At 35.3% G+C, this 61,150-nt stretch overlaps 2 long non-coding RNA genes across 2 annotated transcripts; both read right to left on the reverse strand.

The window, feature by feature from the left end:
- Window positions 1-29,056: 29,056 nt before the first annotated feature.
- Window positions 29,057-31,496, reverse strand: LOC131656829 (uncharacterized). The gene is made up of 2 exons (XR_009300316.1): window positions 31,305-31,496; window positions 29,057-29,367 (listed from the first exon to the last, which is right to left on the reverse strand). It is a non-coding gene; the product is annotated as an uncharacterized LOC131656829 (long non-coding RNA).
- Window positions 31,497-34,456: 2,960 nt separating this feature from the next.
- Window positions 34,457-36,792, reverse strand: LOC131656832 (uncharacterized). Its single transcript, XR_009300317.1, has 2 exons — window positions 36,705-36,792; window positions 34,457-34,767 (listed from the first exon to the last, which is right to left on the reverse strand). It is a non-coding gene; the product is annotated as an uncharacterized LOC131656832 (long non-coding RNA).
- Window positions 36,793-61,150: the final 24,358 nt, after the last annotated feature.

Below are 61,150 nucleotides of genomic sequence, written 5' to 3' on the forward strand. Positions count from 1 at the left end.
GAAGGTTGATTCTGCCAAAGTACAAGTAGCAGGTGTAAGTCTTTAGCTAGGACACGTAAAGTGAAGTCTAAGAACAGTTAGCATAAAAACATTGAGAAGAGCATAGAAGAGTTAGCAGAATAGCTGAAAAGATAGCATCTTGACAACGTTACTTTCTTGAATAGATATAAAGTAGATGTACGTTGTCCCGAGATCCTATAAAGATAACTTATGAATAGAGACTTCTTGTAGACGTTTGTTGAACCTTGAGTAGAGTCATTTTTATCTTTTATACTTAAATTTCTAGATCAGAGGCTTCTTATAGAATCAGTGAAAGCTTGATTAGAAGTTAAAGTATGTCTTCAGAACCTAGTTAGAGTGAGACTACATAGTCTTTAATTCACAGCTACTAAGCTTGCCTTTATCAGAGTCTTGATCAAAACTAGTATGGATGAAAGCCTTTTAGTGTTGTTGAGTTGATGTAGACAATAATCCTTTTAAGCCGAGACTTGAGAACCGTAGATCAAGCTTGTTCAGAAGTTTCAAAGTCATTTCCTATGGAAACATCTGCTTGCTTCAAATGACTTTAGTCTCCAGATATTTCTGGTCTTTATATTTCCCAAAAATCTTTAACACAACAACTGAGAAACTTGAGTCTGACTTCTCTAGAGCTTGAAAGCCTGGTTTTGATCCTTCTAATTCAGAATAGCTTTGCATCTCTCTTAATGACTCCTCAAGGTGTTTATCTTGATTTATATGAAGGTTAATGTCTTTTGATTTCGCACACTTGAATAACCATTAGTAAAACCCTATTGTTCTTTAAATATTTTGTTATCATCAAAACCCAAAGGGGTCTGAACAAATCTCGTTCCAACAAAAGTCACCAAACAAAATCTAGTTAGAGTAGTTATGTCTTTGGGATAAATTAGAAATAAGATTGCAAGTCAGAATCTTTTGTTTGTTTCTAGGATAACCATATAAACCAGTGCCTCTCCAATCAATTTAAGTATTATTGCAAGTTATGTGAAAATCAATAAACTTTTGATTAGAATTGATAATTTGCAAAGAGATATTGTTACTCTACATAAGAATAAGTCTCCTCGTTATTAGCATTACAATTAACAATGTGAATATTAGGCAATATTATATTTATCTTCAACAAATTAATAGTTTTATTCATGCTACAAATTTTAGATTCACATAAAAACACAATATCAGGAAAGTGTAAAGAAAACATCTGATTGAGAGCTCTAATGGTGTGGTGGTTTCCTAACCCCCTACAATTCCAAGAGAGGATTTATATTTAGCTTTGTCCTCCTTCTTTGAAAGTTCTTAATTTTTTTTCTTTGTAGCGCTTTCCATATTTATTTTTGCTATCTCTAGATCATCGATTATCCTCCTTTTGTTGTGGTAACTTTATATCCGGAGCCCCTCGTCTTCAATTTTGTTTTTCCCATGTTAGCTTGAATAGCCTTATCTTCATCTTTTTTTAGAGATAATTTTCTAGTTGTTCCACCATAGCCTCTGGGATAGGGTTGTATTGGCCTATGCTTGGCCTTTGTCTAGGATTTTTGTTGAACTATCTATCCTTCTGTTGGAGAATCTTCCCATTTGATTAGTTTTCCGCTAATGACCAAAATAGTTTATTTTAGTGTTTCCAAGGCTAGTGATAACATTGTTTTTGCAGTGTTTTTCATTATGCCACATGATTTCACATTTGAAGCAAAACATAGAAAGTCTCTCGTAACTGAAATAAATCCAAGTTGCTCCATTGTTAGAGCTTTCTATGTACATATCAGGTTTGATAGGGTTAGCAATGTTAATCTTAATTTTACCATTGATTATGGTATATCTATCAATCATTTCATAGATTACTACTTTACAAACTCCCCCTAATATTTCTCCCAATTTAATGCCCATTTGAGTGGTTTTAGCATTGATAGGTAGGCCCTGTATCTAGATCCATATGGGTTCCTTATTGAATTACATAGCAGTCATAGGTTGAATTTCATCCCATTCTTGAAAAATGAGCCAAAAAATTCTAAAAATCCATGGGCTTTCCTTTAAAATTCCTTGTGATCTTCTTCTTTATCCATTGTTATCTTGAATATGGCTAGTTCCAATCATGTCACTATTATGGATGATTTATGGATATGTTTTTCAAGTTGCGATTTTACCAAGAATACAGATTTTACCCTTTTTTAGGAATTCTTGATCTTGCTCTTCTACAAACACAAAGAATTTTGGTTCTGGCATATCTTTGTTGTTTCTATTTTCCTGTGTGTTTTTTAAGAGTGGCCTTTGATTCGCCTTTGTGAATGTTACATATGCTTAATATTCAGATTGATAGAGAACTATTGATGGTGTTAGCGATTTGATTATTCTAGATTTTGTTTTGGGAAAGCTAGGATTTTGTTCAAAGTAAGGGTGGTGGTATATGTTATTACGACATGGATCAAACCTTGTATCCACATGATCAACGAGAATGAGATTCATGTTTCTTAGGGACAGGTCTTGAGCAGTCTGTTGATTCTTCATGATAGCAAGAGAGGAGGGAAAAGGCTAGAAAACGAACAGATAAAAATAGAAGAGAAAAAAGGTAGAGAAGAAGATGATATGTGGATATGTTTTTCAGTTAAAATGTTACCAAGAATGCAGATTTTACCCTTTTCTAGGGTTTCTTGAACTTTTTCCTCTTCAAACACGAAGAATGTTCGTTCTAGCATATCTTTGTTGTTGTTATTGTCCTCTGTGTTTTTTAAGAGCGTCCTTTGATTTGCCTTTGTGAATGTTAGGTATGCTTAATATTCTGATTTAATGAGATCTGCTGATGGTATTAGTGATATGATTTTTCTAGATTTTGTTTTGGGAATGCTAGGATTTTCTTCAAAGAAAGGGTTGTTGTATATGTATTACGTTAAAGACCATTCCTTGTGCCCACATGATCAACGAGAATGAGATTCATGTTTCTTGGGGACAGGTCTTGAGCAATCTGTTGATTCTCCATGATAGCAAGAGAGGGGGGGGGGGAAGGAGCTAGAAAAATGAACATATAAAAATAGAAGAGAAAAAATGCAGAGAAGAAGATGCAGACCGGGAGGGCTAGAACGCCAAAAATGGAAACAACAACATCTAATATAGGGAGTAACACACCATGTGGAAAGAAAACATGAGGTTAAAGGGACTTAGTGATGGCAAGAGCGAGATGGAATACGAAAGAGAAAACTCTGAAGGAAGAAAGAAAGGAAAGATTGAGGAATTCTTGAGAGACAATTCTAATCTTGAAGCGATCTTGAATTAATTGAATTGGATTTAACCATAATAGTTAGGCTTTAAATCACAAAATTTTATTTAAAACAAAAAAACAAATTTTGTTTTATATATATATATATATATATATATATATATATATATATATATATATATATAATGAGAATGATATTTTTATATGAGAATGAATATGAACCATTAAATAAAAATAAATTATTTAAATTAAAACATGATATTTGTGAGTCACGTGATTGAATCAATTATGTAGTTAATAAATTTGATAACGGAGGAGAGAGAAAGTTGAAAGATAATAAAAATGGCACATGATCACTTATGTGATATTTTAATCTCATCTATTTGTTTTAATGGAATTGTTCATATCCATTCTCATATTCTTATATAAAAATACAATTCTCATATAAGATATATCAAGATCAAATGACACAAATGTGTCAAACTTAGTAACATGATATCTCCGATAACTGTTTACCGCATATTCTTATAACAAAATCCACCGTTTTATTGAAAACTATTGTCATATAGATCATGCTTATTAAATTTAACATCAATAAAAAATTATTTGATATGTTAATGAGAAGGATCAAAATCAACATTTTTGATGAAGTTTTGTAACACATTAGTTTTTATGTATCTCGTTGACATGTCAAATAATTTACGATTGATGTTAAATTTTATAGACATTATCTATATGATAATATATTTCAATTAAACTGTGGATTTTTTTATACACAAAGATATGGTAAGGAGTTATCATAGATGTCATGTTATTAAATTTGACACCTTTGTATCATTTGATCCTGACTCATATATAATAATGTGACTATTAATTTCTCTCTTTTGATTAATCTAATGGTTGATATTTGTTTCTCTCATCTCTCATTATAAAATTTCTCCTACTTTATATATATATATATATATATGACCAAAGAGACTAAAATACCCTTTCATGAAAAAAATTGCACTATATTTTAAACATTCAAGTAATTAACAAATTAAGCACTACCTTTTTCAACTCTACTCACATAAAGTCACACCTTTCATTTTTCATTGGCCCAAGTTCAATATTGATTTCCCTCCAAGGCTTAAACAATCATTTTTCATTAGCAATGCTTGGTTGTTGCAACGGTACAATGGCTTTTACATATCTTATTTTTGTGTAATGTCAGCTGAAAAACATCATTTTATGTTTCTTTTGCTTAGCTTACCACAATTTAGTTACTTTATCCACTATGGTTTTAGAGTTGTCCTATAAAGTGACCAACTTAGGGAAATCATGATGGTCATCCCGAATATAGTATATAGTTGAGCCTTCTAATTAGCAAAACTATTTCAATCTACTATATTAAAAATCATGTCATTTAAGATTATTTATTATCTACTATCTACCCATTATTAAAATAAGAAAAAAAAGATATATTAGTATTTACATAAAGATCAATATAATAACACACTCTATTTAATAAATTGAGTATTTTTTAATGGAACGAATAAGAACACTTACAAATTTACTCAATCAAAAAGATAATTATATTATGATTATTAAAAAATTATTTGTAATTATTAAAAAAATTATTTTCAAATGTCAAAATTTATACTTTATTGGCGGGTCACTATCAACAAAATACATTTTTTATCTTAATTAACAATTATCTTTATTTGAGACACAAAATTCTTATTTTCAAATGTCAAAATTTCTATTTTTATTATGAAATTTCTTTACCCACCTCCTACCCTTCTTAAACGCCTATGGCGAATTTACCAAAATACCCCTTGTTTCGGAAATGAATTTCCGAAAACGTACTTTTTATTGAAAAAAAGGTGTTTTCGGAAATGCACTTCCGAAAACACGAAAAAAAGGTGTTTTCGGAGATGCATTTCCGAAAACACCCCCCTTTTTGAGTTTTCGGAGATACATTTCCGAAAACACCCCCTTTTTTGAGTTTTCGGAGATGCATTTCCGAAATATTCCAAGACCAAATTGGTCTTGGAATGTTTCGGATATACACATCCGAAAGAATTCAATAATTATTAAAAAATTAAAATCAAGGTGAATCAATACAATTAATAGGTATAAAATCAAGGTGAATCAATAAAATGAAGGTGAATCAATAAAATCAAGGTGAATCAAAATTTCCTAAATAATTTTAAAGTTAAAAATTATTTTACTAACTTATATAAATCAAAAACATTTTAATTTCATAAGTAAATTTTGAATTATATAGAGTTAAATATAAAATTTATTCATTAAATAAAATTAAGACAAAATCTTTTTTTAATTTTTTTTAACTAAATAAAAAATTATAACTCATTTTTAATTATGAATCAGAATAGAAATATATAAATATATAATAATAATTATTAATTTTGTAAGTGAAATATATAAATATATAATATATAAATATATAATAATTATTATAAATTAAAACACTATTTTTTTTAATTTTTATAATTATTATATAAATATATAAATATATTTATAATTAATATATAATAACTATTATATAAATTTATAAATATATAAATATATAATAATTTTTATAAATATATAATAATTATTATATAAATATATAAATTAAAACACTCATTTTTTTAATTTTTTTTGTAAATATATAATAATTATTATAAATATATAAATAAAAAATTATAACTCATTTTATAAGTGCAATTATTTTAATTTTTTTAATTAAAATTATTTTAAATTTTCAAATATGAATCAGAATATAAATATATAATAATTATTATTCATAACTCATAAATTATATCAAAATATATAATTATTATTATTCATTACTCATAAATTATATCAAATTTATGATATATGAATTAATTAATATCCTAAAATTAATTTTTGGGATTTTTAGATTTTTTTTTTGTTTTTTCGGAGATGCATCTCCGAATTAATCAAAATTTCAATTTTTGGGATTTTTTCGGAAATGCACTTCCGAAGTCTGGAAAAATTTAGAAAAAAAAAATTTCGGAAATGCATTTCCGAAGCAGGGTAAAATGGGGTTTTCGCTGGGGGTAACCCCCATATGGAGGTGGGTAAAGAAAAAATCTTTTATTAAGGACACTATCAACACGATATCTATTTTTATTTGTATGCCTTGCAGGATTTTCTAGACAACATGTTTTAATTCAATATTTGGCCCTATTTTTCAATTGTGTTCTTGACCTATCTTAAACCTGTTTTATAGAACATTATTTTAACTTAGAATCTAATTTTCATACTACTAATATCTTATTAATAAAACTTTTTTTAAATGGTTAATTTTTAATATATTCTTTATTTCATATTTTTCGTATCTTTCAAAAAAATATTACACCATAATTAATGCACCCGGGCGATCACACGGGTCTCTGACTAGTATATATATATATATATATATATATATATATATATATATATATATATATATATATATATATATATATATATATATATATATATTAATAGATATTTTTCCAACTTAATTAATTGAGATGGGTTTCATATTCTAAATTCTTGATAGAGTATGAAATTGAGCTTTAAGTTATTTAAAATAGTTTATGTTAGTTGGGCTTGTCTTAGATATTATTTAGTTGGTCTTTTAGTTATTGGGCCTTTATGTTACTACCCACTATTGTCATCACTATATATGTACTCTTAATGAAAATCAAAAAGTTATCTTTTATTCTCTATTTCCTTTACTTGTAGTGTTCTTCCCCTTTTTTGTTAGTAGAAACCCTAGATTATTAGTTTGGTAGGAATAACTTCCTATCAATTGGTGCTTTCATCCATGTACTCAAATCCTCCTATGGATTATGCTTATCATACACCTTCATCTCATCAATGGAGCATTCCTCCAACCTATTCCACACCCACACCAACACCTTCATTTCCATCATTCCCATGGGAACTCTTTACACCTTACTACACTCATGGATCTTCATCACCAAAATTTTATCTAAATCATGGATATTCACCTCACACACCTACCTCATATCCACCACCACCTAACTCATATTCACCCTATTCATCTTCTCATGATTCATACTACTACCCTAATTATTATCATCATCAACTTCAACCAACAAACACTTTCACAATTAATCATAAATCTCATAGAAGAGATTTTGATAAGCATTTACAAGTGTCTCGCCCTTGTTTTAAGAAAAGATCCACAAAAAAAGACCTGTATCGTAACATTTTTAAATGCCCTTTCTCCCACTCTAACATTTCTAGGGTTTCTGTTGCAGCCACCAAAAAGGCTCCATTCCTCTTCCACGAAACCACCGTTGGCTACTCCCTGTTCGAGGCTCATGGAATAGACGAAGTTGGACGAAACACTGAAGCTGTTCGGAACTTTGTTTCCGATTTGACCAAATTCGGTAAGGTTGTTCGGAACTCCGTTTCCGATTTGACCAGGTTCGGTAAGGTTGTCAAGCCTCACTCTTTCATCCCTTTTACCCCTGCCGTTAACAGCCTAGAACAAATTAATGTCGTCTCCGAAGGTATTATGACTGATGAACTGAGCATTGTTTTGGATACTAGCTTAGCGAAAGTAAGGGAAGGAGATTTGGAAAAGGTACAATTTGGTCTCTGCCATAGTTGCAGAAGTGATTGTGAGATTGTTACCGAACAATCACAAGGGATAGAAGAAGGATTCTGTGATTTCAACAAACATTATTCTTCACCTATTATTGGAGATCGAAATCTCGCAGTAGCGGGTTATGATGACGAGGAGTCATCCTTCCAATCGTTCCAATCTTCTTCAACGGATTCAGATGCCATCATCATCCCCACGAAGCGGTTAGAGGTATCTCCCTTGGGTTTCAATGATAAACACCTTGTAAAGGAAAATGATGAAGCTGAGGTGAGTAGTCAGGTGTTGAGTACTCAGATTGGAACTCAAACCCTCACGGCGCCCATTTCTACTGTCCATACGACATTGTCATCAATCTTTCTCGGTGAAGATTCTGACAACCCCGTCAATGATCAGTTGCTTATTGGTACCAGCCAAATTGACACAGGTAATTCTGTATCACAATCTGCAATTACAGTTACTATGAATACGACTGTTTTTAGAGACGGAAAAGATAAATTTTATGCGAATACTGTGGTCAATTTAACATCAGACATTGACTTGAGTTCTGTGAGGATTATTCGAATGTCCAGTTCAGTTGTCTCCACCTTGCTTCAGGGTGTTTCACACGAACCTGAAAGTAATGGTCAATTTGTTGAAATACTACGGGATAAAGTCATGGTACTGTTTAATCTGGCCAGATTCCTTGAGCAGTTAAATGATTATGGAACTGCAAGCTTGTTATATGGCATAATCTTGTTCAAGTACCCAAATTACATTGATGTGAATCTGAGGTTAGCTGTTATTACAAAGGCTAGGAACAACACTTTGGTTTTGGCTGCTGTGTATTCCTTAGTTGAGGAGAGCTGTCAACGGTATGCGGATATATGTGAGGTTTTTGCTGTGTTGCTTGACAAATTTTTTGACAGGGAGTACTCTGATTGCGTGAAGGCCTTTGATGCTTATGCAAGCTCAGAGTTACAATGTGCTCAGGCTTTACGGTTATGGCGTAATAGTTCTTCTGAGGTAAACAATGAGCTATATAAAGGTTATAAAAAAGGTAACACAAAGAGGCAGATCAATGAGATAGCTGCAGGTTATGACTTCCTAAATTCACATGAGAATGTACTTAATGTCAGTATATGGTACAACTCAACCTATAAAAATGACACTGGCTTTGATCTTATTGCATTGGCACGGATTCCTCGTTCTGTAAATTTGGTATCAAATGCCTACCTTCAGTTTCTGCTGGGGCCTGGTAACCATATGTTGTTTGAGTTTGTAAAAGAAATGCCAAAACCCAAGACCACAATTAAGTTTGATTTGGCTTCTCTTTCGGGCGGTCTCTTCTTTACATGGGTTATTCTGCAACTTTTCCCTGTTGTCCTCACATCATTAGTTTATGAGAAGCAACAAAATTTAAGAATCATGATGAAAATGCATGATCTCGGTGATGGGCCATATTGGATGATTTGTTATAGTTATTTTCTTGCCATATCACTTATCTACATGCTGTGTTTTGTGATATTTGGCTCAGTCATTGGATTAAAGTTCTTCATAATGAATGACTACAGCATCCACTGTTTTGTTCAGTTTAAACAGTGGGATCCAGGAGAGGAAAAAGAAAACTTGATTTAGCAATTTGGTTGTACAACCTTGAGGACAAGGTTGTTTTTGAAGGGGTTGGTAATGATAGAGTATGAAATTGAGCTTTAAGTTATTTAAAATAGTTTATGTTAGTTGGGCTTGTCTTAGATATTATTTAGTTGGTCTTTTAGTTATTGGACCTTTATGTTACTACCCACTATTGTCATCACTATATATGTACTCTTAATGAGAGAGTGAAGATAATCAATGAAAATCAAAAAGTTATCTTTTATTCTCTATTTCCTTTACTTGTAGTGTTCTTCCCCTTTTTTGTTAGTAGAAACCCTAGATTATTAGTTTGGTAGGAATAACTTCCTATCAATTCTCAAGTTTTATTAACACACAATAAATTGAGTTTTATATCTTTAAATCCGCTGGACGAATTTTAGATATATAAAAATGATTCTGAAAGTTTAGAGAAATTTTCGATTCATTTGATGCATTTTTAAAGCCAGTTCATAATATTTTTTAAAGGATCTTTCTAGATGCACCATATCCAAAATCTTCATCTGGTATCAACTGAACCTCTAATCAAATTTTATGTATTTCCTTGATATTCATTCTTTCATCCATTCATTGAACGTTCATCAAATTTGTATGTACCTTGGAAGTTGCTATTAAAACTTAGTAGTTAATAACTTGTCCCCACCACTAGTGGAATAAGTAATAAGACATTTTAGACATCACAATCTATCTACATCATAATATTATATGGTCTGAAGTTGCACATCTTTTGGTTTATAAGACCTGTGGTTCAATATGGTTACCGTGTCCATTCAATATTTTGTTCAAGCATTCTCATCATGAAAATGAAATTACAAGTCACAAATGAATATCTAGAACATACATACGGATGGAAGATATCTGCCATCTCATACCACACAATCTCATTCGCAACAATACAAAATGATTTTGTGTGAATAACGTGTTGAGAATGACAATAACTTTGTGGATTTTATTGAAATTTAAATTTTGCATATCCTAGCGTGATATTTCAAGAAGTGAACTTCTAAGGTTTTTTTTTTTTTATTTATTTTCGTTATTTATTTTCGTCTTTTTCTTAGTTTGTCTTCATAGTTAAAATGGAGAGTTGTATTTTTTTATAAGAAAAAAATATTAAACGTTAAGTCCAAATTTAACGATTATGGAAGTGTAGATTATGTAAATATTTTAAATCATAACTAGTATTAAGTACTATCTCCGTCCTTATATATAAGACTCCATAGAATAATTTATGGGAATTAAAAAAGTTTGATAGAGTAATAAATTTATTGACTATTTTGTGTATAATTTGACAAGTTTATTCTTAGGAGAGAGAAATAGTTAATGTGTATGTAAATGTATTTATTACAGATTGCAGAAAAATATGTAATATAATTAAGGATAATGTTTGAAAAAAAATAATTAATACACTTTAAAAGTTGAAGAGAGTCTTATAAAAAAGAACGGAGGTAGTAATATATTAATATCATGAGAAATGCTAGGAACACTCTCTTTTTAACACTCTCTCAAACACTCACTCTCTTATTGGTTGAAACATATGTGGGACCTACCACTTTATGTGGGACCTATTTTCAAAGTGAGAGACACACACATGTTTCAACCAATAATAAAGTGGGTGTTTAAGAGAATGTTGAAAAGAGAGTGTTGCTAGCACTCCTCTTAATATCATTTAAATCATATTTGTTTTCTATTCATGAATTAACTTGTATTTTTTTCTTAATTCCTTCAAGCTTATACATTATGTAGGTGATCTAGCCGCATACCTAATTCGGTCTTATTTTTCAAAAGATGTGTTAAGAAGATTTGAACTTGTACAATCTGCAACGGAGCTCCAAAAAATTAGGTCTCAAATTTTAAAATGATTCTTAGAAAATATAAATTTAAAATGAATATAAGTATGTCTTGTTTGAAATAATTTGTATAGTAGCATAGTTGACACACTATTAGAAATACACAGTTTACCTGCAGAATTTTCTGTGAAAAATATTCCGCAAGTATATCTGCGAATTTTCCTATGACTTCATTAAATAAAATAAATTACGAAACACATTTTCGCACAAAACTCCGCAGGAATACTTGCAGATTTTGCTACGAAAAATATATTTTGATTAAAAAACAAAACTACACTACAAAATCTGCAAGAAATTTCGTAGGAAGCTTTTCTGTGGATTTTGCTGCGGAACCTATATTTTGAAAAACCCAAAGTTCATTACAAAATCCATAGGTAATTCCACAGGAAATTTTGCTGCGGATTTTACTGCAGATTATTTTTGTATTATGTTTTATTATTTTATTAAATTATAAAATTCTTAACTATAATAACTGTAATAACTGTAATAACTGTTTCTGTTATTCAGTTACAAGTAGTTATGCTACTGTACAGTTATTCCACATTAGCTTAGTATGCAGATTTCACCTTGTATATATACCATACTATAACTCCTATCAATGTATGAGGAATTCCACTATCTTTCTATCTTCTGGACTACCTTCATTTCCTAATATGGTATCCGAGCCTCGTTCGATTCAAACTCCAGCATCCATTGATCTGAATTATGCCGCATGGCAACGATGCAATTACCTTGTTCATTCTTGGCTCCTCAATTCTGTTTCTGAGCCAATTGCACAAACAATTGTTTTCTTGGAAAATTCCCTTGATGTTTGGCTTGATCTCAAAGAAAGATTCGCTAAAGCAGATCGAATCCGTGTTGCTAATCTTCGCGCTGAATTGAATACCATGAAGCAAGGTGAAAGATCTGTTGATGACTATTACACTTCAATGCGTGGTCTATGGGAGGAGCTGAATTCGCACCGTCCTCTACCTGCATGCACATGCATGCAACAATGCAGATGTGAAATAATGCGTTCTGCTAGACTGTTTCATGTTGAAGATCAAATCATTCAATTCCTCGCATGTTTGAATGATCTTTTTTGTGTTATTAAATCTCAAGTTCTTCTTATGGAACCTTTACCACCTATCAGTCGTATTTACTCCATGGTTATTCAAGAAGAAAGTAATCATGTAGCTTTACTTCCCAAGTCAGAGATAGCAGTATCCCTTGATGAATCTGATACTCTTGTCAATGCTTATGATTAAAGAAAAGTTCAAGATCGTTATAAGTCTACTTCTGGTTACAAGAAAGACACTCGTATGTGCACTCATTGCAATCGTTCTAGGCACACTATGGATGTATGCTATAGAAAGCACGGGTTTCCTCCTCATTTTGGGAAAAAGAACATTTTTACCAACTAATTCTTAAGGTGTAGAAGATTGTTCATAGTTGAATGCTGAAAATGGTAGTTCATCGAATGTTCATGCTAGTATTACTCAAGATCAGATTTCTCAATTGATTAACTTGCTCCAAAATCCAAATTTGATGCTCATGCCACACCTCCCAACCATGCCTCTAGTTATAACCAAATTTCCATTCACAATGAACCAAAATCAAGTAATTCATCAGGTATCCATTTTATTTCTAACTTGATTTGTTCTAGTCATGCTTACTCCAACTTCTTGCTTCTAGACTCGAGAGGAAACGATCATGTATGTTCTTCTCTAAGATTCTTTCACACTTACTATCAAATTTCACCTGTTAATGTTAGTTTACCTAATGGATCCTCTGTGATAGCTAGATATGCTGGAACAATCATTTTTACTCCTCATCTATACCTCACAAATGTGCTTTACATTCCTGAATTTTCCCTTAATTTGATTTCTGTTTCAAAAATGTGTAAAGCTCTTCACTGTACCTTACAATCTTTTGACCAAAAATATATTGTGCATGACCTGAAATCATAGAAGATGATTGGTTTGGCTAATGAAATTGATGGCTTATACAAACTCTTGCATGATGGTAACTCTCAAACCAGCCACCCAACCAAACACCTCACATCTCCTGTAGATCCTCACACTAGCATTAATAAAGTCTCTACTATACTCTTACAAGCCTTGTGGCACTTTAGAATAGGTCATTTATCTTATAATCGTTTGTATAAAAAGTCCCAATTGTATTCCAACATTACACATGATAATAAAGTTGTTTATGACATTTACCACTTTGCTAGACAAAGGAGGTTACCATATCAGCAAATTAATTCTAGAGCCCAAGTTCCTTTTGAGTTAATACACTTTGATATATGGGGACCTTTAGCAATCACATCTATACATGGCCACAAATATTTTCTAACTGTCCTCGATGATTTCACACGTTTTACATGGATTATCCTCTTAAAATCCAAAGCTGAAGTTTCCCAACATGTTCAACACTTTGTTACATTAATAGAAAACCAGTTCCACACTTGTCCCAAGTTCATTAGAACTGATAATGGTCCCGAGTTCTTAATGCCTACTGTAATACGGTGAACTGACTTTTTATCGATCGAAATATCGCGGTAAGCAAGAGTCGCCACCGACTTTTATTTTATCCAAATAAGAAAGGCTAAAAGAACAGAAAAAACCTTTTTGAAAGAGATTGAGTTCGGGGGGTAATTTATGCAAAGGGAAGGTGTAAGGCACCCTTTGCATCCATGGTTTTCCATGGGCTCTTAATTGCTTTGCTTGCTCGTTTTCAGAAAAAAGTAGGTGAAAGAGATAGGGACTTTAGCTTGTGAATAAGCGTTGCCCTTTTGAAAAATTATGAGAAAGATTATAATAAAAAGGTTTGAGCATTGCAAGGCAATTAGGGGCAATTACCTTAAACTCAGATGATAGGTCTCTTTTTAGCCTTTCGGAATGAAAGGGTCAATCCTTGCCATAAGAGGGCAGGAAGCCTTTCGTTTGGAGGTTGAAGGGTCATCGAAATATCCTTTGCCATAAGACTGTCCCATGCCATAGAAGGGCAGGTAGTCTAAGGTAAGGATCAGAATAAGCCTTTTCGTAGGCAGCCAGAAGATACCTCAGCCTTTTTCCGTAGGCAACTTCCGAGGGTCGAGGTCATTTGTGTATCGAAGGCAGCATCATTTAGGGTCGTGACCTTTTGATCGAGGCAACATGGCTGAGGTATCTTCGAATTCGAGGGACGTGGCTTATTCTGCAAAAACACGAAGGCAACAGGCAACAAGGCAACAAGGCAACAAGGCAACAGAGGGGTTACCCCAAAGGGTGCGTGTGTGCAACAATCACGTGATTATATTCAGATATTTATCTTTTAATTAGTTATTCTAATTCAGTTTAAGGCTTGCACTCCCTAAGATTACTAACCACGCAGTTATAAAGTAATAAAGGGGAAGGGGACAATGAAACCAGCGGATCCCCAATGGGGTTTGACACAAGTAATAATAATAAAAGGCATAAAATAAAATGAGGTTTAGGGTTACCAATGACGTAGCTTTGGCAATTGACAAAGCCTGAAAAGGAGAAAGAAGAGGCAAAAAGCAGAGAGTGAGCGCATTATCAAGTTCGAGGGCAAACTTCACTAACCACAAAAGAAAATAGAATAATAAATTAAAAATAGAATAGAGAGAAAGTACTTAGCTTTGCCTGACAGGGTTGAGGGCAAGGGTTTGCCAGAAGCGTTGACTCTGACCATTGAGAACTGAAAGAAGAAACAACGAGGCGTGAGCGTATAGGCAGTTCATAGATATTTGAATTTAATCCTAATTTGTTAAGAAAACAAAATGAAATATAAATGATTATTTAAACTAAACACGAAATAATACTTAGCTTTCGGATTTGATCTGATATGGTTAGAGTCGGAGGTTGCCTCGGAGGTAAACCCTGAAACAAGGGCAAAGGCAAAATAATAGAAAGTGAATGCATGCACTGTTCAGAAATATAAGGGCAAACCCTAAATATCAAAAAGGCAAATAAAATAGACTTTAAATTAAAAGGGTGTACTTAACTTTGAATTTGATCAGGCGCACAGTCGGAAGATCTTTGAAGAGTCGACCCTGGAAAAAAAAGCATGAAAAAGGAAAGTTCATCAGTGTAGGGTATGTTCTCGTAAACTCTAATTAGGGCACAAATTAACCATGGTTAATAAAATAAAATCGAATTAATTAATTATTGGTTTTCAACCTAATTAACTAAATCGGTGAAAATAGGGTTTCGATTAAATGTCTAACCCTAATATTTATTCTTAATTAATTAATAAGAATATGTATAATCAATTAAACCATTAAACCAATAAATTAACTTAATTATTTAAATCAAATAAGAATTATCATTATCAATTAAACTAATTTAACAATTTAATTAGAAAATAAATATTTTCAAAAAAAAAAAAAAAAGGCTTTTTATATATAAAAAGGAAATTTTAGAATAAGTTTGAATAAAAAAGGATATTTAAAACAAATTAATAAACAATAAGAGAATAATATTTGAATAAATAAAAAAAAATAAAAATTGGGAGACTTAGCTCATTGATCCCGTGAAGCAGCTTCAGGATAGACCATGGTGGACTGGCGTGTTCTGGAACGTTGGATTGATCTTGAATAGCGATCTGATGGTTGAGAGTGAGGGTGCAGCGTGGTGGCGTGGAGGTAATGCTCACAGGATCTGCAGTTGGAAATTTGCAAGAAAATAATGAAGAGGGTGGGAATAGATCCCACGTCTCTTCACTCCATAATGGACACGCCCTCAAACCACTACGGCATCGCTTGTTTCGCTGTTTAATGTATCACTCAAAAACAATACATAGAATAAATTATGTGAAGAATTTGAAAAAAACAATACGCGCCCAGGGACCTTCTTCCCCATCGCGTTTTCTGGAAAATAGGACAGGTTTTTGGCAACGGTTTTTCACCATGGCTATAGCACCTGCAAATGTCAAACTCATAACACAATCCAAATCAATCTTCCATAAATATTCAGATTCACTAAACGTTATCTTCTGAACACGGAAACGTCAATAATTTTGCCTAATTCAGTCCCTAGTTACGGTTCCTAATTGGGAGTTCTTGGAACCCTAACATGGCAATTCCATGTTCTTGTATCAAAACTCAAAATTAAAGATTCACAAACAATCAGAACAATCATACTAAGTAGAATATATGCTTGTTATCCATTAAGAACGTGCAAATTAATGAAATCGAAGTTTTGGATGTGAGACAAACCGAAAGGCTTTACGGTGAGTTTCTGGATGCTCTGGCCGAAGGTGACAACGACAATAGCTTCATACAACTCCCAGGAGTCGGTTGGGATGCTTCGTTTGGCCTAAAAACCCACGGAATTCTTGAGTCCACGTTTGATTCTTCTTGGATTTTTGAAGTTTGTATGAGTCCCTCTTGACTGCAGTCCTTATGAAAAATTCTCCCCTTCGCCTCAGAATGTGTTTAGGTACTTATAGAGGGTGCATTTAGGGTAACAAAATTGAAAGCAATCTTGTTGAATCTTGAGATTGAATTTTTGAGAAATTTGATTTGTAATTCTTACTAAACTTGGCCAATCTTTGATTCAATCACCTTTAATTCTAAATTGCACCAATTTTGAGTGATTATGAGGCATGATATCTGATTGGATTTGATTGGGGTTTAGATTCAAAACAAATTCTTTCATAAATCTTTGACTTTTCCTTAATTTTATTAATTTTTAAATGAATAAAAATTCTCATAAAATTAAGTAAAGCCAAATAATTTCGTGGCCAATGAATTGTAGACTCTCAATATCATGAGGGAGGAGATTGGGTCTTAAAACCATGGGCCCCTTTGCAAAAATATTGATTTTCTTTCACATTTTTCCCTCCAAAATAGTCCAACTTTGACAAAGCATATTTCTCTCAATTTTTGAGGTATGGAAGTGTTCTAGGACTTTTTAGAAACCTTAGAGAGTCCTCTAACCAATGCCTTTGGTCTCATGTCAAAATTATTTTCCATGCTCATTTTATGTCCTTTTGAAAAAATTGTCTTTTTGTTGACTTTTGAAAAGGACCTATATAAAGCCATATCTCTCAAACCATTGACCTATGAGCTTTGATTCTTGGACCATTAGATAGAGGAATGAATTCCCTTTAAAATGAGCTTTGGTGGGAATTTTTCTGATGAAGTATGAATATTTGGTGAATTTTCAAAGTTTGATTGACTTTTTCAGCTCATGCCCAAAATAGTAACTTTTGACTTTTGACTGTTCTGATCTTTCCTTGTATCATCATGATCAACCCTTGATCAAATTATGATTTTAGGGTTATGAGGATGTTGTTGACCAAATATCTTGAGCTTTGACTGTATTTTGACCACAGTTGACTTTTTAGGTCAACCAGTCGACTGTTGACTTTCTGAGCTTTTGAATGACCAGAACTTTGAGATAGGCTTTGGTACTTGTCATGGAAGTAATTTGAGCCATATGGGATGTCTTGGAGTCATTGATTCAGTGATTTTCCTTTGAAAGAACCAAACACTAGTTCAGAGCCTTTGTGTAGGGGAAAGTGTCTGGAAGCTTTGTGTGTTGATATGAATTTGTGTAAGAGAAATTGTGTGGGCAAATTTTGGGGTATGACAGCTGCCCCTGTTCAATTATCTTAAACCTGAAGATGTAGAGTGGTTTGTGTGCCAGTCGGTATCTGAAGGTGGAAGATGATTGAACACTAGAATACCAAGAAATTTGCCCTAGCTGAAATAGGGACTTTTGCCGGAGATGGGCTTAAAGATGCCATATGACTTGATAGGATTGAGGGTTAGAATGTGTCGTATGTTAGACTGTTTGCATCCGTAGATGTCTGGAAAACCGTGCGTTAGGCTGAAGATAAGTTGTACGTTAGACTAATCTTGATTGCATCCTCAGATGTCTGGAAAACCGTGCGTTAGGTTGATGGATAGGTCGTGCGTTAGACTACCCAATTTGCATCCGTAGATGTCTGGAAGACCGTGCGTTAGGTCGAAGAATAAATCGTGCGTTAGACTATTCTCAATTGCATCCTCAGATGTCTGGAAAACCGTGCGTTAGGTTGATGGATAAGTCGTGCGTTAGACTACCCAATTTGCATCCGTAGATGTCTGGAAGACCGTGCGTTAGGCTTTGCTTTGAATAAGATTCGAACTTTTGTAATGTACCTGTCAGATAATATTCACTTGGTAACAATGTCAGTTTTATGCAATGTTTATGATGTATGTAATGAATGAGATGGATTCTCAAAAATAAATGGGGCGCTTTGTATGAATTATAAATGCATGCAAGGTATGAATATGCATGTGATGTATATGATGTATGGATATGATTATGTTTCTCGAAGCATCTTGATTGAGAAGATAAATCTCTGTGTCATTGTGAGTTTGATGTTTTGATCTTTTCTTGGAGATGCTCAGCTGGGGATTTATGGTTTCCGCTTGGGGATGATCAGTAACCTGATGTACCCTGACTGGGGACAAAAGTATTAGCAACCCATGTTGGAGAAGAGCAAAGTGTTGGAGAACCAGCAGTGTTGAAGATGTAAACTTTGTTGGGGAGCCATGTCTTTGTCGAGAGCGTTTGAAGATATCTTCTTAATGATTACTCTGTGGGGATATGATCTTGTGAACCCGGCTCTGTGGGGAGACATGGGTATCTTGAAAGTTGCCCCCCAGTATTATAGTAACTACCATTTGATTCAGGGCACGCCACTGAGTATTGATCAAGATGTCAAACTGGACTTGCGTAGATTTGCCCCCAGCTAGTAGGAACTTTGGAAAGATTCGCCTCGCGAGGACTTTACGAGATGTGCACTATGGGCATCGTACCCCTTGTAATCATAGGCTCAGGATAATGCCCCATGTTGATTGGAAATAGATTAAGATTTACTTGGATGCGTGCCTCTGATTGTTTTTGGCATCTTTGAGAGATTCTCAGCATCTTGACTAGGTTGCCCCAGATTGATCGGGAAATAGTTTGAAACCCATTTGAGATGTATGCCTTTTGACTTTTTGGCCTTTGAGAGATTCTTTGAATCTTGACTTGATTGCCCCTGATTGTTTGGACAAATAGTTTGAAACCCACTTGAGGTGTATGCCTTTGATTGTTTGGCTTTTGAGAGATTCTTATAATCTTGACTGGATTGCCCCAGATTGATTGGGCAAAGCATGCCATGCCCCTTGTATACATAGGAGACATTTCTTCTTGGAGTAATCTTGTCTGTCGGGACAACTTTCAGTCATTAGTTGTACCCTGTGCAAGTTCTTGCTGATGCTAACATTTGAAATTATGTAGCAGAATATGTTTAATAATGAATTCACGAGATGCAGTGCATACGTTTGTCTTGAGTTTTTGAAAAACATTAAAACAAAAGATGTAAAAGCGTGATATTTGTAAAAACATGATATTTTTTGTAGAAGCGAAATATCCACTCAGCATTTTAGTAAACCTTAAGGAGTCGGGATACTTTTTGGTGACAGTATGCTTTTGAACTAACCATGCTTCAATTAGGACTTTCAAGGGTTGTAACGTGGCTTGGTTCACGGTTTAAGAAACAAAAGATAAAGGCTCAAAGTTTATTTATACCCCTCCCCTTCTTCGTGATGTTCTTCATTCCTAAGCTCAGTTGGTTCGACTTATGCATTCAGGTTCCAAGAGACTTTTGGGTTTGCACCTTTGATAATGATGAAGGTTCAAAGAGAACTTTTGAGATGGCAGTCACTTCTTCCTTTTGGTAGTCACCACTTTGAGTTGTTCCAGAATTTACTGACTTCTCTTTTTTCATCTTTTTGATATCCCTAACTTTTGCCTGAACTGTCTTTTTTGATCTTACAGTCAGCGGGATGCCTTGATTTTTGCCTAAGTCATCTTTTGATTTTTGACTTAGCAGGCTTTTCTTTGTATATATGTTTTTTCATTTTTTCTTTGAAAGATATTGACTGCCTCGCTTAATGATTGACGAACCATTGGCTTTTGATTGACATCTCCAACACTTCTTTGATGTGTGCGGATGAACGCTTGTGATTGAAACCTTTGTTGAAAGGTGTACTGAATGATTCTCTTAAAATAGAATGCACAGCCAAATTAACTGAGAACTACCCTGCCCCAGGTTATGATCAAGGGTTTTAATTAGTACAAGAAAGAAACTTCTACTTCTTTGGCTCAAAGGGGTTGACGAGGGATTAACATCCTTATATCTCCACTGTTTAGGAATTGAAACAATGCCTGTACATCGTCAGCATAGTCCGCTCAAAAGCATACTGTATGAGACTGCGGTATCGTTTTCGTCATCCTCCCTCAAAAGGTATACAACTTTAGCAGGAGTTGAGCATCATAAAACATATGCAAAGTAAAGATGCAGTTTAAATGAGTGATAACGAAATAATTTATTCAAGACAAACATATGCAATGTACTGATGATGATTATTAAAACAAATAATGTCTATCATAATTGGAGTGTTTAAACAAACAGAAAAGAAATTGCAAATGAAAGTAAATCTAATGATCTAAAAAGTTCATCCTTCTAGGTATTAATCGATCTTTTTGTGATTAGGCATAGGAGTGGTGATCACCATAGGAGTTTCGGGAGAGTTGAATTTGATTTCCCTGTTATCGATTAGATCTTGAATCTTATTCCTCAATGTCCATCAATTGTTTATGTACTGTCCAGGAATGTTGGAATGGTACGCGCACCTTGCATTGAGTTTATAGTAGGTGTTAGAATTCGTTGGCTATTGCCCTGAGCGTCTGGATCATATGAGTGAATTGATTATCGTGACTCAGTTGTCGTGATTCCATTATCGTGACTCAGTTGTCGTGACTTTGTTGTCGTGACTCAGTTGTCGTGATTCCATTATCGTGACTCAGTTGTCGTGACTTTGTTGTCGTGACTCAGTTGTCGTGATTCCATGATCGTGACTCAGTTGTCGTGACTTTGTTGTCGTGACTCAGTTGTCGGGATTCCATTATCGTGACTCAGTTGTCGTGACTTTGTTGTCGTGACTCAGTTGTCGGGATTCCATTATCGTGACTCAGTTGTCGTGATTCTATTATCGTGACTCAGTTGTCGTGATTCCATTATCGTGACTCAGTTGTCGTGATTCCCTTATCGTGACTCAGTTGTCGTGATTCCATTATCATGACTCAGTTGTCGTGATTTCATTATCGTGACTCAGTTGTCGTGATTCCATTATCGTGACTCGGTTGTCGTGATTCCATTATCGTGACTCGGTTGTCGTGATTCCATTATCGTGACTCGGTTGTCGTGATTCCTTTATCGTGACTCAGTTGTCGTGATTCCATTATCGTGACTCAGTTGTCGTGCCTTCGGTGTCGTGACTCAGTTGTCGTGATTTTTTCTAATTTGAGTGTCATGATTAAATCTTTAATCGCACGCTTCAACGGTCTACCATCCTTTACACCATAACCAGGATTGTTCGAATAATAAGCGCATCTCGCATTGTAATTGTACCCCAAGAATAGGAGTGCCTTCAATTCTTCTTGCCCCTTGGGTGAGTTCAGAATCAAAGTCTGGGATCGGGTATTCCGAGCCTGGAGGTGTTTGACTGATTGCTCGAAATCCATTTATGCTGAAGTAAACAACAAGAGAGGATGAGATACCTGTTGTGAGAAACCTGTTATGCGATGTTATGAATGCAAATGCAATATTTTCAAGGATCTTTAGGCATTTAGTTAGCAACATTAGAAAATGATTTGGTCGCGCCTTTGTCTGAAGAATTCTGAATTTTGTCTTTGAACGTCTTTCTTTGAGAATCAAGCTCACCATATCGAGTGGGTCATCGCCTCTGATTCGAGATACTTCTGAATTTGAAGGTACATGGCTAGAGGAAAATAAATCCTCTTGCCCCTTAATAGGTACTGTGTCTCTGAATTGGAAGGTATGCGGCCAGAGGAAAATAAATCCTCTTGCCCCTTGATAGGAATTCAGTCTTTGATAAGGGCACCTGAAATTGTGCGCCCTAAATTCCTAAGATCCTTGAAAGGGTTAGTTAATCATGTTATGCTTATGATGTCATGATGTCATGATGTTATGCGAATGCAGTTCATTAGGCATAGTGTGAGATAGTAAGGGCAAACACGTCCTTTTAACAAAACCTGCAAAGAACAAAGGTTAGTAGCAAACACAAACAAGTCACACAAGTCACACAATTTTTAGGCTTAAGGCTTGCATGGAGTCTGATCAGGTGTCCTTCCCAAGGGTATTTCTATGGATAAGGAGATTTCAGCAACGGGTTCTACAAGTTATCCAGAATTGTCAGCCCTTCTAAAGCACCCTCGGACATGATGCATTCGCACCATGCAATGATACTTTGAGAAAGAACCTATCTGAATTGTAGTATCGGGTAGCGACTAGTCCTTAACATTTGTCAAGGGTAGTCCCCCCACTACGTTCCTAAAGGCCAGGATGGGTTAAGGGTAACTAAAGGTCCTTGAGCTCCGGCGCACCCACAGACACATACATAGACCCCCCTCATTTGAGAAAGGTGTGCATATGCTATGGAGTCCTAACTCAAGCGTGAACTTCATATTGACTCATCTCCCACATATGTGAAAGAGGTCGCCATGACTATGCCACTCCTAATCTTAAGTGTTCTTGAATCCGGGAATAGGATTCGTCCATCAGTTAATTCCCAAAACGCCCCTGAAAAATAAAACAAACAAAGCAAACAATAGAAAACATTTAAGGTGAATCCTAAACTTTTAAGGTAACCCCTCTTAATCGAAATAATCCCCAGCAGAGTCGCCAGTTCTGTAATACGGTGAACTGACTTTTTATCGATCGAAATATCGCGGTAAGCAAGAGTCGCCACCGACTTTTATTTTATCCAAATAAGAAAGGCTAAAAGAACAGAAAAAACCTTTTTGAAAGAGATTGAGTTCGGGGGGTAATTTATGCAAAGGGAAGGTGTAAGGCACCCTTTGCATCCATGGTTTTCCATGGGCTCTTAATTGCTTTGCTTGCTCGTTTTCAGAAAAAAGTAGGTGAAAGAGATAGGGACTTTAGCTTGTGAATAAGCGTTGCCCTTTTGAAAAATTATGAGAAAGAATATAATAAAAAGGTTTGAGCATTGCAAGGCAATTAGGGGCAATTACCTTAAACTCAGATGATAGGTCTCTTTTTAGCCTTTCGGAATGAAAGGGTCAATCCTTGCCATAAGAGGGCAGGAAGCCTTTCGTTTGGAGGTTGAAGGGTCATCGAAATATCCTTTGCCATAAGACTGTCCCATGCCATAGAAGGGCAGGTAGTCTAAGGTAAGGATCAGAATAAGCCTTTTCGTAGGCAGCCAGAAGATACCTCAGCCTTTTTCCGTAGGCAACTTCCGAGGGTCGAGGTCATTTGTGTATCGAAGGCAGCATCATTTAGGGTCGTGACCTTTTGATCGAGGCAACATGGCTGAGGTATCTTCGAATTCGAGGGACGTGGCTTATTCTGCAAAAACACGAAGGCAACAGGCAACAAGGCAACAAGGCAACAAGGCAACAGAGGGGTTACCCCAAAGGGTGCGTGTGTGCAACAATCACGTGATTATATTCAGATATTTATCTTTTAATTAGTTATTCTAATTCAGTTTAAGGCTTGCACTCCCTAAGATTACTAACCACGCAGTTATAAAGTAATAAAGGGGAAGGGGACAATGAAACCAGCGGATCCCCAATGGGGTTTGACACAAGTAATAATAATAAAAGGCATAAAATAAAATGAGGTTTAGGGTTACCAATGACGTAGCTTTGGCAATTGACAAAGCCTGAAAAGGAGAAAGAAGAGGCAAAAAGCAGAGAGTGAGCGCATTATCAAGTTCGAGGGCAAACTTCACTAACCACAAAAGAAAATAGAATAATAAATTAAAAATAGAATAGAGAGAAAGTACTTAGCTTTGCCTGACAGGGTTGAGGGCAAGGGTTTGCCAGAAGCGTTGACTCTGACCATTGAGAACTGAAAGAAGAAACAACGAGGCGTGAGCGTATAGGCAGTTCATAGATATTTGAATTTAATCCTAATTTGTTAAGAAAACAAAATGAAATATAAATGATTATTTAAACTAAACACGAAATAATACTTAGCTTTCGGATTTGATCTGATATGGTTAGAGTCGGAGGTTGCCTCGGAGGTAAACCCTGAAACAAGGGCAAAGGCAAAATAATAGAAAGTGAATGCATGCACTGTTCAGAAATATAAGGGCAAACCCTAAATATCAAAAAGGCAAATAAAATAGACTTTAAATTAAAAGGGTGTACTTAACTTTGAATTTGATCAGGCGCACAGTCGGAAGATCTTTGAAGAGTCGACCCTGGAAAAAAAAGCATGAAAAAGGAAAGTTCATCAGTGTAGGGTATGTTCTCGTAAACTCTAATTAGGGCACAAATTAACCATGGTTAATAAAATAAAATCGAATTAATTAATTATTGGTTTTCAACCTAATTAACTAAATCGGTGAAAATAGGGTTTCGATTAAATGTCTAACCCTAATATTTATTCTTAATTAATTAATAAGAATATGTATAATCAATTAAACCATTAAACCAATAAATTAACTTAATTATTTAAATCAAATAAGAATTATCATTATCAATTAAACTAATTTAACAATTTAATTAGAAAATAAATATTTTCAAAAAAAAAAAAAAAAAGGCTTTTTATATATAAAAAGGAAATTTTAGAATAAGTTTGAATAAAAAAGGATATTTAAAACAAATTAATAAACAATAAGAGAATAATATTTGAATAAATAAAAAAAAATAAAAATTGGGAGACTTAGCTCATTGATCCCGTGAAGCAGCTTCAGGATAGACCATGGTGGACTGGCGTGTTCTGGAACGTTGGATTGATCTTGAATAGCGATCTGATGGTTGAGAGTGAGGGTGCAGCGTGGTGGCGTGGAGGTAATGCTCACAGGATCTGCAGTTGGAAATTTGCAAGAAAATAATGAAGAGGGTGGGAATAGATCCCACGTCTCTTCACTCCATAATGGACACGCCCTCAAACCACTACGGCATCGCTTGTTTCGCTGTTTAATGTATCACTCAAAAACAATACATAGAATAAATTATGTGAAGAATTTGAAAAAAACAATACGCGCCCAGGGACCTTCTTCCCCATCGCGTTTTCTGGAAAATAGGACAGGTTTTTGGCAACGGTTTTTCACCATGGCTATAGCACCTGCAAATGTCAAACTCATAACACAATCCAAATCAATCTTCCATAAATATTCAGATTCACTAAACGTTATCTTCTGAACACGGAAACGTCAATAATTTTGCCTAATTCAGTCCCTAGTTACGGTTCCTAATTGGGAGTTCTTGGAACCCTAACATGGCAATTCCATGTTCTTGTATCAAAACTCAAAATTAAAGATTCACAAACAATCAGAACAATCATACTAAGTAGAATATATGCTTGTTATCCATTAAGAACGTGCAAATTAATGAAATCGAAGTTTTGGATGTGAGACAAACCGAAAGGCTTTACGGTGAGTTTCTGGATGCTCTGGCCGAAGGTGACAACGACAATAGCTTCATACAACTCCCAGGAGTCGGTTGGGATGCTTCGTTTGGCCTAAAAACCCACGGAATTCTTGAGTCCACGTTTGATTCTTCTTGGATTTTTGAAGTTTGTATGAGTCCCTCTTGACTGCAGTCCTTATGAAAAATTCTCCCCTTCGCCTCAGAATGTGTTTAGGTACTTATAGAGGGTGCATTTAGGGTAACAAAATTGAAAGCAATCTTGTTGAATCTTGAGATTGAATTTTTGAGAAATTTGATTTGTAATTCTTACTAAACTTGGCCAATCTTTGATTCAATCACCTTTAATTCTAAATTGCACCAATTTTGAGTGATTATGAGGCATGATATCTGATTGGATTTGATTGGGGTTTAGATTCAAAACAAATTCTTTCATAAATCTTTGACTTTTCCTTAATTTTATTAATTTTTAAATGAATAAAAATTCTCATAAAATTAAGTAAAGCCAAATAATTTCGTGGCCAATGAATTGTAGACTCTCAATATCATGAGGGAGGAGATTGGGTCTTAAAACCATGGGCCCCTTTGCAAAAATATTGATTTTCTTTCACATTTTTCCCTCCAAAATAGTCCAACTTTGACAAAGCATATTTCTCTCAATTTTTGAGGTATGGAAGTGTTCTAGGACTTTTTAGAAACCTTAGAGAGTCCTCTAACCAATGCCTTTGGTCTCATGTCAAAATTATTTTCCATGCTCATTTTATGTCCTTTTGAAAAAATTGTCTTTTTGTTGACTTTTGAAAAGGACCTATATAAAGCCATATCTCTCAAACCATTGACCTATGAGCTTTGATTCTTGGACCATTAGATAGGGGAATGAATTCCCTTTAAAATGAGCTTTGGTGGGAATTTTTCTGATGAAGTATGAATATTTGGTGAATTTTCAAAGTTTGATTGACTTTTTCAGCTCATGCCCAAAATAGTAACTTTTGACTTTTGACTGTTCTGATCTTTCCTTGTATCATCATGATCAACCCTTGATCAAATGATGATTTTAGGGTTATGAGGATGTTGTTGACCAAATATCTTGAGCTTTGACTGTATTTTGACCACAGTTGACTTTTTAGGTCAACCAGTCGACTGTTGACTTTCTGAGCTTTTGAATGACCAGAACTTTGAGATAGGCTTTGGTACTTGTCATGGAAGTAATTTGAGCCATATGGGATGTCTTGGAGTCATTGATTCAGTGATTTTCCTTTGAAAGAACCAAACACTAGTTCAGAGCCTTTGTGTAGGGGAAAGTGTCTGGAAGCTTTGTGTGTTGATATGAATTTGTGTAAGAGAAATTGTGTGGGCAAATTTTGGGGTATGACACCTACTTTTTACATGACCAAAGGCATTATTCACCATAGATCTTGTGTTGAGTCTCCACAACAAAATGGGATAGTTGAACGCAAGCATCAACATATCCTCAATGTTGGTAGAGCTCTATTATTTCAATCCAAACTTCCTAAATCTTTCTGGTCATATGCCATCTCCTATGCTACATACATAATCAATAGAATCAACACTCCTCTTCTAAACCATCAGCCCCCTTGCCAAAAACTTTATAATACCCTCCCTGATGTCAATCGTATTAAAGTTTTTGGGTCTTTGTGCTTTACTTCCATACTATAAAACCCTCGAACCAAACTTTCTTGTAGAGCAAGAAAATCTCTATTTCTTGGTTACCAACTTGGTTTGAAAGGATTTGTGTTACTTGACCTTTCCACCAATGAGATCTTTATTTCTAGAAATGTAACATTCTATGAACATATTTTACCTTACCACTCTCCTCCTACTGATACTTCTCCATCCTGGGAATATTTTATTGATATTTCCAATTCTACTTTAAGCTCTAACCCTGTTACTTTACTTAGTACAGGTATCACTCATCCCTCTACCTCAACACAGATATTTCTCCACCCTCTACTTCTATTGATCAACTTACTTCCCCCAATACTGAAACCTTTTCTGATATTACTCAGAACCTCCATAACCCTGTACCTCTTCATTTCATGATGCCCTTTACCAATCATCCTCAGGTACACCTTATTCTATTTCTATTTCTCTATCTTATTCTAACCTTTCGTCTGCTTATCGCCATTACACATTTTCCACTACCACACACACTGAGTGTAACACACCATATTTTACATTTATTATTTTAATGGGAGTTTAAATTAATTTCTTGGATTATTGGTATTTTAATTGGACTTAAGTTGGAAATTGTGTAAAATAAGTTATTGGGCCAAGTTGTGGTTAGTAATGGAAGGGGTGTGATTGGTAGGCCCTATTACTAAAGTTATTTTGATTTATTTTCATAAAATAAGAAAAAAAAAGAAAGAAATTGGAAATTAGAAGAAGAAAACCTAAGAGGAAGAAGGAGAGAGCTCATGGACAAAGACCAATTTTCGTATTCATGGAGCAGCTCCCACAAATCATGTCATAACTCTCTGCTCGTAACTCCAAATCAGGTAATTCTTGAAGATTCGGATTCTACACGAAATTTCCTTTGATTTGATATATTAATTTGTGTCAGGGAGGTTTTTGACGAGGGAGATAAGTGAGTTTGAAGATGGGAGATTCTTGCTGAATTTGAGGAAGAAAGGGCTTACGGGTTTGATGAAGAAGAAGGGGAAAAGTCCAGACTCTTGGCTAAGGTAAGGGGGACTCTTCCGATTAACATATATTATCGAGTTATAGATAATAGGACTGATATAGGTATATTATTTCATGTCAATTGAGTCGAATGATAGAGTTTGGGTTTTGGGATGTTTGTTGATAATTATCTATTTCGATGAATCCAATGAATTGGTGTTGTATGATGTTTGATGAAGCATAATATATGTTATATGTGTGTATGATATATGTTGTGTGGTAGTTTTGTGGTGTTTGATCAACTTGAATCGATTTGGTCGAGGTTGAGGAATTTGAGATTCAGGCTCGTATGTTGTTATTTGCGATTGGGATCTCTGATCTGGTCAGTTCGCGCCGCATCCAATTGTTGGCGCCGCGAACTGCTTGGCAGAAAGTGTAACACCCCTTTTTATACCCCAAATATTTAACATATAATCAGAGAATAACATGCATATAATTCAAAAGGGCGTCACATTGATGCTTTTAGAAGAACTAAAAACCTAAAAAAAACTGACAGCATTTATCTACACAGCAAAATACTCCTGGTCATTTTAATAACACTCAATATCAAATCACACTTTAACCTGGATATGCATTCACAGCGGAAATATATGATACTCATGTGATTTATAATGATTCATGTCCCATACCATGATCATACATCGACTAGTAGTCTCAATTCAACATAAAACATAATCAAAAGGTTTGGCTTGTAAGCCTCTCAAAAGACATGTAACCAATAAATAAGTGCACCAGTCATAGCATAATACATACACAAACATAACATGAGTTCAATACACCTAGTCTACCCAGTGTTACATGACCAGAGCATCGACTCACTACCTAGTCTCCAATAACCAAGGAAGAACCACCGGCTAGGCACACGCAGCCACTAAACTCCAGAACCTGCATGTCGCCAAACGAGGGCAACATTAAAACAGAAGGGTGAGAATACAAACCATTATGAAGAAGTATAACAGAATATAATGGTTAAATCAACAATTCAAGTAGTTGGTCATACTATGTAAAACAGGATAGATAATAGTAATCAACACATATTCCACATATTATCGAGCATACAACAAGCTTAAATAGTATAATATTTCAATTCTACTATTATATTCTCCATTAAGTACACAATCATAATTCTCACATATTCACACATCTAATCAAATATGTATTCAAACTCCACTCGTTTCAATTATCAAACTCATACACATGTCAAAACTACATCAACTTCACATAATCAATTATCGCATAATTTTAATGTGACTCAATGCAAGATATGTGACGCTATGCATGTGGTACCGATTTGTGAACCCAAAGTTTCACCGCTTTCCGATTCAATATCTAGAATCCAAGCCACGCTTCCGATCCGGACAAGACCAAAGCCCAACAAACGTAAACATATAGTTTACCGCTTCCGATTCACTTTAGAATCTAAGCCTCGCTTATGTTTCAAAGCAAACCACCTTTGTTTCAAGGCATCCATGATATGAATGTATGTACAATGTTAATCAAACATATGCAATTAAGATCATCTCTACCATCTTAATATTTAGCATATCACAATAATTCACTCAATGAATTATCCACAATATTGTACACAACATTCTCATCACATAATCATTATTCACATATAAATAGTCAACACACAATTCCAATCCACTATTTCAATTAACACTATTAATTAATATAATCACATGCTATCTCTCAACTTATCAATTATATAGAATTTATTCATTTCCATGTTAAACTAATGATTCATCAAGATTTTATCATCTAGTTATTCATGAAATTAAATTTTTAAACCATAATAGATATATACTCCATTTATTATCTCTATTAGGAACCTATTTTTCTTTACCTAGAATTTAATTCCATTCATACACACATATTTATCAATTATTCTAATACATATATATATTCATCACATTTCATTCAATGTATGTAAAGTATTCACTTTTTCTTTTAATTGAATAGACCATGTACAGTAATGTTTCTACTACTAAATGGATTGGCTCACGTTTCTTTGTGGCCAATGTTACATCACTGCAGCATTTGTGTTCTTTCCATAGCATATATTATACTTCCCATTAATGAATTGTAATAATATTTCACATGTGTCTATCACCTAATTTCATTTATAAAAATATAATGGCTATTCACGTCGGAACTTGACCAAAGCTAAACAACAATAGCCAATGAACAGTAACAGTGGCTACATCTATTCCTAAGCATGCTGTCACGTTTTGGATGACCAATGGTACATCACAATAGCATGTTCATTCAATATAAGGTGTTGGTTCAATTTGCCATGTGACTAAAGCTAGCAATGAATGGTTTTTTCTAATCACTAAGTGTATTACTATTAGTTGCTGCTACCGATAAAGCATAATAGGTATTCACATGTGGACCTTTATTAAGCTAACATTACTAACCAAGTGGGTAAATAAAAAGGGGAGTCACTGAAATAAAACAGGGATGAAATAGGACACTTTTTATTTGATCCATCAAACAACTGTAGCGAAAATAAATAAAGGTTATACCCAGAACCCTTCTCTTATATATACGTTCAGTATCCGCTTTGCAACCATGCTATTCATTCACTAATTCATATAGTGACATCATGCGGTGCCATCCATCACTACCCCACCCTCATTTTCGTTTTCAAAAAAATATATGAACACAGGGTATTTGGAAACCAGTATGAAATCTTGTTTTCAAATCCAAACTTTCTACAGATTTCAATATACTAACAGAAATTAAAACACATACAATATGTCAATCTAACAATTACCCCATTATACTAACCCACAATGATTTGGGATTCTCCCCCTTACCTCTTGATTTCTCCTCCAAACCCTAGCTTTTGCCCCTTGTTGTTCTTCCCCTTTTCTTCTTCTCTTAGTCTCCTTTCTCCACTTTCTCTTCTCTTTAAAAAAAATTCAGCAAATGAAATGGTAACTCTCCTTCTCATAAAACCCTTACTAACTTAATAACTTATTATCTTAATGGGCTTAAGAAAAATAACACCCCCAAATTACTTCTACTTCTAATAAATAGGCCCAATAAATAATATGCTCCAACAAATAATATTATTATCCTTATTATTATATTCCAATTAATCCAATTAAATCCGACTTTTTCTCAAATAAGTAAAATTCAATAATAATATTATTTCTAATATTATTTCTCTACATACTCCACTTTATTAATTCTTCGATTAACCGAATAAATTCTAACTTCACTTAATAATTTGAACACGTTTCTCAATAACACCGACGATCCAATTAATTATCAAACTTCGTCCAAATTAAGTAAATAAATCCTTATTTAATTTAATTAGCCAAATAATAAAATTCGGGCTGTTACAACTCTCCCCCACTTAAAATATTTTCGTCCTCGAAAATTCAGTCGACACAACCATCTCAACACCAAAACCACATTCACTCTCTCTCTCTCTCGATTCATACTGATACCAAACGTTCTACACTTACGACCACACAAAGCTTCAAAAGATGTCATTCCAATATCTGAAGAAAATACCATGCAAACACAAAATCCATTCGATGCACAACTTAGCAAGTCTCTTCATCGAATAATCCATCTTCATCGGAATAAAACGAGCACATTTCGTCAACTATCCCCACTGACCCAACTCACTTCACAATTACTCGATGCCTCGCCAATCTCGAAACCAAATCCATAGAGATACTATCTCACTTCCACTTGAAAATAGATAACTGTTCCACCAAACAAAACAGTTCCTGACAAATCCAACTTAAATATACAATTCCGGCATATCCCTCTTCATATTTTACCACTACACATTTCCTCAAATCTCGATACATCATTAACACCATGATTAATACTCAAATCATTACGATGTTCCTCATCCAAAATTCTCTTTTTCCTTGATTAATTAATATCATCTTGTCAAAATATCACAAGTAGGCTTCAACATACCAACTTAACACACGAAGACTTCGCTTCACAACCAAACTCAACTCTTGTGATCACTCAACTCATCAAACCTTGATCCAAACAAACAATGCCTCTTACATTCCAAAACAAACACAGCGGCAAGAAACTCCAATACATACATCGAATAATTCCTCTTATGTACTTTAAGTTACCTTGAAGCATAAGCTATCACTTATCGATATCTGCATCAACACACCTCAACTCGAAATCCCATATCCAAGAAAATTCACTTCTTCCAACCAAAACTCACATTCAGAAAGCTTTACATAACCTTCTTATCTTTCAGCACCGATAGAACAATCCTTAAATGTTTAACATGATCATCGTCGCTCTTAGAATTAAATATCCTCAAGAAACATTACCTCATAGAACCTTCCTTCTTCTTACTCGACAAACAGGGTAACTCTACGACTATACCCTCAGACAATGAACCTCTTCTCAAACGATTCCTCAAATATACTCTTCAACTTCTCCTTAGTTGCTTTACACGCTACTAAGTTAGTAAGACAAGTTTATCTCGTTCAATACGATATCGTCTCCTATTGACAATAGATTAAGGGTGATCAAGTCCTCAATTTGTCAATAGACAATCGAAAATCATAATGAAACATAAACTACCGTTACTAAACTATAATAGTGTTCCTTCAAAACTCTCACTCGAAATCACTTAAAACACCAAGATTCATAATCTCCCCTTAAAGTTACAATTACTTGATTCAACTCCAAACAGTTCATACCAATTTCTCATCAAATGGGTCTAGCGGAAAACAAACTAATTTAATCCCAAAATCTCTACCAAGATGCTCAACGGATAATTCAAACACGTAAAGGAAATAGAAACAAAGTCACAACAGTTGTATCAATAACTACACTTCCATGCATAACAGATAAAACATGAATCCAATCTTATAGCACAATCCAAAAATGAAATAATGCGTTGCACCATTATCAATAATAAAGCACGTACCTCAGATTAACTTATCCTTAGAAGTAGTCTCAGCACCAGGCAACGCAAATGCTTTTCCTTTCGCTTGATCCTTCCCTGGCTTATCGCACATGGCACAATTGTGTCCTTGCTCACCACAACTGTAGCAAATCCTACTCGAATCAACTCCACAATCAACAGTTTTGTGACCCGTCTCGCCACACCTGTAGCACTTAATCAGAGTAGAAGCTCCTCCCCCACTTGGCTTCTTACCAAGACCAGATTGTTCCCTCATGTCATCATACGATTTCTCACGGAACTGTTCTTCTCCTCGTTTCAACTGTAGAAACCTCACTTCTTTCTTTCCACGCACATCTTCTGGAAAATAGTTTCCCAAAAATTCATCGCGGAAAAGAGTCCAAGTAACTTCAATACCTTCTATTTCAAATCTCCGTACAGTATTACTCCACCAAACGTCAGCTTCTTTTGTCAGCATGTGAGTACCAAACTGTACCTTCTGTACATCAGTACAACTCACGACTTGAAAGATCTTCTCAATCTCTCTCATCCATGCACACGCTTTGTCCGGTCCATACCCTCCTTCAAAGATCGGCGGGTTGCACCTTTGAAAGTCTCCAAAAGCACGTAACTCATCCTTTCCTCCATAACCGACATTCTCTTGCGGCGCTTGTCCAATCGCACCAGTCCACCTCATCATTGCCTTAACATTAATGTCAACATTCCTTCCTGTAGCCATCGTCCTAAACAACCAAACAACCAGACAAAACAGTATCGATCGTGTCAGATACACGAATCAAATACAACAGGATAAAAGACATTAATAACCTTGACCAACTGGTCGACCATGCTCTGATACCACTAATGTAACACCCCTTTTTATACCCCAAATATTTAACATATAATCAGAGAATAACATGCATATAATTCAAAAGGGCGTCACATTGATGCTTTTAGAAGAACTAAAAACCTAAAAAAAACTGACAGCATTTATCTACACAGCAAAATACTCCTGGTCATTTTAATAACACTCAATATCAAATCACACTTTAACCTGGATATGCATTCACAGCGGAAATATATGATACTCATGTGATTTATAATGATTCATGTCCCATACCATGATCATACATCGACTAGTAGTCTCAATTCAACATAAAACATAATCAAAAGGTTTGGCTTGTAAGCCTCTCAAAAGACATGTAACCAATAAATAAGTGCACCAGTCATAGCATAATACATACACAAACATAACATGAGTTCAATACACCTAGTCTACCCAGTGTTACATGACCAGAGCATCGACTCACTACCTAGTCTCCAATAACCAAGGAAGAACCACCGGCTAGGCACACGCAGCCACTAAACTCCAGAACCTGCATGTCGCCAAACGAGGGCAACATTAAAACAGAAGGGTGAGAATACGAACCATTATGAAGAAGTATAACAGAATATAATGGTTAAATCAACAATTCAAGTAGTTGGTCATACTATGTAAAACAGGATAGATAATAGTAATAAACACATATTCCACATATTATCGAGCATACAACAAGCTTAAATAGTATAATATTTCAATTCTACTATTATATTCTCCATTAAGTACACAATCATAATTCTCACATATTCACACATCTAATCAAATATGTATTCAAACTCCACTCGTTTCAATTATCAAACTCATACACATATCAAAACTACATCAACTTCACATAATCAATTATCGCATAATTTTAATGTGACTCAATGCAAGATATGTGACGCTATGCATGTGGTACCGATTTGTGAACCCAAAGTTTCACCGCTTTCCGATTCAATATCTAGAATCCAAGCCACGCTTCCGATCCGGACAAGACCAAAGCCCAACAAACGTAAACATATAGTTTACCGCTTCCGATTCACTTTAGAATCTAAGCCTCGCTTATGTTTCAAAGCAAACCACCTTTGTTTCAAGGCATCCATGATATGAATGTATGTACAATGTTAATCAAACATAGGCAATTAAGATCATCTCTACCATCTTAATATTTAGCATATCACAATAATTCACTCAATGAATTATCCACAATATTGTACACAACATTCTCATCACATAATCATTATTCACATATAAATAGTCAACACACAATTCCAATCCACTATTTCAATTAACACTATTAATTAATATAATCACATGCTATCTCTCAACTTATCAATTATATAGAATTTATTCATTTCCATGTTAAACTAATGATTCATCAAGATTTTATCATCTAGTTATTCATGAAATTAAATTTTTAAACCATAATAGATATATACTCCATTTATTATCTCTATTAGGAACCTATTTTTCTTTACCTAGAATTTAATTCCATTCATACACACATATTTATCAATTATTCTAATACATATATATATTCATCACATTTCATTCAATGTATGTAAAGTATTCACTTTTTCTTTTAATTGAATAGACCATGTACAGTAATGTTTCTACTACTAAATGGATTGGCTCACGTTTCTTTGTGGCCAATGTTACATCACTGCAGCATTTGTGTTCTTTCCATAGCATATATTATACTTCCCATTAATGAATTGTAATAATATTTCACATGTGTCTATCACCTAATTTCATTTATAAAAATATAATGGCTATTCACGTCGGAACTTGACCAAAGCTAAACAACAATAGCCAATGAACAGTAACAGTGGCTACATCTATTCCTAAGCATGCTATCACGTTTTGGATGACCAATGGTACATCACAATAGCATGTTCATTCAATATAAGGTGTTGGTTCAATTTGCCATGTGACTAAAGCTAGCAATGAATGGTTTTTTCTAATCACTAAGTGTATTACTATTAGTTGCTGCTACCGATAAAGCATAATAGGTATTCACATGTGGACCTTTATTAAGCTAACATTACTAACCAAGTGGGTAAATAAAAAGGGGAGTCACTGAAATAAAACAGGGATGAAATAGGACACTTTTTATTTGATCCATCAAACAACTGTAGCGAAAATAAATAAAGGTTATACCCAGAACCCTTCTCTTATATATACGTTCAGTATCCGCTTTGCAACCATGCTATTCATTCACTAATTCATATAGTGACATCATGCGGTGCCATCCATCACTACCCCACCCTCATTTTCGTTTTCAAAAAAATATATGAACACAGGGTATTTGGAAACCAGTATGAAATCTTGTTTTCAAATCCAAACTTTCTACAGATTTCAATATACTAACAGAAATTAAAACACATACAATATGTCAATCTAACAATTACCCCATTATACTAACCCACAATGATTTGGGATTCTCCCCCTTACCTCTTGATTTCTCCTCCAAACCCTAGCTTTTGCCCCTTGTTGTTCTTCTCCTTTTCTTCTTCTCTTAGTCTCCTTTCTCCACTTTCTCTTCTCTTTAAAAAAAATTCAGCAAATGAAATGGTAACTCTCCTTCTCATAAAACCCTTACTAACTTAATAACTTATTATCTTAATGGGCTTAAGAAAAATAACACCCCCAAATTACTTCTACTTCTAATAAATAGGCCCAATAAATAATATGCTCCAACAAATAATATTATTATCCTTATTATTATATTCCAATTAACCCAATTAAATCCGACTTTTTCTCAAATAAGTAAAATTCAATAATAATATTATTTCTAATATTATTTCTCTACATACTCCACTTTATTAATTCTTCGATTAACCGAATAAATTCTAACTTCACTTAATAATTTGAACACGTTTCTCAATAACACCGACGATCCAATTAATTATCAAACTTCGTCCAAATTAAGTAAATAAATCCTTATTTAATTTAATTAGCCAAATAATAAAATTCGGGCTGTTACAACTCTCCCCCACTTAAAATATTTTCGTCCTCGAAAATTCAGTCGACACAACCATCTCAACACCAAAACCACATTCACTCTCTCTCTCTCTCGATTCATACTGATACCAAACGTTCTACACTTACGACCACACAAAGCTTCAAAAGATGTCATTCCAATATCTGAAGAAAATACCATGCAAACACAAAATCCATTCGATGCACAACTTAGCAAGTCTCTTCATCGAATAATCCATCTTCATCGGAATAAAACGAGCACATTTCGTCAACTATCCCCACTGACCCAACTCACTTCACAATTACTCGATGCCTCGCCAATCTCGAAACCAAATCCATAGAGATACTATCTCACTTCCACTCGAAAATAGATAACTGTTCCACCAAACAAAACAGTTCCTGACAAATCCAACTTAAATATACAATTCCGGCATATCCCTCTTCATATTTTACCACTACACATTTCCTCAAATCTCGATACATCATTAACACCATGATTAATACTCAAATCATTACGATGTTCCTCATCCAAAATTCTCTTTTTCCTTGATTAATTAATATCATCTTGTCAAAATATCACAAGTAGGCTTCAACATACCAACTTAACACACGAAGACTTCGCTTCACAACCAAACTCAACTCTTGTGATCACTCAACTCATCAAACCTTGATCCAAACAAACAATGCCTCTTACATTCCAAAACAAACACAGCGGCAAGAAACTCCAATACATACATCGAATAATTCCTCTTATGTACTTTAAGTTACCTTGAAGCATAAGCTATCACTTATCGATATCTGCATCAACACACCTCAACTCGAAATCCCATATCCAAGAAAATTCACTTCTTCCAACCAAAACTCACATTCAGAAAGCTTTACATAACCTTCTTATCTTTCAGCACCGATAGAACAATCCTTAAATGTTTAACATGATCATCGTCGCTCTTAGAATTAAATATCCTCAAGAAACATTACCTCATAGAACCTTCCTTCTTCTTACTCGACAAACAGGGTAACTCTACGACTATACCCTCAGACAATGAACCTCTTCTCAAACGATTCCTCAAATATACTCTTCAACTTCTCCTTAGTTGCTTTACACGCTACTAAGTTAGTAAGACAAGTTTATCTCGTTCAATACGATATCGTCTCCTATTGACAATAGATTAAGGGTGATCAAGTCCTCAATTTGTCAATAGACAATCGAAAATCATAATGAAACATAAACTACCGTTACTAAACTATAATAGTGTTCCTTCAAAACTCTCACTCGAAATCACTTAAAACACCAAGATTCATAATCTCCCCTTAAAGTTACAATTACTTGATTCAACTCCAAACAGTTCATACCAATTTCTCATCAAATGGGTCTAGCGGAAAACAAACTAATTTAATCCCAAAATCTCTACCAAGATGCTCAACGGATAATTCAAACACGTAAAGGAAATAGAAACAAAGTCACAACAGTTGTATCAATAACTACACTTCCATGCATAACAGATAAAACATGAATCCAATCTTATAGCACAATCCAAAAATGAAATAATGCGTTGCACCATTATCAATAATAAAGCACGTACCTCAGATTAACTTATCCTTAGAAGTAGTCTCAGCACCAGGCAACGCAAATGCTTTTCCTTTCGCTTGATCCTTCCCTGGCTTATCGCACATGGCACAATTGTGTCCTTGCTCACCACAACTGTAGCAAATCCTACTCGAATCAACTCCACAATCAACAGTTTTGTGACCCGTCTCGCCACACCTGTAGCACTTAATCAGAGTAGAAGCTCCTCCCCCACTTGGCTTCTTACCAAGACCAGATTGTTCCCTCATGTCATCATACGATTTCTCACGGAACTGTTCTTCTCCTCGTTTCAACTGTAGAAACCTCACTTCTTTCTTTCCACGCACATCTTCTGGAAAATAGTTTCCCAAAAATGCATCGCGGAAAAGAGTCCAAGTAACTTCAATACCTTCTATTTCAAATCTCCGTACAGTATTACTCCACCAAACGTCAGCTTCTTTTGTCAGCATGTGAGTACCAAACTGTACCTTCTGTACATCAGTACAACTCACGACTTGAAAGATCTTCTCAATCTCTCTCATCCATGCACACGCTTTGTCCGGTCCATACCCTCCTTCAAAGATCGGCGGGTTGCACCTTTGAAAGTCTCCAAAAGCACGTAACTCATCCTTTCCTCCATAACCGACATTCTCTTGCGGCGCTTGTCCAATCGCACCAGTCCACCTCATCATTGCCTTAACATTAATGTCAACATTCCTTCCTGTAGCCATCGTCCTAAACAACCAAACAACCAGACAAAACAGTATCGATCGTGTCAGATACACGAATCAAATACAACAGGATAAAAGACATTAATAACCTTGACCAACTGGTCGACCATGCTCTGATACCACTAATGTAACACCCCTTTTTATACCCCAAATATTTAACATATAATCAGAGAATAACATGCATATAATTCAAAAGGGCGTCACATTGATGCTTTTAGAAGAACTAAAAACCTAAAAAAAACTGACAGCATTTATCTACACAGCAAAATACTCCTGGTCATTTTAATAACACTCAATATCAAATCACACTTTAACCTGGATATGCATTCACAGCGGAAATATATGATACTCATGTGATTTATAATGATTCATGTCCCATACCATGATCATACATCGACTAGTAGTCTCAATTCAACATAAAACATAATCAAAAGGTTTGGCTTGTAAGCCTCTCAAAAGACATGTAACCAATAAATAAGTGCACCAGTCATAGCATAATACATACACAAACATAACATGAGTTCAATACACCTAGTCTACCCAGTGTTACATGACCAGAGCATCGACTCACTACCTAGTCTCCAATAACCAAGGAAGAACCACCGGCTAGGCACACGCAGCCACTAAACTCCAGAACCTGCATGTCGCCAAACGAGGGCAACATTAAAACAGAAGGGTGAGAATACGAACCATTATGAAGAAGTATAACAGAATATAATGGTTAAATCAACAATTCAAGTAGTTGGTCATACTATGTAAAACAGGATAGATAATAGTAATAAACACATATTCCACATATTATCGAGCATACAACAAGCTTAAATAGTATAATATTTCAATTCTACTATTATATTCTCCATTAAGTACACAATCATAATTCTCACATATTCACACATCTAATCAAATATGTATTCAAACTCCACTCGTTTCAATTATCAAACTCATACACATATCAAAACTACATCAACTTCACATAATCAATTATCGCATAATTTTAATGTGACTCAATGCAAGATATGTGACGCTATGCATGTGGTACCGATTTGTGAACCCAAAGTTTCACCGCTTTCCGATTCAATATCTAGAATCCAAGCCACGCTTCCGATCCGGACAAGACCAAAGCCCAACAAACGTAAACATATAGTTTACCGCTTCCGATTCACTTTAGAATCTAAGCCTCGCTTATGTTTCAAAGCAAACCACCTTTGTTTCAAGGCATCCATGATATGAATGTATGTACAATGTTAATCAAACATATGCAATTAAGATCATCTCTACCATCTTAATATTTAGCATATCACAATAATTCACTCAATGAATTATCCACAATATTGTACACAACATTCTCATCACATAATCATTATTCACATATAAATAGTCAACACACAATTCCAATCCACTATTTCAATTAACACTATTAATTAATATAATCACATGCTATCTCTCAACTTATCAATTATATAGAATTTATTCATTTCCATGTTAAACTAATGATTCATCAAGATTTTATCATCTAGTTATTCATGAAATTAAATTTTTAAACCATAATAGATATATACTCCATTTATTATCTCTATTAGGAACCTATTTTTCTTTACCTAGAATTTAATTCCATTCATACACACATATTTATCAATTATTCTAATACATATATATATTCATCACATTTCATTCAATGTATGTAAAGTATTCACTTTTTCTTTTAATTGAATAGACCATGTACAGTAATGTTTCTACTACTAAATGGATTGGCTCACGTTTCTTTGTGGCCAATGTTACATCACTGCAGCATTTGTGTTCTTTCCATAGCATATATTATACTTCCCATTAATTAATTGTAATAATATTTCACATGTGTCTATCACCTAATTTCATTTATAAAAATATAATGGCTATTCACGTCGGAACTTGACCAAAGCTAAACAACAATAGCCAATGAACAGTAACAGTGGCTACATCTATTCCTAAGCATGCTGTCACGTTTTGGATGACCAATGGTACATCACAATAGCATGTTCATTCAATATAAGGTGTTGGTTCAATTTGCCATGTGACTAAAGCTAGCAATGAATGGTTTTTTCTAATCACTAAGTGTATTACTATTAGTTGCTGCTACCGATAAAGCATAATAGGTATTCACATGTGGACCTTTATTAAGCTAACATTACTAACCAAGTGGGTAAATAAAAAGGGGAGTCACTGAAATAAAACAGGGATGAAATAGGACACTTTTTATTTGATCCATCAAACAACTGTAGCGAAAATAAATAAAGGTTATACCCAGAACCCTTCTCTTATATATACGTTCAGTATCCGCTTTGCAACCATGCTATTCATTCACTAATTCATATAGTGACATCATGCGGTGCCATCCATCACTACCCCACCCTCATTTTCGTTTTCAAAAAAATATATGAACACAGGGTATTTGGAAACCAGTATGAAATCTTGTTTTCAAATCCAAACTTTCTACAGATTTCAATATACTAACAGAAATTAAAACACATACAATATGTCAATCTAACAATTACCCCATTATACTAACCCACAATGATTTGGGATTCTCCCCCTTACCTCTTGATTTCTCCTCCAAACCCTAGCTTTTGCCCCTTGTTGTTCTTCCCCTTTTCTTCTTCTCTTAGTCTCCTTTCTCCACTTTCTCTTCTCTTTAAAAAAAATTCAGCAAATGAAATGGTAACTCTCCTTCTCATAAAACCCTTACTAACTTAATAACTTATTATCTTAATGGGCTTAAGAAAAATAACACCCCCAAATTACTTCTACTTCTAATAAATAGGCCCAATAAATAATATGCTCCAACAAATAATATTATTATCCTTATTATTATATTCCAATTAATCCAATTAAATCCGACTTTTTCTCAAATAAGTAAAATTCAATAATAATATTATTTCTAATATTATTTCTCTACATACTCCACTTTATTAATTCTTCGATTAACCGAATAAATTCTAACTTCACTTAATAATTTGAACACGTTTCTCAATAACACCGACGATCCAATTAATTATCAAACTTCGTCCAAATTAAGTAAATAAATCCTTATTTAATTTAATTAGCCAAATAATAAAATTCGGGCTGTTACAGAAAGCTTAAGGAAAATTATTTCACTCAGTTTGCGTCGTGTCCCTTGTTGGCGCCGCGAAGGCGTCGTTTCCTGGCAGCGCGTCGCGAACATTGTGTGGCGCCGCGTGCTGCTAGAGATTTTGGAAAGTTTAAAGGTGCATAACTTTTGAACCGTTGGCCTGTTTTAAGTGTCGTTTCGAGCAGGACGAAGCTTATGAAATATTCTTTATGTTATAATGATGAAATGAGCAGCATCTTGAATTTATTTTATCATCATTAGCTTGTTTTGATGTATGATGTGTTGTGGATATATATGATAAGATATGACGATATATGCTATGTTTAAAATATGAGTCGTATGATGATTTGTTTGTTGGTATGATGAAGCTTATGAGATAGTTTTTGTGATGATATGAATATCTTGTCTATTGGATGAATGACGTATTGTTGACATATATGATGAAATGTGACAATATAAGATGATGTTTGAAAAACATTATGATGTGATAATTTATTGAGAATTGTATGATGATGTTTGATTGTATTTGAATGATGCTAATGTATACAAACATACTTTGATAATGATGATCATGATGATAATGATGGTTTAAGTATTAGATGTTGTTACTCATAGACATGACGATGGTATAAGTATGTTAGTGTATGTTTGCATTCATTCATATTCATTGATGATGTTGTATCCATGATGATGTGTTGGATCAGTAAAGGGCATGATTCCCATTGTGTGGAATCTGTGCTGGCAGGGCCGTATCTTGATGATGTTGGATCGGTCATGGGTTATTCCCATTTGATGATGTTGGTACCACATGCATAGTGTCATTTGCATTCATATGCATGATTTTATAACATGATTGGATGTTTTCCAGTGTTATGATTTTGTTATGATGTGTTGGTTTGATGAGGATGAAACTTGTCTGAATTCTGGATCTGTTTTCAATTGGGTGAATGATGTAACTATGATGTGTTATTATTTATGATTCATTAACATTTGTTAATTTTAATGAGACTCACCCTTACTGTTGATATTTTCAGATTGGGGATAGCGGCTTTTGGCTCGGTGAGGATTATCTCATGAGTCAGTTTGCTTAGTATAGCGTCGGTGTCATGCTCTGATATTGTAACACTGGGGGAACGCTAGTTTAGTGTTTATGATGATACTCTATTTTGTTGTTATCGAATTAATTTTGTGAGATATTGCATAGATGATATTATGCTTATCCGTTGAATAATGTTCCGCTGTGTAGAAACATGACATTTGTTAAATTGATGATTTGTCCCTAAGTGAAGCATGACAATTGATTTATGATAATTTGTTCTAAATTGAATTGTGGCACCCTTGTTTTCATGTTTTACTCTGAATTATTTTATTAATTTCCGCGGGGTTTAAAAGGGTGTTACAATAGTGGTATCAGAGCAGGTCGGTCCGTCCGGCCAATTGTCGAGTCAGTTGAGTTGCACGATAGTTGAATACTGTCGGCATATTATCCCTTGGTACGCGACATGTGAGTGAATCACTGTTGGTACTTGGTTGTTTGTTGCGGAAGTTGGTTTGAAACAAGTGAGGGAGAAGCTTCGCTTCTCGGTTATGTTTCAGTTGTAAGACGATTGATTTAGTAGGCTGTTGATGGCAACAGTGCAAGCGTTGCTGGAGTTGTTGTTTTCCGAATCGAAGGTGACTTGAAATTAGGACTTGACTGGTAGTTAAGTTGGAACATCTGGAAGGAAAATGATTAGAGGTAATTGATGATTATTTGTAGGAGAGGGAAATTAGGAAGTTGCAATGTATCAGCTCTGTTGATGGGCTGCGAAGTTGTTAGTTGAGTAGCCTTGCGTCTCGGAAGAGGTTCAGCTGCAAGTTTGCAAAGAGGATTGTTGTCGTAATGTTTCAGAAATCGCACTTCGGCGATGGGGTGTGTTGCTCAAGTTATAAGAATGTTTGGAAGTGAAGAGATATGCTAAGGAGCTGTTTGGAATGCGATCGAGTTGAAGAGAATGTGTTTTGGAGTGAGATTTTCGTAAGCAAAACGCAGGAAAATTGTTGAATAGCTGCAGAACTTCGAAAATTCATAACTGGAGTTCTGGACATCCGATTTGAGTTCCGTTTGAAGCGTCGGAAAGCTAACGAGATGAAATTTGTTATAAAAATGGTTGCAGCAGCTGTAACAAATTTAACTGTGACAGGGTGATGTGGAAAGAGGTGAAGTTGCGGATTACTCTTGTTCTTAGAATTAGACTTGTTTATTGGTACGGCACGGGATGTCAATGTCAGAGTTGAACGGATTGAAGCAATATTTAAAAGGTTTGTTGAGAAGAAATTGTAGGAATTAAATGTACCATTTGAGGAGTTTTAGAGATATCGTATAGAGTATCGCTGCATGATAACGATGTTGCATTTCAGATGACGTTGGAAAATTCATATCTTGAGTTCCGAGTGTCGGATTAATGTGTCGTCTGAGCATACGAAGAGGTGAAAATATGTTCTACCTTATGGGAGAGTTATAAATACAGTATAGGTGATCCTATGAGGAGAAATTCCAAAGTCGGTTAAGGAAGCGTGAAGCTTGTTGAATCAGAATGGCTATTACCGCAATTGTTCGAAACGAAGTTGAGTAGAACATGTTGTTGATGAATAAGGTGATGAGATGTTTGGTCATAAAAATTATTTGAGTACCGATGGATTTTAGTGAGAAGTGAATTAGTAGAAAAGGTGAAATAAACTTTAGAACGGTTAAAGTCGCATTTGTGATGCCAAAGCAACGACATGTATAAAAGAAGAATTGTAGAGAATTTCTGACACCTATTGATGTGAGGAAAAATTTGTTGTGATTCCGAGTGGAATGATATTTGGATGAAAACGATGTCATGGGAGTAGTAGTAAAACCACGAGTTGTGAATGTTGTCGTGGTCTTTTGCTAAGATGAGGATTTTGATTTGGAACAAGATGAATAGTAATGTACGAATATATTAGTGATTATGAAGTTTGAAAGTGCTTAACAAGTTTGTGATGTGTCATACCCCAAATCTTTACCATCATATTATTTCATATTTCAGTCCATCTGACTTTCAAATGCTCAAAGACACACAGGAAGAAAGCATGCAGTCTCTCTCCTAAACAACAACCTCTAAATTAGGGTTTCTGATTTAATCAAGGAATTTGAACTTCCAATACCTCAAGTGGATTCCATGACCTCTCATATGATTCAAATTACCCTCATGCCAAGCTTCAAGCCCTGATTCAACAGATTGCTCATTCAATGACCCAAATAATCAACAATCGACTGGTTAACCTAAAAGTCAAACTATGGTCAAATCACAGTCAAAGTTCCTGATTTGTTGTCGACATTCTCATTTTGAAGTGTCATTCATCAATTGATCAAGGGTTAATCATGATTCAGCAAGAAAAGGTCAAAAATCCACAAAAGTACAAAGTTGCTAAATTAGGGTTTCTAGGTAAAAGTCAACCGAACTTTCACCAGCCATAACTCTCTCATACTTTCTCAGAAATTCCTCAACCAAAGCTCATTCTCAAGGAAATTTGATTCTCTACAACTTTGATGTTGGGCCCAAGGTCAAGAAATGCTTCCGCATAAGAGATATGAGCAAAAACATTATAGGTCCTTCTAAAAGATCGCAAAAAGTCATTTTTTCTCAAAGCTCATAACTTGAACATGGTAGACTCAATTGCAATGAAACCAAAAGGAGCTTTTAGAGGACTCTTTAAGCTTTCTAAAAAGTCCTAGAACATGTTCATACCACAAAAATTGAGGGGGATATGAGGCTCAGAAGTTGGTCAATTTTCAAGAAAAATGCAAAAACCTAATTGCATAATTTTGTGTTTTTGGACTAATGGGCCTAAAACATGGGTCCCAAACGTGTCCATAGGATTTATGAACATCCTTAAACTAATTAATTTATTTTTATAATATTTATTTTGTTTATTTGGATTTTAATTCATTTAAATACAAATAAATCATTATAAAATATGGAAAAATTAGTTTTAATGAAAGATTTGATTTTTAATCAATTCTAAGCAATCAAGAGGGCCAAATGTGATACAAATTTCGTGACAAGAGGGTTGGGAAATATTGGATCAAAATTGATACAAATATAGCAAGAATTTATACAATATTTTCAATCAAATCTCAAGCTTGGAAATCATTTGATTCCTTCCATCCTTATAACCCTAATTTAGTCCCATATATATAGAGAAGGAATTCAGAAGGAGAGGGGACGAAAATTAGAAAAAGAAATAGGGTTTCAAGTTCCAAAACTTCTCAAACCTAGGGCACGGTCTAAATAAGGTTTCCAGCAAGTTTCAAAGCGAACGAACCATCCCATTCTCTTTCTGAGGTATACAAGGGTAAGGTTGAATCAATAGATACGTTGTACTAAGCCTAAAACGCACATGTCATGTTCGTCTTTATCATGCATGTGTAATTTTCGTAGCTTACATTCTGCCGCGTTTTACTCTAATCTAATTGCATGTTTGAGTTTCTTGTGTGATTTAGAGAAGATCTGTACCGTTGGAACAAAGCTATGGCGCACAGAACGAAATTCACCATTGATAGGGCAAGATGAAGTTCCTCATCGGTTTCGTGTTTATAGGTGTTTCCAAGCCAAACAAATATCACCATCATGTTCGCAAGGCCGTGTTTAACTGATCTGGGCAGATTGCTTTATTGTTCATGTCGTCTTTTGCGTGTTTCAAAGTGCAGGTTTCATGGAGGCTGGATGCAAGGGAAATTCGCAGGTAAAAGCACGGTTAAATCCGCAGCAATTTCCGCAGGAAGTTTGTAGAAGACAATGAACAGTAGCACTGGATATTGAATTCGCATGCGTGGCACGGTCGTGGACCATCATTGGCTGGTTCAGAAAAAAGGTTTATGTCTCTCTCTCTCGTACTGAGCGTCAGATGCCCATTGGTCATTCAAAAGGTCAAACGCTCCCTCTCTCCTTCCCATTGGTCCTCGCTTGCTCATAAGGGGCCCAGGTCCTGCACATATTTGACTTTTCTTATTTTCGTTTTATTTTATATATATCATATTTTATTATGATATAATTAACAAGAATGTAAAAGCGGCTGGTTGGTGTGCTATTCACATGAATGATCTTCAAGACCTGGGTTCGCTCCCAGGCTTGTACGAAGGTTTTTTTTTCTTTGCAATTATCTGCAGGTTCAATGTTACGCCTCCCACGCAGACCACTATGCACCCTCATCCATCACCGTCAGATCAAAAATTGAATAAGATCCAACGTAAAAGAGGAGAGGGGCGCACCATAGACCCTCTCAAACGCACAACACCAGATCCCAGCTAAGTTTTATTTGTATTTTTCTTTCTATATTTATATTTTTAATATTTTCTTTACCACTTTTCTTTTTGCTTTTACTATAACTTTTTATATTTTATTTATTTAGTTTTAATAGATTAGTTTTTTTAATTTCATGCTCATTTACTTAATCGGAAATTCGACTCTTCTCATAAACATTAAAAATAATGATTTTTAACAATAACAAATTATTATGTTTATATATGCTTTCAACTAATTAATTAGATAATTATTTTGGGTTAATTTTTATGCCTTTAAACCCTGAAATCACCATGATCACTAATCATTGTTGTTGGTAGGTGTTATCCGTTAACGCATTTTTAGCCTTATAAACTCTGTAGGTCACAATAAGTTTTCTTTTTAGGATTTGTAGATCTTTTATCAATTAGTATTTAGATAAACTAATACACTAACCTTTCTTCTCTTCTTTATGCCCAAATTTTCAGTGTTAATCAAAGATCTTCCGACTACGCGCCATGACAACTGAAAAGCTAAGTTTTGATCCTTCTTTCTTTTATTATTATTTAAATTATTTTACCTTTTATTTTAATTTTTACCTAGAGGTTAAATTGAGGTTTATTTTCAATGCCAAGGAATTCCCTATACACTCACTCCCTATTATTTTTCTGTTTAATTCTCAGATGTTCAGAGTCAATGTTCGAGGAAGATCAAGGCATTCGAAGATATGCCTTTATTTTTTTCTGTTACCCTATAAGGGTTTTCGCCCTTTAATTTCCCCCATCCCCGCAGGTGTTTATTGTAATAGTGTAGAAAATTTTATTTCTGCCTTTATTTTATTTTAATTGCATGGTTAGTAATCATAGGGAGTGATAAACCATGAATTGAACGTAGATAACCTAATTACAAGATAAATGTCATCGAAGTTAACCACATGATTGTTGCACCCACATACCTTTAGGGTAATCCCTCTCGTTGCCTTGTTGCCTTATTTATCTGTTGCCTGTTACCTCTAATTATACTAAATAGTCAAGTCCCTCGATTCCGAGGATACCTAAAGCAAAGGTTGCCTTAAATTTATTGAAACTCCCTCGAAGTTGCCTCAGAAAAAATAAGATGATTGTCCCAATTGCTAAGGTATCCTCGCATGATGCCTAAAAAATTAATGACTATTAAATCCTTCCCTTAGACTACCTGCCCTCTTTATGGCAAGGGACAGTCTTATGGCGAACGATTACTCGATGACCCTTTCAACATCCAATTGAAAGACTTCCTGCCCTCTTATGGTATGGATAGACCCCTTCGCCCGAAAAGCTAAAAGAACGATTTTTCAAACTTAGGGTAGTTGCTACTAATTGCTTGCTCTAAAAATCAAATAACTTTTCACACCTCTTCTCAAAATCAAATTCAAAAAGACTACGCTTATTTACAAGCTAAAGTTCTTCTTCGAAATCTTTTCTTATTCAAAATATTTTCAAACAATTCAAAACAAACAAGTGAGCTAAGCAATTAAGAACCCGTAGATAACTACAGATGCAAAGGGTGCCTTACACCTTCCCTTTGTATAACTTACCCCCCGAACTCAAAATCGTTCAAAAGGTCTTTCCTGTTCTTTTAGCCTTTCTATTAAATTGGATAAAATAAAAGTCGGTGGCGACTCTTGCTTAACCGCGACATTTCGATATAAAAGTCAGTTCATCGTATTACAGAACTGGCGACTCTGCTGGGGATGCTTTCGATTAAAAAGAGGGGTTACCTTAAAGTTTAGGATCACTTTAAATTGTTTGACTTGTCTGCTTTATATTTCAAAGGCTGTTTTGGGTATTTACTTGTGTGAAAGATCCTAACCCGGATCTGAGTACCTTAGGTAAATGGCATGAGACCAAGGAGACTGCACAGCGTATACTGATGTGGTTGATATGGTGGCCATCGTTAGTGTGACACATTGGTTTGTCCTGGTGTTCCTTGGGATCCGACTCGAGGAAACACTTGGCTGCTGCGTGGTGTCATTAAGCACTAATTTGCCCTTAGAACCTTAGTCGAACTTGACTTTGGCCTATTAGAAAGTAGCGAGATAGCTGGCTTTGGTTTCGACTGAAGTTGGTTGATACTCGAAGCTACACTCATATGGACTGGACTTTTAGGACCTTCTCGGTTGGTGATTCGATTGTCGAACTGAGATAAGCGCCTTCGAGAAAGGTCAATGATATGAGCCCCCTAGAACCCGATCTTTATATAGGACAGGTTGAACCAACTAAACTTCAGCGGGGAGGGTACTTACCTACGAACATCATGCAAGCCTCTAAACCTAAGGGCACTTGTGTGACTTGTTTGTTTTTGCTACTAACCTTTGTTTTCCTTGCAGGTTTTGCTGAAAGACTTGTTTACCCTTACTATCTTACGCTGTGCTTAATGCATTGCACTCGCAAAACATCATGACATCATAACATCATAAGCATAACATGACTTAACTAACCCTTTCAAGGATCTTAGGGATTTAGGGCGCATAATTTTAGATGCTCTTATCAAGGACTGATTTCCTAATCAAGGGGCAAGAGGATTTACTTCCCTCTGGCCGCATACCTTCCTATTCAAAGACTCGGTACCTAGAAAGGGGCAAGAGGATTTATTTTCCTCTGGCCACATACCTTCCAATAACAGAAGTATCCCGAATCAGAGGCGATGACCCAATCGATATGGTGAGCTTAATTTCTCAAGGAAGGATGTTCCTCAGATAAAGTTGTGTTTGGTTCAATGTCTAAATGTGGCAAACTAAATTTCCTAAAGATCCTTGAAAATATTGCATTTGCATTCATAACATCGCATAACAGGTTTCTTACGATATGTCTCTCATCCTTCCTCGCTGTTTATTTCAGCATCATGGATCTCGAACAATCTGTCAAGAATCTCCAAGCTCAGAATGCCGAGTTCCAAGCTCTGATCATGAACTTGTCCAAGGGGCAAGATGAGTTGAAACCCCTTCTTACCAAGAAGAAGAAGAAAGGCAAGAAGACTCAGAGGAAGAAGCTTAGACCGATCTTGCAACTCAGGGAAGCCGAAGTCTCCGAGGACAGTGACGAAGATGAGCAAGATGATGAAGCTAGTATCAAAACTGATAATTATGGTTCTGCCAAACCTTCTGAAGAAGAAGAGGACTATCATCATGAGGATGAACATCCTAATGACAAATACAAGCTGCTTGAAGAACGTTTGAAAGCCATAGAGATCCAGAAGGTACCTGGGCTGGATTTTGAGGAACTAGGACTCATCTCTGGAGTTGCCATCCCTCTGAAGTTCAAGATTCCGACTTTTCCTAAATATGACGGAGTCTCTTGTCCTAAGCTGCACTTAAGATCATATGTGAGGAAGATTCAACCTCATACTGCTGATAAAAAGCTTTGGATCCACTTCTTCCAAGAGAGCTTATCTGGAACTCAACTCGAATGGTACTATCAACTGGTAAGTACCAACATCCGTACCTGGTAAGATTCAGTTGTTGCTTTCTACCAGCAATACCAATACAATGCTGACCTCGCACCAACTCGCATGCAACTACAAAGCATGTCTATGGGACCCGGGGAAAGTTTCAAGGAGTATGCTCAAAAATGGAGAGATCTAGCTGGAAGGGTCAAACCCTCCTTAGCTGACAGAGAATTGGTCGATATGTTTATAAGTACACTGATCGGTCCTTTCTATAGCCATTTGCTGGGAAGCTCATCATCTGGATTCACTGAACTTATACTGACTGGGGAACATGTCAAGAATGGCATCCGAAGTGGTAAGATTCAAGCTGCTACATCCTCAGGCGTTACAAAGAAGCATTTCAATGGGAAGCCAGATTCAAATGAGGTATATGGTCAGAAAATGAGTAACCATGACCAATCTGTTGGGGCAGTCCTGATCTCCACACCGGCGCCTCAAAAGGGTCGTCAAAACAAGCAAGACATGCCAAAGACAGTTCACAAAGATCAATATGTCACTGGCTCAAGCATTACAGCACCTATTGAAGTCAGAGTTGATCACTTTAAAGGATCCCCCTAAGAATCCTAGTACTTCTGCTCGTAGCTATAATCCCAATGTGAGGTGTGCATATCATTCTAATAGTCCTGGTCACGATACGAATAGCTGCTGGACATTGAGGAACAAGATTCAAGATATGATCGATGTTGGGGAAGTTGAATTTGATCCTCCTGAGACTCTTAACGTAACTGCTAATGCTATGGATGGTTAGAAGGATGGACTTTCAAATCATTAGTTTTACTTTCAGTTGCAATTTCTTTTTCTGTTTGTTTAAACATTCGACTTATGATAGACATTATCTGTTTTAATAATCATCATCAGTGCATTGCATATGTTTGTCTTGAATAAATTATTTCGCTATCACTCGTTTTAAATTGTGTCTTTACTTTGCATATGTTTTACGATATTCAACTCCTGCTAAAGCTGTATGCCTTTTGAGGGAGGATGACGAAAACGATACCGCAACCTCATACAGTATGCTTTTGAACAGACTATGCTGACGATGTACAGGCATTGTTTCAATTCCTAAGCTGTGGAGACATAAGGATGTTAATCCCTAGTCAACCCCTTTGAGCCTAAGGTGTAGGAGTTTTTCTTTCTTGAACGATTTAAAACCTTTAATCATAACCTGGGGCAGGGTAGTTCTCAGTTAATTTGGCTGTGCATTCTATTTTAAGAGAATCACTCGGTACACCTTTCAACAAAGGTTTCAACCACAAGCGTTCATCCGCACACATCAAAGAAGTGTTGGAGATGTCAATCAAAAGCCAATGATGGTTCATCAATCATTAAGCGAGGCAGTCAATATCTTTCAAAAAGGAAAAAAAATGAAAAAACATATATACAAAGAAAAGCCTGCTAAGTCAAAAATCAAAAGATGACTTAGGCAAAAATCAAGGCATCCCGCTGACTGTAATCTCAAAAATAAACAGTTCAGGCAAAAGTTAGGGATATCAAAAAGATGAAAACAGAGAAGTCAATAAATTCCTGAAGAACACAATGTTGTGACTACCAAAAGGAAGAAGTGACTGCCATCTCAAAAGTTCTCTTTGTTTGTGAACCATCATTATCAAAGGTGCAAATCCAAAAGTCTCTTGGAACCTGAATGCATAAGTTGAATTAACTGAGCTTAGGACTGAAGATCATCACGAAGACGGGTGGGTACAAATAAACTTTGAGCCTTTATCCTTTGTTTCTTAAACCGTGAACCAAGCCACGTTACAACCCTTGAAAGTCCTAATTGAAGCATGGTTAGTTCGAAAGCATACTGTCACCAAAAAGGTATCCCGACTCCTTAAGGTTTACTAAAATGCTGAGGCGATATTTTGCTTCTACAAAAATAGCATGTTTTTACATCTCTTGTTTTAATGTTTTTTCAAAAACTCAAGACAAACATATGCACTGCATCTCATGAATCCATTATTAAACATATTCTGCTACATGATTTCAAATGTTAGCATCAGAAAGAATCTACACAGGGTACAACTAATGACTAAAAGTCATCCCGACAGACGAAACTATTTCAACAGTAGCATCCCTTATAACTAACTCAGTTGACTAGAAGTCAATGAATACAAGGGGCAGGACATGCTTTATCCAATCAATCTGGGGCAATCAAGTCAAGATTCCGAGAATCTCTCAAGGATGCCAAAACATTCAGGGGCATGCACCCAAGAGGGTCTGAAACCATCGCTCGATCAGTCAGGGGCATCATCCTAAGTTTATGATTACTAGAGGCATGTCGCCTATAGTACACATCTCGTAAAGTCCTCGCGAGGCGAATCTTCCCAAAAGTCCCTACTAGCAGGGGCAAATCTATGCAAGTCCAGTTTGACATCTTGATCAATACTCAATGGTGTGTCCTAATCAATATAAGTCTAGGAATGGCAATAGCTATAAATCACTGGGGGCAATATTCAAAGCATTCGTGCCTTCCCACAAAGCCGGTTACACAGGATCATATCCCCACAAAGTAATCATTAAGAAGATACCTTCAAATGTTCTCGTCTCAACAAAGACTTAGTTCCTCAACGGAGTTTACATCTTCGACATTGTCGGTTCCCCGACACTTTTTCTCTTTTCCAAACAGGGTTATTCATCTCTCTTATCCCTAGTCAGGGTACATCAAGATCAATCATTCAAAGCGCTTGCATCCCCAAGCAAAAATCATAAATCTCCCGCTGAGCATCTTCAAGACAAGATCAGACAACAAAATCACAAGGACATAGAGATTTATTTTCTCAATCAAGACAACATAAATCATATTCACATATCATATGTCATAAAAATATTCATACATTACCTCATAATGAATTCATACATAACACGCAAGTTTCTCATTCATTTTGAGAGACTCGTCGCATAATACATGCATCATGACATTACATAAAGATTAACTTTACCTTTTTCAGGATACAAGTACAAGCAGATGAACAAGATCTCCAATTTTCAAAGATCTAATTCAGTTACTACGAACGGTACTGACACGATCAACTCTCAAAGATCTAATTCCATCATCACGAACGGTGTGGACACGATCAACTTTTCCAAAGTCTAATTCAGTTACTACGAATGGTGCTGACACGACAAGAGATCTAATTCTATCATCACGAACGGTGTAGACACGATCACCCTTCAAAGATCTAATTCGGTTACTACGAACGGTACTGACATGATCAAAGAAAGAGACAGACTTAATCGTGACACTCAATTCAGAAAAGAACACGATAAGGGAATCACGACAATGAAGTCACGACAACTGAGTCACGATAATGGAATCACGACAACTGAGTCACGATAATTGAATCACGACAACTGAGTCACGACACCGAAGTCACAACAACTGAGTCACGATAATGGAATCACGACAACTGAGTCATGACAATGAAGTCACGACAACTGAGTCACGATAATGAAGTCACGACAACTGAGTCACGATAATGGAATCACGACAACTGAGTCACGATAATTGAATCACGACAACTGAGTCACAACACCGAAGTCACTACAACTGAGTCACGATAATGGAATCACGACAACTGAGTCATGACAATGAAGTCACGACAACTGAGTCATGATAATGAAGTCACGACAACTGAGTCACGATAATGGAATCACGACAACTAAGTCACGATAATTGAATCACGACAACTGAGTCACGATAATGGAGTCACGACAACTGAGTTATGATAATGGAATCACGACAACTGAGTCACGATTATGGAATCACGACAATGAAGTCACGACAATAGAGTCACGGCAATTGAGTCACATATCTAATCCCGATATTCAATTCAGAAACAATCATGGTAATGAAGTCACGACGATGAAGTCATGACAATCGAGTCACGGCAATACGACAATGGAGTCATGACAATAGAGTCACTACAATTAATTCACTTCACACTCCCAACATCCAGATGGCATCTGTAAGCCCATCTCCAATAAATTTTCTGTCAACGCCCGGAGGGCATCTTTAAGCCCATCTCCGGCAATACTCTGCTTGGATGGCATCTTTAAGCTCATCTCCAACAATACTCTGCTTGGATTGCATCTTTAAGCCTATCTCCTACAAAAAGTCCCTACTTCCACTTGGGCAAATTCCTGGGTATTCTAGTGTTCAATCCTCTTCTACCTTCAGATTCCGACAGGCACACAAGCCAATCTACATCCTCAGGTATAATAAGATTGAACAGGGGCAGCTGTCATACCCCAAAATTTGCCCATCATATTTATTCATATTTCAGTCCATCTGACTTTCAAATGCTCAAAGACACACAGGAAGAAAGCATGCAGTCTCTCTCCTAAACAACAACCTCTAAGTTAGGGTTTCTGATTTAATCAAGGAATTTGAACTTCCGATACCTTAAGTGGATTCCATGACCTCTCATATGATTCAAATTACCCTCATGACAAGCTTCAAGCCCTGATTCAAAAGATTGCTCATTCAATGACCCAAATAATCAACAATCGACTAGTTAACCTAAAAGTCAAACTATGGTCAAATCACAGTCAAAGTTCTTGATTTGTTGTCGACATTCTCATTTTGAAGTGTCATTCATCAATTGATCAAGGGTTAATCATGATTCAGCAAGAAAAGGTCAAAAATCCACAAAAGTACAAAGTTGCTAAATTAGGGTTTCTAGGTAAAAGTCAACCGAACTTTGACCAGCCATAACTCTCTCATACTTTCTCATAAATTCCTCAACCAAAGCTCATTCTCAAGGAAATTTGATTCTCTACAACATTGATGTTGGGCCCAAGGTCAAGAAATGCTTCCGCATAAGAGATATGAGCCAAAACATTATAGGTCCTTCTAAAAGATCGCAAAAAGTCATTTTTTCTCAAAGCTCATAACTTGAACATGGTAGACTCAATTGAGATGAAACCAAAAGGAGCTTTTAGAGGACTCTTTAAGCTTTCTAAAAAATCCTAGAACATGTTCATACCAAAAAAATTGAGGGGGACATGAGGCTCAAAAGTTGGTCAATTTTCAAGAAAAATGCAAAAACCTAATTGCATAATTTTGTGTTTTTGGACTAATGGGCCTAAAACATGGGTCCCAAACGTGTCCATAGGATTTATGAACATCCTTAAACTAATTAATTTATTTTTATAATTTTTATTTTGTTTATTTGGATTTTAATTCATTTAAATACAAATAAATCATTATAAAATATGGAAAAATTAGTTTTAATGAAAGATTTGATTTTTAATCAATTCTAAGCAATCAAGAGGGCCAAATGTGATACAAATTTCGTGACAAGAGGGTTGGGAAAGATTGGATCAAAATTGATACAAATATAGCAAGAATTTATACAATATTTTCAATCAAATCTCAAGCTTGGAAATCATTTGATTCCTTCCATCCTTATAACCCTAATTTAGTCCCATATATATAGAGAAGGAATTCAGAAGGTGAGGGGACGAAAATTAGAAAAAGAAATAGGGTTTCAAGTTCCAAAACTTCTCAAACCTAGGGCACGGTCTAAATAAGGTTTCTAGCAAGTTTCAAAGCGAACGAACCATCCCATTCTCTTTCTAAGGTATACAAGGGTAAGGTTGAATCAATAGATATGTTGTACTAAGCCTAAAACGCACATGTCATGTTCGTCTTTATCATGTATGTGTAATTTTCGTAGCTTACATTCTACCGCGTTTTACTCTAATCTAATTGCATGTTTGAGTTTCTTGTGTGATTTAGAGAAGATCTGCACCGTTGGAACAAAGCTATGGCGCACAGAACGAAATTCACCATTGATAGAGCAAGATGAAGTTCCTCATCGGTTTCGTGTTTATAGGTGTTTCCAAGCCAAACAAATATCACCATCATGTTCGCGAGGCCGTGTTTAACTGATCTGGGCAGATTGCTTTATCGTTCATGTCGTCTTTTGCGTGTTTCAAAATGCAGGTTTCATGGAGGCTGGATGCAAGGGAAATTCGCAGGTAAAAGCATGGTTAAATCCGCAGCAATTTCCGCAGGAAGTTTGTAGAAGACAATGAACAGTAGCACTGGATATTGAATTCGCATGCGTGGCACGGTCGTGGACCATCATTGGCTGGTTCATAAAAAGGTTTCTGTCTGTCTCTCTCTCTCTCGTACTGCACGTCAGATGCCCATTGGTCATTCAAAAGGTCAAACGCTCCCTCTCTCCTTCCCATTGGTCCTCGCTTGCTCATAAGGGGCCCAGTTCCTGCACATATTTGACTTTTCTTATTTTCGTTTTTATTTTATATATATATCATATTTTATTATGATATAGTTAACAAGAATGTAAAAGCAGCTAGTTGGTGTGCTATTCACATGAATGATCTTCAAGACCTGGGTTCGATCCCAGGCTTGTACGAAGGTTTTTTTTCTTTGCAATTATCTGCAGGTTCAATGTTACGCCTCCCACGCAGACCACTATGCACCCTCATCCATCACCGTCAGATCAATGATTGAATAAGATCCAACGTAAAAGAGGAGAGGGGCGCACCATAGACCCTGCCAAACGCACAACACCAGATCCCAGCTAAGTTTTATTTCTATTTTTCTTTCTATATTTTTATTTTTAATATTTTCTTTACTACTTTTCTTTTTGCTTTTACTATAACTTTTTATATTTTATTTATTTAGTTTTACTATAACTTTTACTATAACTTTCTATAACTTTTTGCTTTGTAGATCTTTTATCAATTATTATTTAGATAAACTAATACACTAACCTTTCTTCTCTTCTTTATGCCCAAATTTTCAGGGTTAATCAAAGATCTTCCGATTACGCGCCATGACAACTGAAAAGCTAAGTTTTGATCCTTCTTTCTTTTATTATTATTTAAATTATTTTACCTTTTATTTTAATTTTTACCTAGAGGTTAAATTGAGGTTTATTTTCAATGCCAAGGAATTCCCTATACACTCACTCCCTATTATTTTTCTGTTTAATTCTCAGATATTCAGAGTCAATGTTCGAGGAAGATCAAGGCATTCGAAGATATGCCTTTATTTTTTTCTGTTACCCTATAAGGGTTTTCGCCCTTTAATTTCCCCCATCCCCGCCGGTGTTTATTGTAATAGCGTAGGAAATTTTATTTCTGCCTTTATTTTATTTTAATTGCATGGTTAGTAATCATAGGGAGTGATAAACCATGAATTGAACGTAGATCACCTAATTTCAAGATAAATGTCATCGAAGTTAACCACATGATTGTTGCACCCACATACCTTTAGGGTAATCCCTCTCGTTGCCTTGTTGCCTTATTTATCTGTTGCCTGTTGCCTCTAATTATACTAAATAGTCAAGTCCCTCGATTCCGAGGATACCTAAAGCAAATGTTGCCTTAAATTTATTGAAACTCCCTCGAAGTTGCCTCAGAAAAAATAAGATGATTGTCCCAATTGCTAAGGTATCCTCGCATGATGCCTAAAAAATTAATGACTATTATATCCTTCCCTTAGACTACCTGCCCTCTTTATGGCAAGGGACAGTCTTATAGCGAACGATTACTCGATGACCCTTTCAACATCCAATTGAAAGACTTCCTGCCCTCTTATGGTATGGATAGACCCCTTCGCCCGAAAAGCTAAAAGAACGATTTTTCAAACTTAGGGTAGTTGCTACTAATTGCTTGCTTTAAAAATCAAATAACTTTTCACACCTCTTTTCAAAATCAAATTCAAAAAGACTATGCTTATTTACAAGCTAAAGTTCTTCTTCGAAATCTTTTCTTATTCAAAATCTTTTCAAACAATTCAAAACAAACAAGTGAGCTAAGCAATTAAGAGCCCGTAGATAACTACGGATGCAAAGGGTGCCTTACACCTTCCCTTTGTATAACTTACCCCCCGAACTCAAAATCTTTGAAAAGGTCTTTCCTGTTCTTTTAGCCTTTCTATTAAATTGGATAAAATAAAAGTCGGTGGCGACTCTTGCTTAACCGCGACATTTCGATATAAAAGGCAGTTCACCGTATTACATGATGCTAAGTGACTATGAAGCGGATTGTGTAAAATTTTTGGACGCTGGTGTCTTAACGACAAGATTCAATGAGAGGGAAGTGTGCGAGTTGTAAAAACTCAAGGTGAATTATTGGGCTATGAGGATGTTAATGAGTTTGAGTGCAAACTCGGAGAGGACACTATTATGTAGTAACGAAGGTTTATGCTTACATATGATTGTCGGCTATCTATTGACAAATTGAGGACTTGATCACCCTTAATCTCTTGTTGATAGTAGACGGAATCATATAGATGGGATGAGCTTGTTTGTTGCCTTAATGGTATAATATGTGATGGATATTAAACCGTGAGAATAATCACTCACTATATTGTGTGGACTTATGACGAAGTGAATTTGAAAGAGTGCAACATATTGGACGATGACTTAAGACGAATAATCAGAGTCGCACAATGAAAGTGTGATGTGAAGTGGTGTTATGAGTACTACTCGAGGGCAGTGAGGAATTAATGTGTCGGAAGCCACATAGAGAATATGTATTGATCTATATGTGGGATTTAGAATCTAGTGGAGGTAATGATGTCGTATCGAAGAATTAGAACTCTTTTGAATAATTGCCGAGATGACGAACATGTTATTGTGGTTGTACGTAGTTAACGAGTATGTATTTGGCAAAGTTAAGACGATGAGTTAATATTATATGATGCCATAATAATTTTGTGTCGTTGTTAAGGTGTTATTGTAGATTCCAGATATAATGAGGAATTATACTCTATGAAGGACGAAGTTGATTTAATTCTTAGAGAAGAGTGAGACTCAGTTTGAGCTATTATGTAAGCAATGGTATATTGAGGCTGATGAGCGTGATTATAATTACTTGTGTGTACTCGTTCAAATGATGGGAATGTTTTAATAGATGTAGTAACTCAGGAATTTGTTTTTAGTACGTGTAAGTATTGCTAAGTGGTAAATTAGTACCATGTATGGTAAAGGAGGATTTTAAACGAATGAGTAAAGAGATTCAGAATTGGGTAAAACTAAGAAATCTAATTGGTATAGATGACTGTAATGAGTAATCAGAGTAGTGTACTGAAAGCAGAATGTAAAGTGTTGGATAATTGATGGTGCGACTTAAGAGGAGTCAGATAATTGGAATTCAATGGTATGAAGAATATGATTATTGAGTTTCTTGAAGGAAGCAGTTGGTGAGAAGTGTAAGTATTATTTCATCGTTCAAATGAAAAAGTATGTTTAAGGTTGGTACATTCGGTAGATGGTATGCATTACTATAGTGTTGACCAGGTGTGATCATACCATGGGTTTTGTAATTATATTATTCAGTTATTGGGTGTATTGTATGGGTTGTATCTCAATTGTTCTATTGTTGTTAACCTTTTGGAGGTATAACGAGTAGTACACCTTTGGGTGGTCAAATGCGACGTAGGAGCTGAGATTGAATGCATGAGATGTACTTCCTGTTGGTTATGTCAGGTGAATTTTTGAGGATCGACTGATGGAAATGTTACATGGGAACTAGAGAGTCAGATGAAGGGCTCTATCCGGAACTTTTCACTTGAAGTATGTTTTCGAGGACGAAAACTCTTTTAGTGGGGGAGAATTGTAACACCCCATATTTTACATTTATTAATTTAATGGGAGTTTAAATTAATTTCTTGGATTATTGGTATTTTAATTGGACTTAAGTTGGAAATTGTGTAAAATAAGCTATTGGGCCAAGTTGTGGTTAGTAATGGAAGGGGTATGATT

The sequence above is a fragment of the Vicia villosa genome, linkage group LG3 (assembly GCF_029867415.1).
Source record: "Vicia villosa cultivar HV-30 ecotype Madison, WI linkage group LG3, Vvil1.0, whole genome shotgun sequence".
NCBI lineage: Eukaryota > Viridiplantae > Streptophyta > Magnoliopsida > Fabales > Fabaceae > Vicia > Vicia villosa.